This window comes from Falco biarmicus, chromosome 7 (genome assembly GCF_023638135.1).
Source record: "Falco biarmicus isolate bFalBia1 chromosome 7, bFalBia1.pri, whole genome shotgun sequence".
Classification (NCBI taxonomy): domain Eukaryota; kingdom Metazoa; phylum Chordata; class Aves; order Falconiformes; family Falconidae; genus Falco; species Falco biarmicus.
Window position 1 is genome coordinate 71,160,047 of NC_079294.1, and position 67,190 is coordinate 71,227,236.

The following is a 67,190-nucleotide window of genomic DNA, read 5'->3' on the forward strand; positions in this document are numbered from 1 at the left end:
GGTGCCTGCAGCAGAGGGGAAGCCAGCAACTCCCTCCACAACTTTGTAAACCCCGGGACGACGGTGTGTGTGGGAATAATTAAAACCCGCACCCGCTTCCTCATCGCCAGCTCGTGCTTTAGCAACGGCGGAGGGGCCAGGGTAGCGCACGCCCACCCCCGCGGGGGAGGGCTTGCTGCAGGGCCGGGGGTCAGCTCCCTCCCGCCCTCCGCGGCGAGGCCTCTGCCCGAGCCCCCCCTCCGTTCCCCCGGTGGGCGGTACGGCCGTGACGATCGGCATCGCGGGGCCAATCCGCCCCGGGGGGAGTTCCCCTCCATTCAGGGCTCCTCGCCTGCGCGTTGAGGGTATGTAACAGCTGCTTTCCCTTCAGCTCTCCCCTCACGACAACCCCCCCGCTCAGCACCACCCGGGTGGCGGGAGCGGGGCCCGGTGCTACGCGGCGGAGCCCTGAGGGAAGGAGCGGCCCCGCGCGCTCTGCCGGCCGCCGGCGGGAAGCGCGCGGCGGGAAGCGCGCGGCGGGAAGCGCGAGACGCCGCGCGGGTAGGGGAGGAGGGGGGCGCCGGGGGGAGCGTGGCGGGGGGGCCGTGAGTGAGTGAAGAGGGGAGGGGGAGCGCTTACTGGCTAAGCTCCGCCCCCTCGCTCCTATTGGCCGCAATGGCGGTGGGCACGCCCCCGCGGCGCGCGGGCCTCTCCCCCACCCCCCCCCACCCCCTTCGTCCTCCCACCCGGTGCGTGCGTGCGTGTGTGAGTGCGCCCCCCCCACACGTGTAACCGACCCGCCCCACGCGGGGCGCTGCCAGCCCGGAAGTGAAGGGGTCGGGGACAAAAGGCAGCGCCGCGCCCCCCCGTCCCCACAACGGGGGGCCACCGGGACAACTCCCCCCCCCCCCCCTCCCGCCTCCTCCCGGCGGCGTGGGGGGGAGTTGTCGCCGCGGCCCCCCCTCGTGGGGGTGGGGGCCCACCGCGCGCGCGCGGGCCGCGGCCGATGTAAACATTCCACAAAAGGGCTCCCTAGAGAGGGGGCGTGGTCTCGCTGGGAGGGGGCGGGGTCAGTGCCGCCGCGTGGGCGGGCTCCCCGCCGTGACGGCCGCGTTAGCCGTCTGGCGATTGGCTGGAGTTGTTTAGGCTGAACCAGTAGGATAACGGAGGAGGCGGGACGGGGGCGGGGCGCGTTGCTTATACGGACATTTTTCTTCGGCGGTCGCTTCCCCCCCCGCCCCCCCCTGCTTCCCTCCCTTCCTCTCCACATCCCCTTCCTGGGGGCCGCGGCCAATAGGGGAGGGTGAGGTGGGTGGGATCAAAGCGCTGATTGGTCGCAGGGATGACGGGCATGCGATGTGTTCAATGAGCGTTCGGGGCTCCCCCCCTGCGCGGGGAGGGGCGGGATTTCCCGGGGAACAGAGAAGCGGGCAGCGCTCCGCCGCGGCGGCCGAGAGACGGTTACTCCATCTTACCCCCCCCTCCTCCGCCAACCCCCCCCCCCCCCCCCCCCCGCCCGGGGCCCCGGCGCCGCCCCCGCCCGCCCCCCTCCCCCTCCGGGAGGAGTGGCGCGGGGACCCCCCCCCCCCCAACCTCACCGCGCCGGGGACAGCCCGCCCCCGCCGCCCGCCTGGGAGCGGCCCCGCCGCCCCCTGACCCTGAGGGAAACTCGGCTGCTGCCAGGGCCCGCTTCGAGGTACGGGGTTGCGCGGGGAGCCGGAGGGGGGCGGCGGAGGGGAGGTCGCCAGGCCCGGTGCCGGCCCCCTCCGGCGATCCGTAGGGGGCGGGGCCTGGCGCCGGTGCCGCGCGCGCTGGCGGGGGGGCGGGAGGGGGGCGGCGGCGGCGGACGGTGGCCCCGGGGGGAGGAGGTAGGTGGCGGTGGGGGGCGGTCGGTACCCGCGGCGCGGCTCCCCGGGGCAGCCTCGGCCCACACGGGCGGCCAAGCGTCCTGCCGGGCCGCCCCGCCCCGCCGTGCGCCAGGGGGTGTCCCGGCCCCGGCATGGCGGGAGCGGCGGGCGGAGCGTGCGGCCGCCGCTGGGCGCGCTGCGAGGCGGGCGCCTCCCTCCGCCCCTCCTCCCGCCCTCCGCCCGGTGCCGCTCCCGGGCTGCGGCGGGACCGCCCCCCGCCAGCCCGCTCCCGCATTGCACGCCCCCGGTACCGGCCGCATTGCGCGCTGGGCCCCTCCCCCGGGGCTCCCCGCGGCGGGAGTCGGGGGGGGGCGCTCCGGTGCCCGCCCGAACTTCCCGGGGAAGTTGCCGGTGGAAGCGTTTTGCCGCTCGGGGGCCGCCTCGCACCGGAGCGCCCCCGGTGCGGTGTCCCGGCTGGGCGGCGCGGCCCCGCCGAGGAGGGGTCGGTGCGGTGCGCAGCTCCCGCGCGCAGCCCGGGCCCCCCTCGCCCGCACCGATTTGGGGGCGTTTTTAAGAGCGAGCTGCCATCCCTTCTCCCAGCTCCCCTCCCTGCGTGTGCCTTGAACTTCCAGCCCCGCGCTTCCCATTCCCGCCCCCGTTTTAATTTCTCACGCTCTCCTACATCCATAGAAACTCCTTCGGGTTTTTTCCTGGCGTGGGGTTCACGGAGCTTTAAAAACACGGGCGCGCTCGCTGCCCACTGAGCTAAACACCGTCTTCTCTGCCTTTCCCTGGCCCAGGTTCAGAGTCAGTTTTAATAGTCGTTATTTGCGCAAAGAAACGCGTGTGTCCGATGGATGGGGCCACCTCCCAGGAAAAAAAAGACGCTTAATTGGACCACTAAAACGGTGCAAAACCAAAAAATAATGTCTTTAAAATAGCGCCTTGAGCTGAGTAATCAGCTGTATTACTGATTTTTAATCTGTCCAGAGGAATCAAAACCAGTTTGATGTGCTAAAGCCTAGCTTAAGGGTGACCTGACACCTTGTGTTTCTTTCCTAACTTGTCACTTTTTATATTCATCGGTCGCGTTAAAAAGTGTGGGGTCAGTGAACAACTGGGAAGTGCCCAGCTTATTGCAGTACATACAGCTCTTATCTGGACTTCAGTCCTCCGGTCCTAACTTGTAATTCTGTTTTTAAATACAGTTTCAAAGGGGTATACAATGTTCTAAAATATCGTGCTGCTAATACTACGTAATAAAATGGCGCCTTATGGTAATACAGTGATTTTAAAGCACCTGTAAAATTCCTTCATCATATGAAAGTGCTGTGGCAACCTAGTGTCAGCCTGTGCCAGATGTCCAGGAGCAGAAAAGCACTTTTTGAGGCCTTTTCTTCCCTGCCTGGCTGAAGTTAGCAGTTTTTCAGGCCAGCATGCTCTTTGCAAAAAGGACACTGCGCTTTCTTACCCCAAAGCGTCTCGTCCTCGTCCCTCCCACCCACTGCTTCTGGTTAAGACACACAGTTGCAGCGTGAATTTCTTTGAAAAGCTTCAATGTGGTCATTCACCCAATTTAGTAGTAATTTGCTAAAGTTTGGGGAAACTCTAGGTGACTTAGACTTACGTTTGCAAACAGGGTGGGGAAGGGGGATGCTCTCCCCGCCGCCCCAGCCCGGATTGCCGGGGGAGCCCTCCGCGCAGGCTCCTGGCACGTGTGGGTCTTGGAGCCGGGAGCATCGCGTTGGAATTGGCAGGCGGATCATTTACGTTTCCAGGATTTATGAATCGTTTTCTGTCCAGATTGCTGTTCTGGTCTTCTCCGGCGTTGGAAAGCTTTTATGGCTGTTAAAGCTGGAACAGAAAAGAGAGCCCCGTAATAGCTGTCATTTCAGCCTGGTGGGCAGGGGGTGTGCTTTTGGGGACACGCTGCATTTTTCCAACTCCTGTGGGGTCTTGCCTCTTTTTATTAAAAAGAAGAAAAAAAAAGAAGACCAAAAAAACACCTTTAAAATATTCTCTCCATGCACGGGGAAGGTGTACTCAGGAACTGGGCAGAATGATGCTAACTTCTGTAGTGAGTGTAAAGCTCAGTTTGGATCAGCTCTTCACGGTGGGATTTAACCCCCAGGCCGTTTGCTGCCATGGCAAAGCAGGGCTCAGTGCCTTACCAACTTGTTGCCCATCAGATGGAGATAAGTGGGGTTTATTCGTGTCCCATCTGCCTTGGGGCAAGCGCTGGCACCTAATCCGCAGGCTGTCACCATGTCACCTTGCAGAAAACTCTCCTAACTGCTCCTAAAGCTTTGCATAATGCTTTTCCAGTGCCCTTTTCTTTGGGATGTTTCTTGTTTCCTCTTGGAGTGGCTCTCTGGTCACAGATGTGCCTCTCTGCATAGCACCCCTCTGTAATGGGGCTGAGGGCTTATTCCTGTGTTACAGGCAAGGGATCCAGGCTGCGCGGCACCGCGCAAAAAATGTACCAGCGATTGCTGAATGAGCTGGGTCATGTTCTGGAAGTCGTGCGGCTGGGTTAGTGCACAGACAGACAGCAGTGCTGCTGGAACCTGAGCCGGCTGCTTTCTAGCAGGCACCGTGATATATGGCATTGAAATCCTACGGGGGACTTGTCCTGCAGGACATCAGTGACGGCTCTGGGGTCCGGAGCCGTAGCTGAGACTTAACGCTTGATGCTCCTCTTGTTTTGAGTCCATTCTCCCTCAAAAGGAAGCCTTTTAAGAAGCCCCCCCACACGTTAAACACATCATCTGCAGCTATGCGCTTTCCCTGCCCTTATTCAGACAGGCCCTAGCTCTACATGGACAGAAATCCTCTCTAGTGGCACTTTTACAACTTGGTGAAGATGGTGTTTACCCACAGGCGTGTTGTGTTTCCAACAGGTGCTGAGGCAGCAGAGCTTCCTGATTTGCTTTCTTCCTATTCTCTGTTTGCCTCTTTTCTTTTTGCTTTTGATTGTGACACCTATTTGAACAGCTAATCTCTTAATGCCAGAAGACCCTGCTTGTCCGATCAGAAAACCCAAAATAAAAAAATGCAGATTTTTGAGATCTTATTTGGTAAACAGTTGGGGAGTGGAGCTGCCATGGGAGAGGCGGTTTTGTGAGGGAAGAGGAGAGTACCAGACCTCTCTTGCCTCCGTGGCTCCCGCAGAGTGGCAGGCAGGAGGGAGCCGAGTGTGAGGAGGGAGCCGTGCGGTGCTCTGCCAGCTGAATCCAGCCCTGTCCTCGCTTTGTTCCTTCTCTTTCTGTGTCAGCGCTGCTGGTCCTCTCCTCTCCGCGCTCCACTTACATTTATCGGTCCCACTGGCTTATGCGAGGCAGATGGATGGGGAAATCCTCTGATGAAGTTGGCAGAGTAGAATTGCCTAATTTTGGGGGTGTTACTGAGATGCAACGTACCTTTTTGTAATTATTTTTTTTTCTTGCTTTACCAGCCAAGGCTCCTGTGCGTATTTGTGGTATGTCTGCCTCATGCACCCTACCTGTAGCACTAATCAAAGCTGGTGAGCTGGGGGGGTGGCATGGGAGGTGAAGCTCAGAGGTGTGTTCCTACACAGTGTCCTTCCCCTGCGAAGGAGAACGCTAAAAACCGCAGAAAAGAGAAGTGGGGGGAACAAAAAAAGTAGTTTTCATTCACCTGTAGGCAGAATGTAGTGTACTCTAACTGAAGCCAAAAGATAGTTGGGGTAGAAATGATGCTGGGGAAAGGGGATGCAGGTCTCTGTGGACTGCACAGAGCAGGACTTGGTCTGTTCAGTTATTGCCAAGCTCTCATACGTGCCTTGGGTTAATGATTTTAACAAAGGAAAGTACCTGAAGTTTGTCATTTGCTTTCAGTCTTGTGCAGTCCTTGCTGTGTTTTGGGAACTTTTTTGTTTGTTTTTTTTTCCACCTTCAAATGAAGAGCACAGATGATGCAGTTTGAATTGGGGCTTTCTAAATCTTGTTGTTAAAGCTCATAAGGGTATGCCAGAGGTGTGTGCTACATTTCTGAGAAGACAAAGTAAGCGTAGTACTTCTCGTAACGTCACCACAGTGGAGGCCAAATACCCAATACAAGTCTCTGATGCTGCCGATTGCAATTGTGTATTTATCCTTGAAATACCTTTCCGCGTTGGCTGGGCTTTGCCATCAGCAAGGGTGCTGAGAGAAATCAGTTGTCACTGAGGGTGGAAATGGGTAGAACCGCCCCTTTGAGCAGCAGGCTTCGGCTAAATCACTTTAAAATGACACGTCTAGTTTTGGGGGTTTCATTAGTGTCTTTCTTTATCAGTCATGTGGTGTGCTGTAGGAGGGGTAGGACTTGCTGCACAACGGATCTCTCCGGCTTTTGAATGGAGGACGTCCTTGGGAGATGCCAAGTCAAGATCAGCAGGACCTCAGTGAGGAAGTGAATGCACCTAGGGAGCATGCAGCGTCGTGTTTTCTTCGGCAAGATGCAGACCAGTTTCTGCTCTGGTGCTGGTTTGCTCGCCCCGCAGTGCTTTCCCCTCTCTGCAGAGTTTCGGTAGTGGTGGATGCACAGAGTTAAGATCAACTAGTCTTCCTCTAGGTGCAGCAGAGTATCGAGATCATTGCTCTGCTTGGATTAAAAAAGCTTGTGTATTAGTAATCTTTGTTAAGTGGTGGTCTGCCGTGAGCCACTCCTACACTGTGGATGCAGACCGTAGGAGCTTAGCGAAGTGTTATCTAGGAAGATTGACTAAATGCTGTTGACTATTGCCTATAATATTGACACTCTCTATCTGTCTCGGCTTTAATATGAATTTTTAAAGTTGAAGCAGGTACAGTGCTTGGATAGAAGCAGAGTGCAAGCTCAGTTAGTGAAGGTGAGGGCAATTTAGGGGGGAAAAAAACTACAGGAGCTTTAATTTTCACTAAACGGAAGTTTTAGTGTTGACCATACAGCAAACTAGGTAGGTTTCTGGAAGATTGCTCGCTCAGTCTGTGAGAATCAGGAGCTTCAAAAACTGAGGTTCATGCTGCTGACTTATATGCGGTGGTGTATCCTCGGTGCTACTGTGATTCCCACGGCCTCACAGGGCTGAGATGTTTGGTGGCTCCATGGGGAGGAGGCTTTTCGGTCAGTCTAAGGTGGCATTTTAATCCTGATAAGGGCACATGAGTCTTCCAGCCATCTTCTGTCCTCAGATGGCCTCTGCTTTAAAGGTTGGCGAGTCCGTCGGCAGCGACAAGTGCGGAATGTCGCTTTGTGAAGTGAGGTGCAGGCGTGGGGTACTTGGCAGCCACCGCGCCACATACACACCACGGCCGTCTGCCTACTGTACCTATGTGCACACACGCACACCTTGTCGCAGGCAGCGCGTTAAGCCTGCTGGAACTGTTTTGCTTCTTTATAGGAAGTCACACATGAATTTTTTTTTTTGAGAACGTTCCTGCTTTGTGGATATCGCGTGTACGTGTCTGAAGCCAGCAGCTCTCGGTTGCTTCCGTGGGGAAGGAGAGCTGTCGCACCATTGAAAGGGTAAGGGGCGACCCAGCCTGGGAGAGCAAAAGAAAGCGGAAGGGCTGGCTGGGGATGCCAGTGTTTAGAGCAGAAGGGTATCCAAGTTGGTGAGTGGGTTATAAATAGATGCCACCAAAGCTTGCCCAGACTTTACTCATGCAGTCAGCCATTGTCATGCAAAATCCTGGCTAGCTCTGCTGGGGGATGATGGTGCGTGGCCAGATTTGCCAGCATTGCTCAGTTTAGTCCCAGCCCTATTAGCATAAAACTGTGAGTTTTTACAAAGCTGAATATGGGCTGTGCTTGAGGGGAGCAGCTCCAAGTTAACCTGCCCAGCTCTTCATTTGTCAACAGAGACCAGCTGAAGGAAAACACAACCAGTGCAGGCACCGCTAGCAAAACGAACTCCTGGAGGGTGCTCCTCTGCCATCTGAGTGTGTGCTGGACATCAGAACTACTTTGGATTTTTAACTTGTAAATAAGATCCAGTTAGCAAGCTTTCTCCTTTACTTGGAGTGAGGAGTCCTGCTCTGCCTCCGCTGGCTGCCTCCTACCTGCCAGGTGCTTTGGGGACCTGATAAGGGACTGTTCTGAGAGGTTAAACTTGAAGAGCAACTTCAAAAACAAATGAAGTCATCTTCCTTCTTGTCCTACCCCCTGCAAGTGGGACACTAATAGAGAGAGGGACACAGAGGGAAAAACACTTCATTGCACAAAGCCCGCATTTGCAAGCCCACCTTGATCTATCCTGAACCTCTGTCCCGCCGGTTCCTGTTTACACATTTGGTGTGCACTGAGATACTGTGAATGATCTTTGGGTTATTTGGTTAGTGACGGATTTAGACTGTGAAGAGCTGCCCTGACTTGGTAGATGAGGATTGGTTTAGTTAGCTGTTGTACCATTATTCTGGGGGAACGTGGTTCCCTCTTGTTTATCCCTGTCCACGTTAGCAATGGATGTGTTTAACTGCACCGGAGCTGGAAAGGACTTGCTTTGGAGGGGTCCTGATGAATTAGAGGCAGAAGAGGATGGATTTTACTCTGTTCTCTTGTCCTTCAAATTCCTTAATAGGATGCATATGTTTTTGAGCACCCAGTGCTTTGATGAACAGCAGATAACATCTCAAAAATGGCAATAGCTACCAATGCATAGAAAACAACACTGGAATTTGCTTGCAGAAAAGAGTAGGTGAGTAGTTCAATCAAACAGAGCGAAGAATCTGTGGCGCTTTTTAGAGCCGGGACAGTGGCAAAATGACCTGTCAGATTTGAAGTGAGATGAAGCTGCGCAGAGACAACTTGGAGTAGGGCAGGAACACACTTGCGTGTTGGAGAAGAAAAATACCGGAGAGTAAATGGGAGAGCTGCTGATCAGCGCTCGCTGGCATCCCTGGCAGGCAAACAGGGCACCAGCCGCAGTGCCTGCTAGCTCTGCTCCCGTTTGCACTCTTCAGCTTGGTACTGATGCTGGGGCCAGCGTGCTGGGAGGACCATGGTTGTGTGGCTCACAGTATCCAAAATACTCCTGGTGTAGTGGATCTGCAGGTGTCACTGAGGTTACACGTCTTATGCATATGAAACAGAGAACGCTTTACTTCAGGGCTTTGTAAGTGATTTCAAAATCTGATTACGCATCCTGCTTTTTGCCTCCTCCTTCCCCCTTCCTCCCACATTTTTAAAGCATCTCTCACAGCTGGCTGTCATCCTACCTGGACTGCCCAGGAGGGTTTTTTTCTGCTTTCAACATAGGTTACTTTATCCAGGCTGTGTGTAGGTAACGCACCCTCCCCCCAGTCTTTTGTGCTCACATACTGCACTCTGGGAGCTTTGCATTGCTCAGGGGGGGTGTGTCTGCTTAACACACCCATGCTAGCAACATCCTTTAAGTGAGACTAAAGAAATTGTTAATTCTAAGCGGAGTATTTTATTTCCAATGATAAGGCTGTATTTTTTGTGATAAGCCACAATTGCATATTTTATGCAGAAAGTTGAATCTTAATTCCACTTTCCTATCCCGAGATATCAGTAACCTAAATGAATAGACAGAAACTTGCCCTACCTGCTCTTGGTGAACTTAGCGTCCGTGGCACTGGCAGGGAGCGATGAATCAATTGCATTTGTTAATTGGTCTGTTTTTAACAGGTTTTGTTGTGCTTCCCGAGCATGAGTTCAGAATGAAGCGGCGATTGGATGAGCAGGAGTCACCCGTGTATGCGTCGCAGCAGAGACGTATCACCAGCAGCACCGAAGCTTTTCAACACCAGCACCGCGTGCTTGCCCCGGCGCCTCCAGTGTATGAGGCGGTTTCGGAGACCATGCAGTCTGCCACGGGGATTCAGTACTCGGTAACTCCCAGCTACCAGGTATGTGCACTCGTCCCTTAGCTGCATCTCAGCTGTGGTCCTGCTGCGTGACCAGCCAGCACGGTGGTGTTTCTCAGTAGAGTTCTGTATTTGAGACAAGGTTTTGTTTTAGTAACCAGGAATTCCTCGAGAAAAACTAAGATGGGACGACGTGCTTATCATACATCTCATTTTAAGCAATTGCTGTAGGACCATCAGCTTGATTCGTGTTCAGAGCCACCTGAACAAATGTGGTGTGACTTGGATTTTTTGAGTGTGATTCTTGAAATTATTCTCTCAGATCATGGTCTCTGAATCCTAGAGGCAAGTGTGTAAGGGCTTTTTCTCCATTTTTCTTTTTGTCACCAGGAAAAAGTTTGTTCTTATGGTTGCACTGTCACAGACATAGGGTATCTTAGGTGATCTTAAGCTTAACAGACTGGATCGAATCAGAATTTAGATTGAAGACTTTCAGCAAAATTGAAATCTTCCAGAAGACACTACCCCAGAGTCATTGGGTGGCACTCTTCCCTCTGTTGCCTCCTTTGCAAGGAGCTGTCAGCTGGGGAGAGGAAAAAAAAATGCACTTTAAGAGTGCACTGGAGATACCGACCAGGGAAAGGCTGTTCCTGTGTTACTTGTCTTCGCCGTGTTTTTGGCATGTTGTGTCTTCCATGCTTGTGTTGCTGGTGAGTTGCTCTCCCTGTCTGGTGCCTAATTTTAAACACAGCATTTTTTTCTTGTGCAGAAGGGATGTTCGTGCTGATAGTAGCAGCCGCAGAGCTGAGGAGCCTGCAGGCAGACACTTGCAGGGACTGGAAGAGGGTGTGTTTATGCTGGCAGTCCTTCCTGAAAAGAACTTGGATGGACCAGCAAGCAAATCATTTCTTGTTCATGAGGAGGATTTAAAAAAGTGTATCTCATCTAAAAGAGGGTTGAATGGAAAACTCCAGTTTGTGTAAAATGAAAAGTAATTCACTTTAAAAAATGTTTTTAGAGGCTATTTTAATGGATTTTCCAAATTGAAACTCTTCTGGCTTAATGTGTGAAGGAGACCTGAAAAGAGTGTGCCTTCTGTTCCTTTCCCTGTTTTTCTAGGGGAGACACCAAGCTGGGCTTTCCCTGAGTCTGCTGGTGCCAGAGCACCACAATTTGACTGCCAGTACCCAAACTGAATGGCGAGAGTGTAGAGGCTCGTGAAGATTAGTTCATTCAGATGATTGCTTGTGATGTGTCATAGAGAAAAGAGACTGACACTGTCAGGCTAAAAATTCCATTTTATGCTCTTTTTGCAGGTCTTTATGTGAGTTTTAGTGACTAGACAGCCAGTGAGTCTGCAGGCTGGAGAGAACCTGTCTTAGTAACGTGTTCGCGGGGAGGGCTCTCCTGTGTTTGGAGCATGGCATGAGTGTTGTCTTGTTTTTAGGTCTCTCTGCATCCTCATTGAAGAAAACAAAAGATATTTTTTTGAGTAACATTGTTAGCAGTCATCGTTAAAGGTCAAACTGACTGCTCTGCTTCCTTAAAATTTTACTTGTATACCTGGGTCTGGGAAGGCTGACCTTGTTCTCTGCCCATGTAGCGAGCGGAGGCGGCCGCAAAGCCACAGCCGTACGTGACGTCCTCTCTGCCTTGCCAGGTGTCAGCCGTGCCGCAGAGCTCGGGCAGCCATGGGCCAGCCATCGCAGCCGTCCACAGCAGCCACCACCACACCGCGCCGGTGCAGCCGCACGGGAGCCAGGTGGTGCAGAGCCACACTCACCCCACGCCGCCGGCCGTGCCCGTCCAGGGGCAGCAGCAGTTCCAGAGGCTCAAGGTAATGCTGAGCGTTGCTGCCTGAAGTCAACTAACCCCTGCTTAAATCCTTGGCAGCTGGGGGCCTTTTTTGCTTTGGTGCGTAGGGGAGACCTCCCTGCAAAGCCAGCTGGTGACCTCCTAAGGGCTTTCTTGACAAGGCTTAGATGCTTCTCCTGTTTAGAAGACCCTTGCATCTGGAAAGGGACTTTTTTCTGCTGAAATTCTGTCGTTTTCAAATGCCGTAATAGAAAATGGGCTTGCCAGGGAAAGATTAGGGGCAGGAAGGAAAAGGAAGAAGTATTGCTCAGAGTATTTGGATGAATGGGTTAAATTACCAAAACATTTGGTGCTTTTCTGAACACATGGCATATGTGGGTGGTTGCGTGGGAGTAATTTGGGAGTAAGGAAGGCACTATTCTGGGATTATGTGCTGTAAAATCCTCCAAAAAAGAGAAAACTCCACCAAAAATAACCCATTTAAGTAGCTACATTTGGTTCAGCTCTAGCGAGAAGGCACATATATATGAATCGATGCCTATTTCTTAGCCTCTTCCAAATATGCTGCAAGTCTTCCAGTTTTGGTGGAACCCACTGCCTCGTGGGATGAAAGGCCCTTCCTTCTGCTGAATGGGGGACACTTGTTTCTAGAGACCGCTGAAAATGGTTTCAAAACGTGTGGCTCTTTCTCCCAGTGAAACTGATGGCACGTCCTCTGCTGATACAAGACTGGGGCTATGCTTGGTGGTCTTTCTTCCTTTGCTGTCATTTAATTTCAGAAAAAAGAGAGGTCCTGTGCGTAGCTCTTGCAGCTGATGAGTGTGTGGCCTGGCTGTCGGAGGCAGTAGGGACCCAGAGCTCTCGCTTTAGGCTGTGGCTGTTTGTCCAGTACATCTGAAAATTGGATATTGGTACATGAACGGTTCATAAACTTCTTGCTGTTTGAGGTGTAAAACAATTTACCGCCTGCTGTTGCCATTTTTGAAATCCTTATGTGTCGAACTGAAATGTCTGGCTTTTTGAAAAAAGTGCAAGTGTGTACCTGGCAGACATCGACTACGCTGAATATGTCATTTCCACTTTCTGCTTATTCTTAGACTTCCATAATAATTTCCACATAGGAATGCAGGAAAAATACTCAGTCTTGTTCTGTTTATCCTAGCAGTCACTTCAGTGATGGTAAATTTGGAGTATGTTGGGTTTTTCTTTTTCTTTCTCTGAGTAATTCTGCTGATCTGTGTTGCTTTTTTTTTTTCCTTTTTGTTTCTTTTTGGTACAGTTTTATCTTGTGAGCCAGGAGTGGGGAGTGAGTATCTCTTATTCATATGGTGCTGGTAGTATACTAACCAGGCTCATGATCTTTTTGCTCCTTAATTCTCTGCCCAGGCTCAGGGCTAACAGCTGTGTTTTCGAATAGTGCCTGTTTTGCAGAACAATGGGAGGTGAAATGAAGTCTTCTCTGCTAACATAACCTGTCTGGTTTGTCACCAGGTGGAGGATGCATTGTCTTATCTTGACCAGGTGAAGCTGCAGTTTGGTAGCCAGCCACAAGTCTACAATGACTTCTTGGATATTATGAAGGAATTTAAATCTCAAAGGTAACAAGCTGCATTTTGCCCTCTTCCTTCCAGGTTAGAAAGAGTGTATGTGGGCGCAGGAGCACAGAGCAGGAGCTAAATTCTGTCCTTCCCTGTGCAGAGTAACACAACTTTCAAAGCAGTTGTGTGCTTTCTTTTCTGAGAGGCATCCCTTCATTTATACTAAATTGCTGCTTAGAGTGGGAGTTCACAAGTTCAGCCTTGATAGCTGATTCATCTGGCTGTCTGGTTGTCTGCCTATTAATAATGGTCAGACTTGGGACTAGATCTCATAGATACAAAATGCTGTCTGGGCTAATAAAACAATTCTAATGTCATTCTTAAGTTTGGTGGTGTATTTATAGGAATCAGTTTTGCATTGTTTCATAGATATATAGATATATAGAGGTGATAAAGTAAAAAAAAATAATGGAAAATTCGGAATTGGAGAACATGGTGTACCACTGAGAGGGTCTTAGAGGATCGTGACACTTTGTTGTTATTCCTTCTCCAGTATCGACACTCCAGGAGTGATCAGCCGTGTATCGCAGCTCTTCAAGGGCCACCCAGACTTGATCATGGGTTTCAACACCTTCTTGCCACCTGGTTACAAGATTGAGGTGCAGACGAACGATATGGTGAATGTGACAACACCGGGGCAGGTTCACCAGATCCCCACTCATGGCTTGCAGCCCCAACCGCAGCCCCAGCCACAGCATCAGTCACAGCCTTCAGCGCAATCAACCCCAACACCAGCACAGCCAGCGCCGCAGCCACCACCTGCCAAAATCAGTAAGGTGAGAGGCTTTGAATGACGTACATCCATAACATGGGGATCCCGCTGCCTCCTGCTGAAACTGCTAGGGAGCAAAAAAGGAACTTCCACACTGCTTTTTATAGTATTTGTGAACCTGCATGCGTTGTGCTTCTACTGCTGGATTTGTTTCTCCTTTTCAGACTTCAAGATGCATGCTAGCTGATTTGACAATAATTCAAATAAGCCACCTTAAGGCTTTGGAAAAGCCTTGTTGCTTTCAGTGGGGAACTGAAAGGTACTCGGAGCATCTGGTAAAATGTACATGGGTTATTCAGGGAATGATCTAGCAGCCCCAGGAAAAAGGTCCCTGAAATGCATTTGGCTTTGCAAGAAGGGCTTCCTAGTTAAAGCACTGGGCACCTGTTGAACTGCCTGCTTTTTTTGCACATTGCCTCAGAACAACTGAAGCTCCAAGAAGTTCCCCATAAAACAGAGGCTGTGGTAAAGATGTTGCTCTTGGTGTGAAAGCGTGTGTGTCTCAAATGCGGGGAGCAATTAAGTCGGAAGAGCATGTCTAGTTATGTGGTAGTTTCTGCATTGCTTGAAGTCTTGCTTTCAGGTTGGACCATTTTTTGTTAAAGGGTATAGTTCAGCCATCAGCTGGATGGGTGCAGGAACTGGCGAAATCTCAAGTGCAAGAGTTCAGGCAAGATGACTGTGATAGTGCCTTTAGGTGCTGGTTTGCGAGCCTGAAACAGAGACCTTTCAATGGTAAAGGGAATTTGACTCTGCTTTAGGTGTAATCCAGATGCTACTGTTCAACAAATGTGTTTTATGTGATTGGAAGCAGAATAGGGTAATAGGCATTCAGGGAGCTTACTCTAGATAAAATTTCGTGTACTTTAGCCTCAAAATGCAGAAAGATTTGAGACCCTTAGGGAGGGAAAGAATCCCCAGAGTTTCAAGGGTTAATCTTTTAAACTGTACAGGATTTTTAAAATGTGACAATTAGAAGATCCTGGATGAGCACTGGTGGGACTTGCAACCTCCTGTTCAGGAATGGCAAACAAAAATGGGCTGAAAGATTTGCAAAGCTGAAAACTGCAAAGCTAAGGCATCCCAGAATTAACTTACCTATGCCAGTTTTCAAGACTTTTTTTCAAAGAACTAGTACATGCTGTAGGTGAAGAGGCAGCGGTCTTTCTCATCACCACGGGCTAAGTGGTTTTCTCCCCATCAACCTGCAAAAAGTTGAACTATTTTTGCTGAAACTTGAAAATGAACCTGTGGAACATGCTAGTTAATGAGGTGAGATTTCCTTATTAGAGAGCTAAAGCTGTAGGTAAGCAAGGCAGGGTCTTGTAATAGGATGCTTCTGGCCATCCTGAGACGGTTATCTGCACTGTCAGTCGTGAAAACTGTGTGGTGCAAGTTTGAAGTTTGGAAGGTGCCTCCTCAAAACTGCTGCTAAATTTTCCTGTGGCTGTTGGGTGTCTGTTAAAAAAGAATAATCAAAATAATTACTCTGAGAGCCTTATCTGCCTCTTCTTTGTCTCATTGTTGAAAGAAATTCCAGTTTTCCCTTGCTGTTGCTTTTATGTGCCCCAGAATTCTTCACTAGGGGCAAAATAACTTGCAATGTTGGAGCAAGCCATACCTGTGCATGTTGCCTCTGTAAAATTTTCTGAGATGGTATATGTCTCTTATCAGGTTTCAGTCAAAGGTAGTTAGCAAGGAGAATCAACTCTTAATAGCAGCAGTTTTAATAGTCTGGGTGTTCTGTCTTCCTGAGGAAGTCAGGGTCTCTACTGGCACACTAAGTATTTATCTGTTTATTTGCTCTTGGATAATAGTTTTCTGCTTACTCTACCTGTATTTGTGCTTCTGTTAATCTTTAAAACCCAGCTCTGACTGTGGAATAGTACTTCTTGATTTTGACTCTTAACAGCAGTTTCTGTTTAGACAACCACTAGGAAATTGTTCAGTTTATGAAAAGATATTGTTAAAATTCTTTAGACCTGCAAAAGTAATAATTGTTTACTAGCAGTTTAAAGAGACCATTCTTTTAAGGAAGTGCAGCAAAAAGTCATCCAGGGCCAGTGTATGGGAAGAGGTGGTTTGACTGGATGTGGTAGCAGGAGATTGTCCGCTTGGTGTGATCCAGGGAGATACCTCTGTTGAATCCATGTTGTTCCACTGTTGGCATCAGATACAGTTACGTGCTGGGTTGTTTCGTCTGGATGTGGTCCGTAAGGGGAATAAAAGTACCTTTATTGCAAACACAAAGGAATCTGCTGATTTCTAACGTGGCTTCTTTTCTTCTTAGCCATCACAGTTGCAGGCACATACTCCCGCCAGCCAGCAAACTCCCCCGATTCCACCATACGCATCACCACGTTCGCCACCGGTCCAACCTCACACGCCTGTGACAATCTCTCTGGGAACCACACCATCCCTGCAGAACAATCAGCCTGTTGAGTTTAATCATGCCATCAACTATGTTAACAAGATCAAGAATCGGTTCCAGGGACAGCCAGACATCTACAAAGCCTTCCTGGAGATCCTCCATACATATCAGGTGAGTGTTAACAACGCAGATTTGAGTATGTGTATGGTTTTTTTCTCTTTCTCTGCCATGGGGAGTTATCTGTGTCCGTCCAAGACATGCATTTTGGTCTTTTTGCTGGATTAGCACTGGCCAGCAAGCTAAGCAGAATTCTTGCAGGTTAGAAGATTACGTAGCAGCATGAAATAAGAGATTTCATCTGTCATCTTTTGTTTGCAAGTGTCTGAAATGCCTTTTTAAAAATAGCATTTGACATTTTTTCATGAGGGTCAGGAAGAGACAACATGGCTGTAGTACTATGTTAAAAAGTAAAGAAACCGCTTCCTTGATCAGTCTCCTACTAGTCCAGGGCCAGTTGGGCATTTAATATGTGTAGGTACATATCAATAGTATGATTCGTTACATAAGGTGCTGAGATCTTTGCTGTTCCAATCTTTATATCACCGAGGGTTTATTTTTTTTCTTTGTCACTTCAATAGTTTGTGTGTCCTTTCTTCTGACACTTCTCCTCTTTCCCGTGACAGAAGGAGCAGCGTAACGCCAAGGAGGCAGGAGGTAACTACACGCCGGCTTTGACAGAGCAGGAGGTGTATGCGCAGGTGGCGCGTCTCTTCAAGAACCAGGAGGATCTGCTCTCCGAGTTCGGGCAGTTCCTGCCTGATGCCAACAGCTCTGTGGTGAGTTGTTTGGGAGACAGGCTGGAACAGAAATACCTAGCGGAAAACTGTTCTGTATGTAGCCAGAGTTCAGAAAAATGTGCTTTTGCTGTTTGTTTCTTGGGGTTTTTTTGGAGTGATCTTTTACTGAGTGTGGGAATGGGATCAGGGTGATAGACTGTGCTTTCTGGCCATAACTAGTCTTAAATGCAATCCCTTTGCCTAAAAGGATTGTTCTAAGACTGCAATAACTGCAGTAAAATACATCGGTCACCTAGAGCTAGGAGGAGCAGGCAGATTTTTTTGCCTGGGTGTGTGGAACTCAGCTCTAATGGTCTTATGGGTTTGTCTCTAAATAAGCTGTTAAGTAAGACAACTGCAGAGAAAGTGGAATCGGTAAGAAATGATCATGGTGGCACGGTGAAGAAGCCACAGCTCAACAACAAACAGCAAAGACCCAACCAGAATGGCTGTCAGATCCGACGGCACTCGGGAACTGGAGCAACCCCTCCGGTGAAGGTAAGAGCGTGTGCTGCTCGTTCAGCAGCCCTGTTTTTCCCAGGAGGCTGAGGCAGAGAGGGATGTGTTTTACGAATCTCTGTGATTTTTGCAGCACAGGCTGCAGCTTTAGAACACGGGAACTAATGCTTGCCTTTAAAGGAAACTTGTTTTGAAGTCCTTGTTTCTAAGTGCAAGGCTTTGTCTCCGATTTTCACAAACCAGTGGTCTTGCCTGTACCTGAGGGTAGTAATAGTTACTCTACTGGCTTGGGAAAAACAGGGCTTTCCCCACTTTATTAGGATGCTGCGGAATGCGTAGGGGTAGTTTGATTGGTGAATAAAGCAGTGTTTGTGGGGTGTGGCTGCAAAAGTCTTGGTAAAGTTGCAAAAGAAATTTGTCCAAAATTTGTTTCTAGCGATGTTTCCAAGGCACGTGGGAAGATAAGCAGAGGAAAAGATAAAGGTGTGCCTGAAAGCTTTGTTGTAGTAGAACTTGGAGCAGACGCAGCAGAATCGTGTTTGCTCATCTTTCCTATGATAAACCTTATGATACAATGATGAATGATTATTCTCTTAGCAAAGTTTGCCCTTTTCAAATGACGCACGTTTTGAGAGAGCAGGGCTTTGTAGCGTAATAAAAATTGTCCTGTGGCCAGGTGGCTTAGTGGTTGTGCGTTAAGGCTAAGTTTGCCTGCTTTATTTGAAGGTGGTGTATCTTGCTTTGTGATAAAAAGAATTAGCAGGCATAATGGTAGCATTTAAACCCAGTGATCTACTTCCCCTTCTGCCCTTTCTCCTCCCCTTCAAATAAAGGGCAGCAAAATAAAACCTGTTTTGGAGGCAGCTTTTGGCATTTCCGAGGATGTAGAGTGCAGTGCTAGTATGGGAACAATAAAGGATCTTGCAGTGGAATGCAAGAGAGAGAAAGAGTTAATGATAATTTTAGGAAGGTGTTAGACTTAAAGAACCAGGTGAGCCATGGGAAAAAAACCCCTTGATTTATTTTGGTAATTTTGCAGTCTAGTTAGAAATAGGAGATACACTATAGTGTTTCAGTCAACTAGTTACACGAAAGGATGCAACAATGTATTAAAAATATTTGGAGTTCTATGCTACTGATTAACCTTTGGTAGATTAACTTGTGACATACCCTTTCATGCAAGTTTCTTTCCAAAGAAAGCCACCTTTCTTTTACTTGAAAGCAAATGGTGGGGTCAGGAAGCTGAAACCCTCGTAGGACAGATAATCAAAATATGGGAAGTTGCTCTGCTGAACAGCCCTTTTTTTTTTTTTTTTTTTTTTTTTTTCTCCTTGCCTTTCTTTTCTTTGTTAACAGAAGAAACCGAAGCTGCTGGGTTTAAAAGACCAGTCTTTGGCGGAAGCCAGCAAACATGGTGTGGGGACAGAATCTCTCTTCTTTGAGAAGGTGAGAAGCGAGAGTCAGAGCAAGCAGTCTCGCGTCATTGATTTATGTTCTTGGCATGTATACATCCGGATTTTTATCACAGTGAAGTATGTGAGATATCAGGGCGGTGTAACATTTGTCAGCTTGACCTCAGACGTATCATACAACCTCTAAGTCAAATTCGTTTAATTTTTTTAAAAGACTGGTAATCTTTTTTCACGTGGATATTTGTGTCTTTTCCCCAAAGGTCGTTCTGCAGCTTTTCATTTGCTGCTCATGCAGTTTGTTTGGAGGAAAGGGAATTTTTTTCCTGTAATGCACACTCCAGGTTTTTCTCACCTTTATGAAATCGCCATACCACCAATGATGTGTGTGACATGTCTTGCTGTGTTGGCACAGCTTGCTGCACCCATCCGCAACCAGCTGCCTGCAGTGTGGGAGCTCAGTTTACAAAGCAGCTGATTCATGTCCACGTTGGGTTTTGTGTTTTTGTTTTTGGTTTGGGGTTTTTTTTTTCCTTGAGAGATGAATCTAACTAATTGCACAGTTGTTACCTGTTGCTGGTTTACCACACAGAACAAATGAAGGATATGTGGGATGTTTCCAAGTGGTACCTTGGTGTCTTCCCTAAGATGTCCTTATATTTCCTTATGGCTCAGAGGGGAGTATATAGTGAACTTAAACAAGCCTTTTAAGTAATATTCATGTGCCGGTGAAAGTCTTGGTTGCTCCCTGATGATGTGGTGCATTTAGCAGCATGCTGTAGACCAGTTAATGGTAACTGGGAACCAATCTATTTCTCGGAGGATGTGTAGGTGTGAACATGAGTAAACCTAGAAATCCCTGATGTAGAATTATAACTGTAATGACAAATATCTTAATGATGATAGATCTCAGTCTGATGCGTAGATGCTAACTGTTCTCCTGGGAAAGGTAATGGTGTTGGGATGAATCGTTTGGTTTCCTTGTACTGTGAAGATAAGAGTTACAGAAGCTGGCTTACCTGTGATAACCTAAGCTGTAACATGGGCAGAGGCTGGAGCGGTGCTACCCAGGGCACAGGTCTCTTACCCCTGATCCTTACTTGCAGTATTCTCCAGTGTTAGAAGGCAGCCTGGTGCATTTGTAGTGCTGCAGTTATGACTGACACTGTGATTCCAGCATTTCATAGTCCAGCTGCTAGGAAGTTCTTTGTGGGATTTCATTCTTCACTTGGAACTCCTTTCTTCAGAGTGATGCGCTCTGGGTGCTGATGTCGCAGGGCATACGCAGCACAGAGGTGGCTCATGTCAGTATCTGTTTGTCTGGCCCTGTGTATGGAGCCAGTGACCCTCTGTTCAACTCAAAGATTTGCCTCCTCATTCCATGCGTAATCTCCGTGCGTCGGTGGGAAGCACAGTGTTGAGTCCAGGTCTCCTGGACAGCTTGTTCTCACCCTGACTGCAATTGTTTGCCTCTTTTTTCTTCTCTCTGTAAGGTCCGCAAAGCTCTGCGTAGCACAGAAGCATACGAAAACTTCCTTCGCTGCCTGGTCATTTTCAACCAGGAGGTGATCTCCCGGGCTGAGCTCGTGCAGCTGGTTTCTCCATTCCTGGGGTAAGTGGAGCACATTTCCTTACACGAAGTGAGAAGTTTAATCTGCTGGGTCTGTTTCTGTTGTGAAGCCAGGGAAGAAACAGTAATTTTTGTGGTCGTTCAGGGGAACGTATCTGGTGTGGTGGCGTGGTATGGAGGGGGACGGCTGCTCTGGGAGCCAGGCGGTGGTTCGTGGGGCCACAAAGTACATCTGAGATGGAGTCGCCCTGTGCTGCCCACTTCCTGGGCTGTTGGTTGGCTCGACTTGTAGCTGGATAGCCTGCCGCTGCTTAATTGTCTGTCTGTTCCGTGGCTGCATGAGTTGCCTCTGTGGCAGTGCGTTCTCTCATCTCCTGTTCCCTCCAGCTCGGCCCAAGTGTCATGAATGTACGTGGTAAGGTGCCACATGCTGCCGTGTGGGCAGGAAGATGCTGGTAGTGCTTGGAAGCCCTTCAGTGGCTGATAGTGTGCAGGGGCCACGTGCTTTAGGCTTTCAGACTTTTCCTTCATTGGAGCAGGTCAATACAGGCTCTGCTTCAGTTTTCTTTCCAACTTCATGCTCTTCTGCACTGCCCTTTTCTATTCCTTAGCCAAGAGGAGGTAAGAGGGGAGCTCCTAGCTATGTCTTGGCAGGCAGGCAGCATTCAAGAGCAGTGCCGGTATTGCTTGCTGTATTTGTTCCTTCTTCAGAAGAGCAAACAATTATTTAGCAGTCTGTTGTTGCAGTCTCTTGCTCTGGAATCGCAGATTATTTCATTTGGGAAAAGATTGTGTAATTACATAGAAAATGTCCCCTAAAAAAAGAGTGCTGATATAAACTCAACTAAAATTTCCAGAAAGCAAAAAGCAGCTGAATTTTGTCGTGAAGCCAAACCCGATAAGGAATACTATAGTTTAAACAGGAATTATGACTGCCATAATTGCCAGTAGTATACAGAACAACTCTGTATTAATCTGCTAAAACCAACTGATACCGTTTCATCAACTTTGGGCAGCAAGTTTAATGTTCCTTCTTCCTATGAGTTGAGTTCCTGATTCCAAGGGAGAAGGCAATAGCAACGTAAATTGGGTTCAGGACCCCATTACACTATCTGCTGTGCAAAGAAGCTGCCCCAGTGAGCCTCCAGTCTCTCCATAGCTCCACTGGAATTAGTCAGGCGTCAGCAGGATGCTACCTTTAGCTAGGAAAGGTGAAATATTCAACAAAAAATTCTGGATTTCTCCCATCTACTCTCTGTGCTTCTAGCTATAAGGGTGAATATCTGTACTGGGAAAGGTATAATACAATTTTCTTATTCTGGAGTTGGACATTATCTTCTGTCATGTAATGAAAAAGCAATAAATGAGCAGTGATTCAATTAGCCTCAGTAACAGGTTCAATTCCTCATGTAGCTGGAGAGTTGCATGAGATAAGAGGGGTTGAACAGATGCGCTATTTTAGACTAATAAATTCTTCAGAAAACTTTTCTCCGCAAGCAGGCGAACTTGGGCCTTGCAAGCGAAGGCTTCTTCATCATTTGTGCTGGTCAGTGTAGTCTGGGGAGGCAGCACTGCTTGAAATGATTGCTCAGCACTGAAACCTTTTACTGTGTAGTTACAGAATTGCTTTTTAGTTTCTTATTGCTGCTTTTGGAAAGGCAAGGTCTGTTTTAAGGTTAAGAATGTTGGCAGACAATTAGGAATCTGGTCTGGGTTCGCTGCAGGGGTAGTTTAGGAGAGCCAAATGTGACCCTGCAGCGAAAGCTTTGGCTGCTGCTCCTTGCTTGCCGCCTGTCTCACGGGGTCTGCACCCACCAGGCATGTGGAGGATGTATGGGTGCTTGTCTGCGTATCCCTGGCAATACGAGAAGGTAATCCTAAAGCACCGTAGTTGCACTGAGAACAGTCTGCCACCTGACCAACAAACAGGTTCTCGCTTCCCGTTTGATCAGGCTCTGTGGGAGTGGGATTGAGCAGAGTGTCCTCTCTCACTAGACTGATAGTTCAGAGGGTTGTCTTGGACACTGTCTATAGCAATCGATTCTAGCCTCGGCATCGCAGCTCAGTGCTGTTTGATTTTCTACTTAGCTAGTGTTTCACTTTATTTTATTTTTAGGAAATTCCCAGAGCTGTTCACTTGGTTTAAAAACTTTCTGGGATATAAAGAGTCTGTTCACATGGAGACATATCCGAAGGAACGGGCTACCGAGGGGATTGCCATGGAGATAGACTATGCCTCCTGTAAAAGACTGGGCTCCAGCTACCGAGCCTTACCCAAGAGCTACCAGCAACCCAAGTGCACGGGGCGGACTCCGCTGTGTAAAGAGGTAAGGTGCTCTCAGATGGGAATTGCATGACAGAGGAAGGCTCTTCCCAGCCTTATTGATGGAGCAAGGGCAAGCGGAACAGAAGAAAAGAATGGGGACTTTATTTTGTACCCCTGCTCTGTGCTGAGAAGTTTCCTGGGGGTGTCGGGGCACATCTGCTCCTGTGCAGCAGGGTTGTGCTGCTGCCTGCACCCCAGAGCTGGTGCTGGGCATGGAGCTGGGGCCAGGCAGCTGCCTGGTTAGCACTGATCCAGCACTGAGCCGTGCCGCTCCTGCACCCGGGCGTGTGCGGGCATACCATCCTGGCTCAGGATCATCGTGGTACATGTCTGAGCCTGAGGTGAGCACACCCTGAGGTGTTCCTTGTGGCAAGTGAGCACTTGGCAATCCTGCAAACATCTGGAGCATGTCCAGAAGCTGTAGCACAGGGTAAGGCGTCAGTCTAGGAATGGGTTATGCTGGGAGCTGGCTGGTAGGTGCAATACCCACGTGGCTTTGATGGTTGGCATCAGCTCTTCTCCAGTGGTGCTTGTGAGGGGGTTGCATGAAGCGTGAGAGAGCAGCTGGAAACAAAACACAACAAATACTTGTGGTGTTCGACTACTTCAAGATAACATAAGGGCATTATATATGTATGATGTTTTACGTAGCATAACCTGTGAAAAGAACACTACAATTACAAACTTAAGCACTCTAAGTAGGGAATGACAGAACTAGTTTTCTCTATGGTCTTAATGTGATCTCAGGGGTCTTTTCAAGGTGGCATGTAATTCAAGATTGTTGCTACCTTTTAACCCAAATTCCCACTTAATCTTCTTTCAGAGTTGTGTCTAGTCCAGCTTTGAAAGAAAATCACATTTTCTGTAGACAGGTTCTCCCACATATCCCTCACATGCTTCTTTTTTCCATCTGAAATGCTAAGAAGACCTCTTGTCTTTGGAAATGGTGTGTTGCTTTGGGAAACCAGCTCCCTACAGGGATCCAGCCTTCTTGGTCAAGAGTCAGAGCTGGTCTCCCAACGAGGTCCTGCAGGATCAGATATACTCATTGAGTCCTTTAATGTGTTCTAATGACCTTTTGATCAAAGTGGGGTTGGTTCTGGCTGATCCTGTTCCTTCACTGGTGTTGAAGGTAATGTTTTGGAGGTGAGTGAGCTTGCTGAAGGCCAGTTAATGAACGTGTCTCTTAAGAGCGTTCACTGGAGGAGGGGAGAGCCCCCGAAATCCCTTCCCTGGGTGGCTGCAGTCAACAGTGGCACACGCAACACGTAGTGAGTAGGTTGCCCTTCGGGAGCATCGTGGGTTTTGGGTCCTTACGCTCCTTGAGAGATGAGGAGAACAAATGTGGGTGACCAAGTCACGCAGTTAGGTGGTGGTGATAGGCGTTCAGCTGAAGTGCCAGCAGAATATTGAAAATAACCTGGGCAAAAGGCAATTGCAGTTGTGTAATCTAAGTCTTGACATGTCTCTCAAAAGTGTCTTGTGTGATGTATTTACAGACTTTTCTTCCTGTGAAATCTAATGACTCGTTGTTTAGGCTTTGGGTTTATGAAAACTGGGCCTGACTTTCAAGACTGCCTGCCAAAATCCTTGTTTGTTTGCCTTTGGCCTCTTTGAGGTTTTTTTGAGTGTTCTGTTCCTGTTTTGGAAGTGGTTAAAGCTGCAGGTGCTCAGCTGCTTTGTCAGGAAAGGTGTTGCTGGTGTATGGATTTATACTCCCGATTAGCCTTACTTGGAGGCAGAAACCACGTGCTGTCTAACAGTCACGTCTCGCGTGATGACCACCCGGCGTTGTCGATGGTGAATCACACACATGGTAGACCAGCTGGTTGCAGTTGACTAATCCAAAGTAACAGAAAAGTTCCTTTCACCTTTATTTTTCTCTTCCCTTCCAAGTTTTTTTCTCATAGCTCCAGCTAATGAATTTTTCAGACTGCCTGGATGTTTTGGTTCTGGCTGTTTGGAGTTGTCCTGTGAATGTTGGGCTTTGGAAGGGGCACATGGTTTTCCGACTGGGGAGTTAGATCCTCCCATCAGAAGCCTGGCCTCAGAGCTGGCCGTGTATGACCCTCTCAGAAGACTGACCATGACTCTCGTCTCCCCTGTCTTCCTCGAAGGTTTTGAATGACACCTGGGTCTCCTTTCCGTCCTGGTCTGAAGACTCCACATTTGTGAGCTCCAAGAAGACACAATATGAAGAGCACATCTACAGGTGTGAGGATGAGCGTTTCGAGGTAAATTATTTCTCCTTGATCTGTGTCTCTGAAAGCTTGGGGTTCTGTGAACAGTTAATGATCTTGATATAATTATACCTTTAATACTGCTTCTTAGAATCTATTTTTATTGTGTCTGTCACCCGGGTTTTTTTGGCATAAAAGTTTATGTTCTTTTAATGCAAGAAGCAGCGGCTGCATAATCACGTCTTGCTCCAAGCTACCACCCCTGCCCTTCAGTTTTTGTGTAGAGCATTTCATTCACATTGCTCCAGATGAAATTGTTCGATGGCCAGTACATAATACATTTTTCCTATTCTTACTGCCCACGTAGCGCATGAGAACATGTGTTCCCCTGTAATAATCTGAAAAGTGATACGTGCAAGATGTTAACTGATTGACATCTTGACTTGAAGTGGAACTTCACTTGGCAATTACCCATATACGCTCAGGTTCGGCACGTCCTTTTGTAGAGTAACTATCAGTTGTATTCTATCCCCAGGTGGAAAATGTAATTTCTGAACGGTATCATTCTAGTAGCCTTTAAATTCTTATGCAGTATTATCTAGGAAGCGAATAAAATATAATTGGATTATTTTAGAGCAGCCAAATATGGATACCACTGCTCAAGTACATCTTGTTAAGCATGCATGGCTTCGTGTTTCATGTCGCTTAAATGTTAGCCTCTGTGTAGTATCATGTTTTGCCTATTCAATGATGGCTAATGCACCGTTCCCTTCAGTTGGATGTTGTCTTGGAGACCAACCTGGCAACGATTCGCGTCCTTGAGGCAATCCAAAAGAAACTCTCGCGCTTGTCTGCTGAGGAGCAGGCCAAATTCCGGCTGGACAACACTCTGGGTGGCACTTCGGAGGTGATCCACCGCAAGGCTCTCCAGAGGATATATGCCGACAAAGCAGCTGACATCATTGATGGACTTCGGAAGAACCCATCCGTGGCTGTTCCCATTGTACTGAAGAGGTACTGACTGCTCTAGCACCCTCCCCTGGGGGCTCTGCCAAAGGATAGCGCATCATACGTGATCCAGATTTATGTAAAAGTAGCTAATTGCTGCCCCTAAAGGGTGTGACCTCCACCAGGCTGTAAATTAAGAAATGCTTTTATGTTTGGTCAGTTGCTGTATTTCGTAATAATCGCCTAGAAAGAGGGAATTGCCCTTCTGAAACAAAACCCTCCAGCTCACCTGGAGGGATGTAGAGCTTTTGTTGTCTCCTCTTTAAACCTGGTTTCTCCCCTGGTGTCAGCATTGTGTGTAAGGTGAGGAAACTGTGCTGTGTGGATTGTTCTAGGGCTAAATTTGATCCCTTTCCAAATCCTGTGGCTGTACATGCCTGTGGGCTCAGATTGCAGTGGCTGTGCTACCCTCAGATTCCCAGCCTGGTTTCTGTTGTGAACCTCCCCTTCCTCGGTCAAGAAAAGGGAGTGGATTCTGCAACTCCTTGGGGAAGCTCAAGGAAGAGTGTAAGCAGGTGATACTCTTCCCTGACCACTTCTCATCTCTGTGGGATTGTTGGTCCTGTTTCTCAGGGCTCTGGGAGCTGGGGGTAACAGCCTTGCCCAGGGTAACTGCTAGGTCACAGTTTTGCTACCTGGCTGCAAGGACACTCTTCCTGGGAGCTGGCTCTTGAGCTGCATCAGGGCTGCTTTGCTTGAGATCCTGAGCTAGGGCTCAGTGGTCCATTCCCAGGAAGCTTAGGTGTCCGTGCTGCAAGGCAATAACTTTGTTAATCGTCCAAACTAAGCTGCCCATTTCAGCAGCTGGAGCTACACGACTTTCTTGGGATTTCTGAGAGACCTGGGCCAGCTGTTGTGGCTCTCCTGCCCCTTCAGCCCCTCTCCCTGCTGTGGGTGGCGAGGCTAAATGGACGCTAAGCCCCCTAGCTCTTCTGGCGTGCCCAGAGGGGTTTCTTTAGAAGAGCACGTGCAGGGTGCTCCTCCTGTAAGGCACCGTTCTGTGGGACGGCTTTCATTTATGCTCATTTCCTGAAGAGTTCAGCCCTTCTCAACACTGGCCAGAAACCATGGGCCTAGGTTTTCCTTACATGCTCAGAGTAGACCTCTTAGCTCACCCTTGTTTTCTCGATCCAAGGTTAAAGATGAAAGAGGAAGAGTGGCGAGAAGCCCAGAGAGGATTTAATAAAGTCTGGCGAGAGCAAAATGAGAAGTATTACCTGAAATCCTTGGACCACCAGGGCATCAACTTCAAGCAGAATGATACCAAGGTCCTGAGGTCAAAGAGCCTCCTCAATGAGATTGAAAGCATCTATGATGAGGTAAGATGGTCACCAATAGTTTCCTTCCCTAAGGCTTATGTACTTTGCAAGTGCAGTTTCGGTTCCCGTTCCTCGCTGCTCGATAAAAGGGAGTCTGCAACACTGGCAGAGCTTTCTGAAAGGGTCTTGGGTGGAGATGGGTGTTCAGGACTAAATGTTGTGCTGTGTTTCTCATTCGCAGAGGCAAGAGCAGGCTTCAGAAGACAATGCCGGAGTGCCCACAGGCCCACACCTATCACTAGCGTATGAAGACAAGCAGATCCTGGAAGATGCTGCCTCTCTCATCATCCACCATGTGAAGCGGCAGACGGGAATCCAGAAGGAGGACAAGTACAAAATCAAGCAGATCATGTATCACTTCATTCCAGACCTGCTGTTCGCTCAGCGAGGTGAACTCTCGGATGTGGAAGAGGAGGAAGAAGAGGAAATGGATGTGGACGAAGCTACTGGGGCTGCAAAAAAGCACAACGGTGTTGGGGGCAGTCCTCCCAAAACCAAGCTGATGTTCAACAACACGACGGCCCAGAAGCTGCGGGGCATGGATGAGGTCTACAACCTCTTCTACGTGAACAGCAACTGGTACATATTCATGCGGCTGCATCAGATCCTGTGCTTGCGGCTGCTGAGGATCTGCACCCAGGCTGAGCGGCAGATCGAAGAGGAGACGCGGGAAAGGGAGTGGGAGAGGGAAGTGCTGGGCATCAAGCGAGACAAGGGCGACAGTCCTGCCATCCAGCTGCGACTGAAGGAGCCTAGTGAGTCACTTCTGGTGGGAGGCTGGGGAAGAAAGATGCTTCTATTCGTAGCATGTCTACAGGGCTTGTTTGGTGTCATCAGGCGTGTTACAGCCCTGACTGTAAGATGTACCCCCCCTGTAAAATGGGGGGGAGGGGGGTGTGTGTGTGCGGATCTCTCCCTTTTTGTCACTGGGCAGCACTGAACTGAGGGAGGAGATGGGAGGGTGTGGGGTACATGGGACTTGAGTAGCGGAATGGTAATACGTAGCGGTTATTTCTTAAGAGCTTTCATTTACACATATCTAAAGTATCCTTGGGTTCCCTAACTAAAAGCTTTTCAAACCGTCTTTCAGAAATAACCTCTTGGGGAAGGCTAGGGCTTGAAAGCAAGAGATTATGAAAGTACCTGTGGCCTTAAAAGTGCTCATTTAAATGTCTGTAAAAGACAAATTTAAGCCAATCCCAGTAACCCTTCAGCTTGAGTGGGTAGTCGGAGGACCAAAGCTCAAAGCAGCCCTTTCTGGGGGGTGTCTTCATCTCTCCCTTTCTTTCTTGTTGCAGTGGACATCGATGTTGAGGATTATTACCCAGCCTTCCTGGACATGGTGCGCAATCTCCTCGATGGGAACATGGACTCGTCGCAGTACGAGGACTCCTTGCGTGAAATGTTCACCATTCATGCCTACATCGCCTTTACCATGGACAAGCTGATCCAGAGCATTGTTCGACAGGTGACTGCCAGCAAAGGCTGGAGGGTGGATGGGTCTGGGGAGAGAAAGTAGCTGTCTTGTTTGCTACAGTGAGAGCCCAGGCCCACGTCGGAGGGGCAGTGTTGTATGCCTAAGTGGGGAATTTCAGGGGTAAGCAGGTAAATTCTGGGTGTTTTTTAACCAAGCTCTAACGCTGATGTAGAGAGACATGACAAAAGGTAATGGCTAATGCATTTAAATTATTGAGAGTATCATCTCTGTGTGTATAGAGTTCCCCCTTTGTTTTCCAGAAGTTTTAGGGTATAAGGGTTCAGCTTCAAAGCATCTCCGTAGCTAATCTTGCTTTAACTTTGAAAAATAATTAAATGACATTTAAGTAATTTCCTTCCTTTTCACCAGTGCCGTAGGAGCAGTGCATGCCCTTTCTGCAAAGCTTTGTCTCTTTTTATCTGGCTGTTTGAGAAGCTCGTTTTGGCTGCTAAACTCTAGTCCTTTTATTGGGCTGGTAGGAGGAATGTGTGACCGAGGGAAAAATTCTTCATGTGTCTTTTTGTAGCATAAAGAAGAAAAACAGACATAAGGGGCTGGAAGTGGAATGGCTTGAAAAGCCTTTACTCTTTCAGAAGGGTAGAGCTGCTTTTCTTTTCAGCAGCCCTTTAATTCAGTCCAGAGATGAACTGAATTCAAAAGACAGTTGAGCGACGTTTGATTTTTAAACTTGTACAAAATAAGGATTTGATACTAAATCTCCCACCTCTCTCCTCAGACGCAGCAGCAGCCCCTTGCTGAGGAGGGGATATGCTGTGTCACAGTGCTTTAGCCCTTCCTCCCCTGCTGCTGACCAGGATGTTTTCTGCACGTAGTTATATTCCAAGTAGTTGTACTTTGCCACCTGCTGATTTTTTTTTTTTAAAGATAATGTGTTTTTTTTCAGTAGCAGCAGAGATAATCACAACTGGAAGAAGTTACTAAAGATGTAGCCTTAAACTCATGCTTTTTTAGCCTTTTTTTTCTTTCTTCTTTTTTTCTTTTTTTTTTTTTTTTTTTTTTTTTGGCTAGGGCTTAAACCCATGGTTACGTCTTTGTTTCTTTCTGTTCTGTGCTGATGGGCATGTAGCATACTCTTTGACAAACACCTTTCCCGTGTTCTTCCTTTTTGCAGCTCCAACACATAGTGAGTGATGAGATCTGTGTGCAGGTAACGGACCTCTACCTGTCAGAGAACAACAATGGAGCCACAGGAGGTCTTCTTGCCTCTCAGTCTTCTCGTACTCTTTTGGAGGCTGCGTACCAACGCAAAGCTGAGCAGCTCATGTCAGAGGAGAACTGTTTCAAGGTAAAGCTGGGCTGTGAACCGTGGTGTAAAAGCAGCAAGCAGTGAGGGGGTGCCCTTTAAGAAGGGAGAGGCAACAGTCCTTTAAAAAAGGAGCCTTGTTTAGGCACCTGAGAGTGCTGAGGGCTTTCTGTAGCTTGGAAAGTTGAAAGGAAAGTTTTGGTGACCTGTTGTCGTGGTTTAACTGCAGCCAGTGACTTAAGTTCCGTACAGCCACTCACTCCCTGTCCCGTGGTGGGACAGGGGAGAGAATCAGAAGAGTAAAAGTGAGAAAACTCATGGGTTGAGATAAAGACAGTGGAATAAGTAAAGCAAAAGCTGCGCACACAAGCAAAGCAACACAAGGAATTAATTCCCTACTTCCCATCAGCAGGCAGGTGTTCAGCCATCTTCAGGAAAGCAGAGCTCCATCACATGTAACAGTTACTTGGGAAAGCAAACGTCATCTCTCCAAACATCCCTCCCCACCTTGTTCTTCCCCCAGCTTTTTATGCCGAGCATGATGTCATACGGCACGGAACATCTCTGGGGTCAGCTGTCCCGGCCGTGTCCCCTCCCAGCTCCTTGTGCACACCCAGCCTGCTCACTGGTGGGGTGGTGTGAGGAGTAGAAAAGGCCTTGACTGCATGGAGGCACTGCACAGCAGTAATGAAAACATCCCTGAATTATCAACACAGTTTTCAGCACAAATCCGAAACATAGCCCCGTGCTAACTGTTGTGAAGAAAATTAACGCTAACTCAACCAAAACCAAAGCATGCGTGTCCCCAGCTTTTGGCACATCATAGATTAATCCTTCTATAAGGATGCTTCAGAGAGAAGGTTTCAAAGAGAAATGTATTTCCTGAACAGCAATTAATATCCCTTGTGCTTCATAACATCTTTGGGTTGTATCTTATTGACTGCTTGCTGTCACTGGCTTTAATTTGTTAGCTCAAACTCTCCAGTTTCTCTTGTGTCTCAACCTTTGTTGACTGTGGGGAGATCTGCTAATACTGACTGACTGGGCCTTAAGTCATTGCTGACTGCATACATTGCTAAATAAACGTGCACTGTGCTAATCAAATCCGTGCTTCCTTCGCCTGAGATACAGGAAGTGCTCAGGCCCTTTCTGAGAGAGTAAAGTACTTTGGATAAAAGCCTGCGTGTATAATCTCTCTTCCCTTGCCCCCAAACTTATTCTGGGGGCTCAAGAAGGAACTGCAGCACTCCAAAAACAACAACAAAAAGAAAAGATTTTCAAAAAGCTTCGCAATTTTTCTGTTCCTCAAAGATTGTGCAATTTGGCTGGTGCTTTCCCTTCACTGCCAGGCATGTGGGAAGCACAGATTTTTCCCTTAAAACTACGCCAACTTACTTCATTCTCCCTTTGCCCCACTGAGAAGTGGAGGTTGTTTTTTCTCTTTGAAACCTTTTACTGAAGTCCCTTCTGCCTTTTCTTTATAGCTGATGTTCATTCAGAGCAGAGGTCAAGTTCAGTTAACCATTGAACTGCTGGACACAGAAGAGGAGAACTCTGATGACCCTGTAGAAGCAGAGGTAAGAGCGGTTTGTCCAGACAGCTGACTGGGATGGTCAAGGGTATGCTGGACGAGGGTGTCTAGTTGACTGTTGTCTGTTAGCACAAAGAAACATCAGTGACACACTGTAAAGATTTCAGTGGTGTGAGTGGGCAAATCCTTCTAGGTTTATTTTGTATCAGAAAGATCTCAAAACTGTATAGAGAAATGTTATACTTGCCTTTTTGGAGATAAGATGCACGGAACGTTCAAAAAAACCCAAAACCTATAACTTCTAGCTCAGCCTCCTTAACCATTCTGTGTTGTTTGGTGGGAAGGCAGTGGCTGATCTGTGCTCTGTGCTTGCTTCCAGCGCTGGTCAGACTACGTGGAGCGGTACGTCAACTCCGATTCTACCTCCCCTGAGCTCCGGGAGCACCTGGCCCAGAAACCAGTCTTCCTGCCAAGGTGAGTGGCTGGGCTGTGCTGTGAACCCTGCCTGATGGGCTGTATGTGGGCTCAGGGCAGGGCGACCGCGCTCCGTCGCACTGCTGGCCGGTCAGTCGTGCCTGTATTTTAATGCTACGACAGAAGCCATTACCCTGGCAGCGTGGTGTAGAGGTACCGTGCTGCCATTCATCCTGTGGGTCCTCCCCAGGCTCCTGCTCTCCAGTGACAGAGGTGGCATGGCCCACAGGTGGCAGAAGGAGTGAGGGCTGGTGACTTGCCAGATGACATTTTTGTTGGCAGTCCTGCCTTGGCCTACAGTAACCCCCTACCTGAAAATGGTGGGTGCTACGTCAGGGCTGCTCGTGAGCGGGGAGCTGATTGCACTATAGCTGTAATTTCAGAAATAAGGTAAACCTAGTGGGCTGACCTGTTGTAGGGGTCTGAGCCTGAAGAACTGCAATGGGCCATTGTGCTCCAAGCTGTTTGCCAGCTGAGGGGCCAGCACAGGTCCACCAGCTGCATCCAGCCTAGTAGCGCTAGAGGGTAAGCACTAATTCCAAGAGGGGTTCTCTGGTTTGCAGGAATCTGAGGCGGATCCGTAAGTGTCAGCGTGGTCGGGAGCAGCAGGAGAAGGAAGGAAAGGAGGGGAACAGTAAAAAGTCCATGGAGAACGTGGAGAGCTTGGACAAGCTGGAGTGTAAATTCAAACTGAACTCCTATAAGATGGTGTACGTCATCAAATCGGAGGATTACATGTACAGGAGGACCGCTTTGCTGCGAGCTCAGCAGGTAGGAGTGAGTGGAAAGACTGGGGTGGGAAGTTGGTGTTTCCTGGGACCCCCCGCTCCCAAAAGGCAGGTGGGGAGAGTCAGATGAAATGTCCTCGGGGATCCTGATCGGTAATGTTTAGTGGCCTTGGTGTTGCCAGAAGCTACCAGTTGCAGGCACTAAAGATCTCCTGAATGTTCCCAAGGTGTAATCTTTTCTTCTTCTGCCTCCAACTCTCTTCATCCTCCCACTGGGTACCATACCCTCATTGTTCCCTGTCCCCAAAGTCATGGAGAGCGGGAGCCCTCGGGTCGCAGAGCACAACCAGCAGCTCTGGAAAAGCTGGTTTTGTGGCACAGATGGGAGCAGTGAGGCCACCCATACAGAAAAATTCCCATATATGTTTTCCCAGAGCTCGAAAGCCCTGGATCTAAGGGTCTGTGACATCTCGCATCTTGCAGCCAATGTTTGCGATTGATTGTTTAAATTGGAAATTGACTTTTTGAAGTGACTCAAATTTGCTTCTGGTTCTGTGTGCCAAAAGTAACTGTTGGGGCAAGGGAAAGGAGGAGAGGGTGACTGGGATAGGTGGGGAGGCAGGGGAGAGCAGATGCAGGAGGCTCTCTGGCGGTTCTTGAGCTGTAGAGGTTGGGGTTTCTTCAAGATGAAAACAGCCTGTGACTCCAGATCAGCCAAATTCAGGAGGATTAGGTTGGAGAAAGCTGATCTGGTCTTCTGAACGCTTTGACATTCAGTTACTTTTCTCATCCCATGGGAAAATTTCCATCCAATAGAGAAAGCCAGAGAGCTTTAACAACAAACTCCAGTTCTAGTCGGGCTATTTAGACTTGAGGTTTTAAATACTTTACTGTAATTTTACTACAATCTATTTAAAACACAACGTTGAAGAGCTTATAGTGCCATTGCTTACAATGCCAGAATGTAAAAGAAAGTGAAACCTGCCAGGTTCTGGCAAAAGTCACTGACTTAAGCAACTAGAAGCAGAGGTGCCTGAGAGGCTCTGTCAGCAGTAGTCTCTTCTGTGGCTGCAGACATTTTCAGTTTATTAAATTAATTGCTTTTCTGAGCAAACTACTGACCACTGAGAAAATTCATGGGGAGCTGAGGGAGCGGGAGAGGTGCGTGCTGCTTCCTGCCTAGTAAATCATCCTTCACAGCTCTGTTTTAGTCACGTATTTAGAATCATGAAACAATACTTCCCATCTGTTTCTTGCTGATGAAATACAAATAATGGCTTTATTTAATTAGTTGTAAAGTAATTTTGTTAAACTTGCATTCACATCAGATGAAAGTGGTTTGTCTCGGTACTGCCTCTTTGAAAAGCTGGTACAGAGGATTTTGATTGAATTCCATGTAGTCCATTCAGCTGGCACAAATCTCCAGGAGAAGCAATCTCATAAACAGGATACTATGTGCCAGTGGTTTTCACAGAGAATCTGAACATAAGTCAAATTATTGAACTGTCAAATATATAGCACACAGCATAGCCCCTTGGTTACTGCAGTACACTGAAGGAGCTGCATAAGCTACACTGAACTACAAATCTGTTGGATTTAACAGTTAACACCGAGCAGTCAGTCCTTGGGAGAACAAAGCAAATATAAATAAGTTTTAATGTCGAGGTTTAATTGTATTTGCTGGTTTTAGTTATGATTGTAGTCATAGCTTTCAAGCCATGGCTTTAAACCGTTTCTCCTGGATTTTACATTCCTTAAGCAGATGATGCTCTTACTCAAAACTGTGTGCAGTTTTTCCTCTCCTCATGCTTCTGTTAAGCCAGGGGTTGTCAAACCTTTCAGACCTGACCAGGCTCTTAATTTTCCATAGCAGCTGGGTCCCCCGAGGTGTGTAAAGCATGTTGAGCTTGTTCTCTCCTGGGGCTGTGTCCCTTCATGGCAGGCTGGAGGCAGACCCCGAGGGCTAGGGAGAGCAGGGCTTGCCTGGTCTGGGGTCTGCCTTGGCTCCTGGCTGCTTGAGGAGGAGGAGGAGGTGGCATCTTTTGGGTGATGCAGAAGAGCCTCCATGCTGGGCACGCAGCTCTGGGGCTCCCATGTGGTATGGTTTGTGTCCCCAGCCTGAGAGCTGCTGTATTAAACCAAGAGTATAAACCTTTTGGTATTTCTCAGTTCATTTTGACACTGCAAGAGAGGAGACCCAGGGGCCTTTATCAGAGCTTTTCCTCTGTTGTTAGCAAGGGCTGGTGCCTGGTACTGATTCCCCCTGCTTGTTGATCTGCTGGTTGTGTCGGCTGGTAGCTGAGCTTTGTGTGATGCTGCGGTTTGGGGGCCAAAGCCACTTTTTTCTAACACCTCTTCCTATTTCTGTAGTCCCATGAAAGAGTGAGCAAGCGGCTGCACCAGCGGTTCCAGGCCTGGGTGGACAAATGGACCAAGGAGCATGTGCCCCGTGAAATGGCAGCTGAGACAAACAAGTGGCTAATGGGCGAAGGGTTGGAGGGCTTAGTGCCCTGCACCACCACCTGTGACACAGAGACCCTGCACTTTGTGAGCATTAACAAGTACCGCGTCAAATATGGCACGATATTCAAGACACCGTAAAACTCCCCCGGGGCGAGGGAAGAGCCCAGGAGATGTGTGTGTGTGTGCGCGCATCAAGGAAAGGAGGAAGATGCCTTTCTCCCCTCACTGTGTATCTCCGTAACATGGCCACTTGACTAGTGCGTGGCTGGTACAGCCTGTCACCAGCGGGATTCCCTGCCGGGACGCGAACCTCCACTGGGACCGCCGGGCCGCTGGGCTGGCACGCGTCCCCTGAGGGCAGGAAGGACCCTTCTCTGAACTGAGCCATCCCAGAGAAACACAACGAGCTCGTACACACCAGCAGTGTTGAGGCTTTGACTCCCTGGAGGCCCTGAGCGGCGAGGGAAGAGAACCGGAGGCTCTCCACGACCAGACCGCTTGGATGTGTCCCGAAATCCCCAGGTGCCTGTCGCGACCGGATTCTCCTCCCGGCACACTGCTGCCAGCCGGCCGGGCTCCTGCGCGGGGCCGTGGGGCAGCCCGGCGCCACTCACGGAGCGGACCCTGGACCCTGGGCTCCTCTCGTCTCCCTCTCCTCCCTCCCAGGCTGGACTCACCCCGTGCAGATCGGTCTGTCCTTTCTAGTGCCAGTGGAACTGTTGGGTTTTTTTTTTCTGTTTGGTTGTTTTTGTTTTGGTTTTTTTTTTTTTTTTTTGTACCTGCTTGTTTACTAGTCTCTCCTAGTGCCATGCACCAGCTTTTCACACACATGTACGTACACACACACAACCGAGAACAACACAGTTTTAACATGTTCCCCTCCTTTTTGTAAATAAATGTACAAATTGTCAATTTTTTGGGGGTTTTTTGCTTGTTTTGTTGTTTTGGTTTTTTTTTTTATTAAAGGAAGTATGCTTGATGTGCTAGCATAACTGTACTAGCTTCTTGTGTACCATAGTACCAGGTGGCTTGAGAATTAGTACCGACAGACCGACGGAGACATTTATTACACTTTTTACCAAAGGGAGTTATCATTGTAGTGCTTTTGTGTGGAAACTTTTTTCTCCTTTTTTTGTAAATAAAAATAATGTCTTTGTTCTTAACTGGAGGAAGACACTCGCTCACCCACAGCCCTGTTCCTGGTCTGAAAGGCACCGTGCAGCATGCAGTTTTGGGGGTGGGGGGTGGGGGGGCACATCTGACCATTTTATATGATTGGCTTCACAATCTGAGAGGAAAAAGCAGAGGCAGCGCGTGCATTTTGCGGTTAACACAACCGAGGTATAAGCAGCCTGTTAAGATATATAAATATATAGTATATAATTTAAATTTTTTTTAATTTTTGTTTTTCCCGGTGGGTAATTTTTATCCACCTAGTCTTCCAGCTCCAAGGACCTTCGCTTTTGGGAAGTGTTGCTGAGCTACTTAGCTGGGGTTGATTGTGCTGATGTATTTTTCCCTCTCAGTGTTGGAGAAAACATCACCTGAAGTACCAAACCAGTATTTGATAGAGCTGCTCTGCGTGTGTGTTTCTGTGCGTGCGTGCGTGCAAGAGAAAGGCGAGGGGGTGGGACGGGTCTCAGTGAATTTCACTAGTGAAATCCACATATGAGATATATATTTTTTTAAGTATAGAAGTTTAGCGCTGGCAGATATTTAAAACACGGGGGAAGATTCAGATTTAAAAAAAAAAAAAAAAAAAAAAAAAGAAGTCGGCATGGACTTCGTAAGCCACGACAGACACAACTGCACTGTCTCTCCTCCTCAAAGGAGGCAGCTTTCCTTGCACAAACCCTTGCTGCCAGTCCTAAGCACCCAACACGGGTTCTGTCGTCCCTGGCTGGGGGAGCCGTGAGCAGGGCTTTGCCGCTGCTTGAACCTCTCCCAGGGATTTACAGTTTATTTTATTTTTTTCTGAGACAGCAGGTCATCTCCTCCCGGCACTTGGGACGCCAGCCCTTTCCAGAGGCAGGGAGCTGGGGAGAGGCTGGGGAGGGGGACGCGTGCCTTGCCAGCCGGGGGAAGCGTGCGGCCTGAGGGGCCACTGCGCGGCAGGCAGAGCCTGAACCTGAACGGGAACCTCCTATGGAGAGAGGGAAAGGGAAGAGCCCAGCGGGGAATACTGACGGTTTGCCAGCAATAAGTTACCCATCTCGTTCCTCCTCCGCTGTCACAGGCAGGAAGGGGCTCTTGCGTGTCCTCTTCCATTGCAAAGGTTCCATGCGTGCTCCCCCTGCTCTCTATACCGCCCCCCCGCCCCCTTTTTTTTTTCCCTGTTGTATGCTCAAGGTGATCTGGAAGTGAAAATCTTGGGTGATTTAGACTTTTGACCAGCTTGGAGGTAACAGCTGCTGCTGCTGCTTGGTGGGTGTCTTGTCCCAGGAGCCTGTGCCTGCATGTCACTGAGCGTGGGGGGCTGGCGCGGACCCCCGGGACACGCCAGGGGAGCACCTCTGCCTGCGGCCGGCACCCCAGCTCTGCGCCCGCCTGTACAAAAGCAGAGGTTTGGGGGTTGGGGTTTTTTTTTCTTTTTCTTCTTTTTATTTGAACTTGCTTTTTGTATTCTGTAACGTGATCCTCGGCCCACAATCCATGTGATTTCTATACAAATGTTGTAAACTTGACTGTAGTGCAGTATTTCCATTAAAATATCAGGGCTACTCGCTGTGTACAGATTCTTCCTTCCCGATCCCGTACCACGGCACTTTGGGGCGGTTCTGAGGGGAAAAGGGGGTCGGGAGGACGAGAGGAGGCCGCAGAGCCTCGGCCGTGACAGGCCAGCTGCCTCCGGCTTCCCGCCCGTGCCCCGGCGCGGGCCGCGGGGCGGCGGCGGCGCTTCTCCTCAGAGGGGCGGCGGGCGGTAACGGGCGGCGCTTCGCCTCGGGCGGGGCGGCAGCTTCGCGCCCGCCGCAGCCAGGAGCGAGCGAGGTCGCTACGGGGCGCAGGCCGGGCCCTGGCACCCGGGGAGGCCGCGGGCGGCCGGCCCCGGCCCGCTGCCGGGACAGGCCCTGGGGACGGGACCCCGGCGGGAGATGGCGGGGGGGGCGGTGTGTGTGGAAGGGGCCGCGCATGCGCAGGGCGGCCCGGCCCGGCCGCCATGGCCGCCATGAAGCACCGGCGCACGGCGCTGGAGCGGGTGGAGAAGTTCCTCTCCGAGACCTACTTCACCGACTGCAACCTGCGGGGCAGGTGGGCGTCTGTCGGGGGGGGTGTGTGTCGGTGTGTGTGTCAGTGTGTCTGTGTGGGGTATATGTGAGGGGGGTGGAGGGGGTGTGGGGGGGGGCTGTGGTGGGGGGTGTGTGGGGTTATGTTGTGTGTGGGGTGTGTGGCTGTGTGGTGGGGGGCGTGGGACGTGTGTGTGCGTGTCTGTGCATGCATGTCTGTGTCTGTCTGTGTGCCCCCCACCTGCACCGCAGGGCTGCGGGGTCTTGAGGGGGCTCAGTGAAAAAGCAGACATACACCCCCACCCCACACACACACCTTGGCCAGCCTGAAGCCCTGCCTTGGGGCGCCACTGGCACGGCCGCCTCTGCCCCCCAGCCCTCCTTGGCAGGGAGGGGGGATGCTGCTGGCAGCCCCACTCCAGCAGGCCCCCTCTGCGGGGCAGATTATTACTCTGTTCAGTTAATACTGTGAGGGTATTAAGTAGTAGCAGAGTGGCACAGCCGTGCTGGGAAAGCAGGGTGCTCCCTGTCCCCAACCCCAGAGAGGTTCCCCGCAATGCTGAGCTTATTAATCGTGTCCTGGCCATCTCTGTCCACAGGCTTTTTGGGGATCGCTGTCCGCCAGTGTCACTCTCCTGCTTCCAGACCCCCCAGCGCATCCCATACTATGAGGCTGTCAGGCAGGAATTCAGACCAGCTAAAGTGGGAGACTCCTTCGGGCCCACGTGAGTACCAGGTTTCAGTGGTGCCATGTCCATGGTGGGACTTGAGCTTGCGTCTTAGATTTGTGTGTGTGAATCCTCACGAGCTCTCGCTGGTGAAGAAATGAGATGATAATCCTCTCCCCTGTTGTGTGCTTTGGGTAGAAGGTGTCTGCCCAGAAAGCGTTAGGGAGATTTCATGAGGAAACAGAGAGAGATGTGTGTTTTTCCAAGGACTGAAGAGCGAAGTTCATCGATCTTTACTACTGAGAGCTCATGTTCATAGTCACGGTTGTGACCTTGACGCTTGCTTCTGCATGGGATCTGTATGCTTTGTCAGGGCTGGGAGAAGATTGGGGTTTTTTTCCCAGCAGCTGTCAAAGACATGATGCTACTGTCTGTTTCTCTGGGGTCCCAGAAGAGGCTGGGTTGTGGCCAGCACCACGGGGTTTGTGTGCTGCCTTCTAAGCTTCCTCACCCACTGGGGCTGCCGTGCCTCCTCACTGCCTGGGCAAGAGCCTGCCCTGGGGGTTAGGGCCAATCAGAAGGGTCACAAGTCCAGGCATATTGATAAACTGCCCTGCCCCAGCATGATTCAGTTCCTAGTGTTCCCTGGGTTCACTGTCGTGGGATTGCTGTGGGGCTGGAGGAACAGTTCTCCAGTCCCTGTCAGCTTGAAAGAGCACCTCACCCCACTCCGCTTGGCTTTTAACTTGCTGTCAAATCTCTAACCTTCAACAAGGACCGACAACAGTGGGTGCCACAAGTTAGAAGTTTTGCTTGGTGAAAGAGTGACTGGTTGGGTCAGCTCACAGCGAGGGGAAAGCCCAGTGAATTTACGTGGCACAGAACAAGGCTGGCCTGTGCAGGTGCTGTGTGCTGCTTAAACTGAAGATGTGTCCCAGCCAGTGGTACTGGGAGCCACCTCCAGACTACGCCGTGTCTGGGGGGTTAGGTTAAAGCAGGCCTGAACGGACAGGTAGCATCGTTACGTTTGAATTCCATCACACATGTGTGCTGTCCCTGCTCTGCTGTTTCCACGGAGGCTCTGAGGAAGTGTGGTTTCCCTTGGGAGATGGTCTCGCTGAGGTTGAGGGCTGAAGTTGCTGCCTGCTCTGTTCCAGGTGGGAGACATGCTGGTTTAAGGTGGAGCTGAGCATCCCCCCAGCATGGGCAGGGCGGGAAGTGCACTTCGTCTGGGAGAGTGATGGAGAGGGCATGGTGTGGCGAGATGCCCAGCCTGTCCAGGTAAGGAGCTGTGGGTCAGCAGTGTGCCAGCTGTGCCAGGTGCTCTGCTACGTACAGAGTGGTTCTATCCCTCAGCTCTCTGCAGTGGGGCAGTAGAAGAAACCCCCTCCTGCTTGCTATGTGCTCTTCGGAGGAACGCCTGTGCGTGTTGGGGGGTGTAAAATAACATGTGGACTGACAGGAGAGAGGCAAGAACAGTTGGAGGTCTAGACAGAGTGCTCACAAAGAAAAACAGAAGGGGGATATGTGGTTGTAGAGTTGTTTAGCTTCAAGTGGTAATCTCCAAGGCAATAGGAGAGCTGTCTTTAAATATAGGAAAAACTGCTGTGCAGAGAAAGGCAGTGCTTGTGACGAGTCCGATGCATGGGGTGGGAGAGAGGACTGCTCTCACAGTTTGCATGCTGTGCTGTCAGACTGCAGAGGGTCTGTGGGCTATTTCCAAAGTCTGGCCCAGAAATGCAAGCCTGCTGGTGGTGGGTTTGAGTCTGTTTTCAAGAGTTTGCCCCCTACCAGGAGTTAAAATTCCAGTCTGCAAACCAGTAACAGCTGAAAGTCCCTTGCTTAGGTGTTAGCAAATCTGTCTTGGAAGAAGGATAGGCAAGCATTGGGCCTGAGATGTGAATCTCCACTGCTTCAAGAGCAGTGGGACAGGTTCTTGTCACACATGTCAGCTTTACTCCTGCTTTGGGGTGGTGGAAAGATGTAGGTGACCTTTTGCAGCCCTGCCCTGCTCTGTGGTGGTGCCTGCAGGGTTTGTGTTGTGGAGCAGCACCAGTTTCCATGCTCTTGTGGGAAGCATTGTCCCACGCCACGTGGGACCAGGCTCCTCCATCCATCTGGGCTTTGGAGTGTCTTGTCCTGCCCATCCAGCCCGCTGTTGTGGACCTCTGAAGACATGTTAAATGTGCCATCTTCCCATGCAGGGTTTGACTAAGGAAGGTGAGAAGACCAGCTACGTCCTGACAAGCAGCCTGAAAGAGATGGAACCCCACAGGTGGGTAGTTAGCCTAGCTGGACCCCTGCCCACCGCTGGGGGAGCTTGCCATTGTTTGAAGCCAAGAGGCTGGGGTGAGGCATCCTTGTCTGCATCCTGGTGCTCTGAAAAGTGTCTGGCATTGAGAAGCTCTGTCCTTTGTTCAGGCTGGGTTGGTCATGCCACGGGGAGGAGAATGGACTTTCCTGGCCGATTGCTTGTGACCTGTCCCTGATGGTTTCCTTTTGATTGCCACAGTCTGACACTGTACGTGGAACTGGCCTGCAACGGTCTCTTCGGGGCCGGCAAGGGCAGTATGATCGCCCCTCCAGACCCTGACAGGAGGTTCACTCTGAGCAAGGCTGAGCTTGTCGTCTTCAACAGAGATGTCCATGAACTGCTGGTGGATCTGGAAGTACTGCTGGACATGGCCCAGGTCTGCAAACTTCTTCTCTTCCCTTCTCTCACCCTTTCCACCTCCTTCCACAACTTCATTTTATCTCCTCCTCCCGCCATTCCATGACCTATCTCCTCGCACCAGGAGGCCCTGCAGGAGCAAATGTTTGCTGCTGCTGCTGCTTTAGCACAATTGGTGTTGCCTAGAGTAGGAGAAAACTGAACAGGGAGAAGCCACAGGTGGTTTTTCATCCACTTTCTGCTTCAAGGCAGGATCTGTTGGACCAGATCCCCCTGGGATGGGTGTATGTGTAACCTGGCTTTAGAAGGTACATGAGCAAAGACATGCGGTTATGTCTGTGAAGCAGGGATACAGTGTTTACCTGGCAGTGCTGGCAGTCAGATGTTGGAAGGAGGTAGCAGGTTCTCCCTGAGGCAGGTGGCATCCGAGCTGGTACAGAGAGCTGCTTTACCAGAGGATGTGCTGAGCTCAGTGTCAAGCTGTTAATCCCTCCCAACCCCAGCTCCTCGGGGAGGAAAACCAGAGAAGTTTCCAGGCACTGTACACTGCCAACCAGATGGTCAACGTGTGTGACGTTACGGACCCCTCCACCTTCCCTGCTGCCCGTGATCTGGCTGCAGTGATCTTCAGCCAGAGGAACGGCGAGAGCCAGCACACCATCCATGCAATGGGTCACTGCCACATTGACTCTGGTGAGAGCAGCACAGTGCTCCCTCTCTGCTGACCTGGAGGCAAAGGCGTGCTGCCCCTGGGCTCCAGACACTGGGTACTGTGCCCTGAGGGAAGGGGACCTCTGTGCTGCCATACAGCTGGTCTGTCACCAAAGCAGGGGAGCGTGTGTCCGGCTCTCGCTGTGTCATTTGGAGCTCTGATGGGGCTGGTGATGAGGGATGAATGACAGACTGCTGCCTTCCACCTGTTGGACTTCACCCCTCGATTTTCAGTCCCTGGAGAGGGGTGAAGTCTCAACATGCACCAGGAGAAGCGGGAGCTGGAGGCCCCAGGCTGTGTTGCTGTCAGGCACTTAGCCAGAGGACAGAATTTTGCTCTAGCATTTTCCCCAGCTAACCTGTGAAAGGCAGCACAGCCGCATTCCCAAAGGAGCTTGTGCTGAGTAATAACAGCAGTGGGGCCATGCCTTCCCTGCAGCCTGGCTGTGGCCGTATGAGGAGACCATCCGCAAGTGCGCTCGGAGCTGGGTCACGGTGGTCCATCTGATGGAGTGCAATCCAGAGCTCACCTTCGCCTGCTCCCAGGTGAGTGATCTGCCTCTGGGGGCCTCTTCTGCTCAGGGCATGTGGCTTCTCCAGCATGACTGAAAGCAAGATGGGAGACGGGTACCAGGAGTGTCCTGTGTGGTTGCAAAGAGGAGGGACATCGATGTGGAGCAATGTGGTGGGAGCTGAGGCTGATCTCTCTGCTCTGGCAGGCGCAGCAGTTTGAGTGGGTGCGGAGCTGGTACCCTGGGCTCTACGCACAGATTCAGGACTTTGTGGCGAAGGGGCAGTTCATTCCTGTCGGAGGCACCTGGGTGGAAATGGTGAGAAGCACGGTGAGCCTGGCTCGCCAAACCTTCCCTTCGGCATCCCTCTGGGACCGGTCCTGACACTGAAGGGGGAGAGCAGAGCCTTTGCTGAGCCTGTCTGGTTGGTGATGGTCTCCGGGCCCAGAAAACAGCAGCTGTCTGCAGTGTCTAGCCTAGCAAAAATACCATCCCTATCCCAAATCTTCTCATTCCTTGAGAAAGGAGTTTTGATCTGGACTGGCTGAGCTCTGTTCCTCCGTTCACCCTCTGCTGAGCTCTGTTCACATCCTCCCCATGATCTACCAGGCCAGGATGACGGTGGGTGGGAAGGAAGCGTTCGCAAGAGCTCCCCTTCCCTGGTGCCTGGCTTGCCCCATGGACTCCCTGTGCTTTCTCCCCAGGATGGGAACCTGCCGAGTGGGGAGTCCATGGTGCGGCAGTTCCTCCAGGGACAGCGGTTCTTCCAGGAGCAGTTTGGCCGAATCTGCTCAGAGGTACTTGCTCTTTTCCAGCATACCTTCCTTGCACCCATCTCCTTCCACTCTTGCTGTGCCTATTTCTCTCTGCTTTTTCCTTCCAGAGACAATGTTCAGGTGCCTCACATCGGCCTGCTTTTTGCAGTTAAAACTGTGATGAAAAAATACTTAATCCCCCACGTATCATGGCAGTTAGCACAGCCCCAGGCCTTAGTTACATTGCCTGTAGGTCCCTGGCAGGCCTCTAGAATTGCTCTTTGCCTTCAGCAGCATGTCTTCAGCTCCGTCTGCAAGAAGGGCTCGGAGCCTGACTATCAGTCAAGGAGCCCTGCATGAGCTCAGGCTGTGGTTTGTGGCCAGTGTGACTCACAGTGTGTCTCTCCCCTTCTGCTACTGTCACCTCTGCTCCCAGTTCTGGCTGCCAGACACATTTGGATACTCGGCCCAGCTGCCCCAGCTGATGCGTGGATGTGGGATCAGGCGGTTCCTCACACAGAAGCTCAGCTGGAACCTGGTGAACGCCTTCCCGGTGAGCTGTGCTTCCCTTCTTCCCAGGGAATGGACTTGCGGTTACTGGAGTCTGTCTGCATGGCTGGACCTGTTGGTTCCCCAGGTCAAGCCAGTCCTTCAGCTCAGCTGACACAGGTTCTTGTTCCAGAAGCCACCAGTTTATGGTGGTGACAATGTTCTGTCAGGCTTTAGGGGGAGGAGGGGTATGGTTAGAGATCCCAGCTGGGCCCCTGGCCAGCAGATTCCTTCTGCTTCCGGATAGGCAGCTGTGACTCACATGCAGGTCTAACAAGACAGCAAACCCAGCCTCTCCTCTGCTGTCCCCTGGCTTTGTGGCTTTCCCCGTTCTTGTGTAACTGTCTCCTTGCACTGATCTGTCAGGGCATCCTGCAACCCCATGGAGAGAAAGTGAAGGCCCGGTTTGAATCCTCAGGGCTGTCAGGTGCCTGTCCACTGTGCGCTTCCCTGGTGACAAAGGGCTGGGCTTTGTGTGTTTGACAGGGCTTGCAAGGAAGCTTGGGCTTTTAGTGTACGAATTCTGTGCTGATGTGGTTGAAGTGGGCCCTCCACACTCATTTGTGTGGGATATGAGTTTGGGAGCCTTGAAACACTGAACTAAGGGTGAATTTATCTCTTTCTGGTACCAGTGTAACCAGAGATTTCCTTTTGGGAACTCCTGGGAGCAGTGGGGCTGTGCTTTAGCATTTTGGCACTGTGTGGTACAGGGGGACTGTATGAGACACCATGCTTTCCTTTGGCCCCTCCAGCATCACACCTTTTTCTGGGAAGGCATTGATGGTTCCCGAGTCCTGACCCATTTCCCCCCTGGTGACTCCTATGGGATGCACGGGCGAGTGGAGGAGGTGAGTGAGGTTGCCAGACCTGCATGCGAAGTGCAATGCCAGCCCCTTAGGGCCAGAGCTGAGGCTCCTAGGAGAGGGCACTGCCTGGGAAGGGAGCAGGAATAGCTGGCAGCGTTACTGGACAAAGGCTGTTAGGGTGCCTGGCAGTCAGTTGCCTGCCTCTGAGGTGGGTCCGTGTCTGATTTTGGCAGTTTGGGCTGGGGAAGAGGGGCAGGCAGGACTGGGCTTTGCACCCTAAAGGCTGACCTGGCTTTTTTGCGTGGAGCTGTGGGAGCTGGGGCTGGGCACCAGGGGATTGTAGCTGTCCAGAAATCCCTCTAGATGCTGAAAACAGTGAAGAACAACAAAGACAAAGGACGTGTGAACCACAGCGCTTTCCTCTTTGGCTTTGGAGATGGAGGAGGGGGTCCCACGCAGAAGATGCTGGACAGGATGAAAAGAATGAGTGACACAGACGGGCTGCCAAGGTGAGAGGAGAGCTCCCTTCCTCCCTCCTTGCAGGAGCATTTGTTTTGAGCCAAGCCTGGCCTTCAGCAGTGCCAAAAGAAAAGATGTGTGAAGGGGGGAGCAGAGGGCTGGGAAGAATTGTCAGGGAGACAGTCTCTCCATCACCAAGAGCTGTAAGAACAAGTACACAGGGCAGCCTTGGACTGCTTGTGAGCCCTTGGTAGAGCCGTGGGGTGAGTGGCCAGCACAGTAGTCCCTGCCCGGGGAATGTCCGGATCTCCATGGCAGGCAGCAAGAGTAGTGTGGAGCAGGAGAGGGGTAGGAGGAGGTTGAGGGGAACACTGTGATTGTGTTGGGGTTTCTGAGGCCTTGGTTCTGGGACTGTCACCCTTCTGGTCGGGATGCACCATTAGCCGTATCACAGGCTTTTCCCCTGGCTCATCACTGTTTGTGCGTCTCTCCTGCAGGGTTCAGATCTCCACTCCTGACCGACTCTTTTCCGCCCTGGAGAAGGAGTCATCGCAGCTGTGCACCTGGGTGGGAGAGCTCTTCCTTGAGCTGCACAATGGCACGTACACCACCCAGGCTCAGGTGAGTGTGCACAGCGTGGGGGTAGCGGTCTCCCTCGCCCCCGGGCAAGGTGGCCATTAGCTCTTTTCACTACTGCTCAGGTGGCTCCAGGGCTCGGACAGTGCCCTTTAGGCCTCAACAGTGGGACTCCAAAAGGCAGATCTATTGTCAGATTTTCTTCGAGGGATGAGAAGAAAGCCTGGGACACAGCAGGGCCCCTTGAGTCAACAGCTGCCATATCCTCCGCCTTAGCAGATAGTTGCAGAGCTTGGGTGAAGAAGAAGGGGAGGGAGGTGGGAACAGAGACAGGGAAGGCTGTGTCCTGTGCTGGGAGTTTCAGTTTGGTCTGTGGCAAAAAATAACTCGCTGGTGATGGTGAACTCATGACAAATAACCAATCTTCCTGCACTGGAGCTGGGCTTTTGCTGCTGGTGTGAGAGGTCCACTCCCAGCTACCAATTTCCTAAACTTCTTCCTTCTCTCCTTACTTTGACACCAGATAAAGAAGGGGAATCGGGAGTGTGAGCGAATACTCCATGATGTTGAAGTAATCAGCACCTTGGCTGTGGCACGGGGCGGTGTGTTCCAGTATCCTGCCAGCGAGCTGCAGCGGCTCTGGAGGTGAGGGCATACAGGAGCACTGATGGTAGCAGGGGAAGGTGTGCTGAGGGCTGAGGACTTCGACGTGAGGGCTGGCTGTTCTTGGGGTACCACTCCCCATCCCCTACAGCTCTTTATGCCTCCTGAATTTCAGTAGAAATCCTTGCTTTCAGTGCACCAAAATTAGCCCGGACCAGTTGGACCGCACTGGTGTGGGCATTTATGGGGGAGCTCAGTGGGCTGATGGTGGGAGATGGTCACTTATCTCTCAGCTCCGTTCAGCTGGAGCCAGAAGGGTGACTGACCACAGCCTGTCTTCGTTTGAACTGCCTCTTAGGGGAGTGGGAGAGCGGTGCGTCGTTAGGGCGTAGGGACCTTTGCAGATTCAGTACTGCAGCGCTGTGTGTACACAACCACTTCCATAAACTGATCTGGGCTCCACCTGAAAAGTGTTTCAGTGCTTTACTTGGTTATCCTGTTGGAAGACAGTTCCAGAGCATCACTACTTTTCTGGCTGGAAGCTTCATTTCCGAGCGAAGCTTATTCCTTGCCAGTCTTGACTTGTCTGGGCTTTTGCAACAATATATCCAGTAGCCCTGAGGGATAAAAAAACCAATAGCTCTTACTCCTCATGGTTGTGGTTTACTAAGATGACAGTTGACAAGTCCTAACATAAAAGGATTTCAAGGATGCTGTGGAAAAAAATGCTTTTCTCAGGTGTTTGCTAACAGGGGGATAAGGAACAGTTACTAAGTTTGTCCATCTTGCAAACAGGGTTTGATAAGCCAGAACAAATCCAGTGCTCTCCTCTGCTTCCTCACCTGGTTTCTGTTCTCTGGTTTAGGTTACTGCTGCTCAACCAATTCCATGATGTTTTACCAGGCAGCTGTATCCAGCTCGTGGTGGAGGATGCCTTGCAATACTATGGAGGTGAGCAGGGAGTTTGGCTAGGAGGGCACTTACCCGCCGGAGCACACTGGGTCCTGCCTGGTGAGGCTGCAGAGGTTTCAGTGCCGGTTGCCAGGTGCTATGGGTTGAACCTGTGTTGGCATGTGTCTGTAATAGTGCTAACTGAACAGGGAATTAGCAGGAGAGCCAAGGGATTAAAAAACATCCTGAGTTACTGACAACTCTGCTTGCATGCCAGGATAGACCCCAGCAAAGGTTTGCTCTGGCCTGCCCGCAGGCACATCAGTAGCTTTACGTTATTGTAACGCCACAGTTTTCCAGTTGAGCTGGCATAGCTCATTGTAATCTTGTAATAACCAAGTTAAGAATAATTATAAATTTAACTACTTACTAATAGATAATAATAATTAATATTAATGATAATTAGTAATTGAATCATAGCTTGGAAGTAGCTAAAGTGTGTGTACATTGCACAGGAGTGCCAGAAACTCTCTCATATGTGAGAAACAGCCTGTCCGGGTCCAACTTGGGGCTTTGTGTTGCTCAGAGATCCGCAGGGTTGGCACGCGGCTGCAGGAGGAAGCAGTGCAGTCCTTCTGCAGGGAACTGCTGCAGCCCGAGGCGGGGAGCGCCGAGGGCACCCTTGTGTTGAACACTTTGCCCTGGGAACGGACCGAGGTGATCTCCAGGCCTCAGCCAACCGGAACAGAGACTTTAGGTATGTCTAACTTGGGGGTAACTCATGCTTCAGAATTTCTTACATACTCTGCCTCTCCCTGCCCTGGGGAGGCTTTACCGCCTGGTCAAGTGGCTCTTTGCTTTCCAGCTCTGGTGACGGTCCCCAGCATGGGCTATGCTATAGTGAGGGAGCCATTGCTGTCCCCTTCACCCGTGGCAGTGAGGAAGCAGGTATGCACAACAGCAGTCGGCCTCAGATCTCTGCATCAGAGGTTGACTGGGGAGAAATCTAGGGAATCCAGCACACAGCAAGTCTGCACGCTAGATTTGCAGCTGGGGCACTCAACTCCCGCAGGGGTGGGTCTGTGAAATCTGTTCTGGTACTTTCCTGAAGGAGAATGGCTCCATTGTCATGGAGAATGGGGTGATTACAGCCTGCCTAGACATGATGGGCCATCTGACCTCACTTCAGCTGGTGGGCTCTGCAAGGTATGTCTGTCACCACCTTAGTTACTGGAACCAGGCTCCTCAAACCTCTCTCAGGTCTTCTTTTCACTGTACGCCCTTCTCCACTGCCAGTTCTTCTTACGCTGCTGTTTCTCCATTCTGCTTCATTCCAGAGAGTCAGTCCCAGATGGCTGCTATGCCAACCAGTTTGCACTCTTTGATGATGTTCCCCTGTACTGGGATGCTTGGGACGTGATGGACTATCACTTAGAAACGAGGTAGAGGAGCAGTGCTTGCAGCACTTGGATTTTGACTTTGCTCTGAGGTTCTGGCCTCCCTGTCCTAGTTGTAACAAAAGCTGTAACAGAGCATTCGCTCTGGAGAAGTGAGTGCCTGCTGTGTGGGAGGCTGGATTGGGATTTGGGAACCTGGATCTACCGGGCTGAGACCAGCTCTGCCTTTATCCCTTTCTGCAGGAAGCCAGTGACAACGCTGCTGAAGCCTCTGGAAATTACCCTGGCTGGGGGCCTGCGGGGAAGCGCGAGCTTCTCTCTGCAGATTGGGGAAAGCAGCACCTTAATACAGGAGATCATCCTGGATGCGATGTGCCCCTACCTCCGCTTCCTGACCCAGGTCTGGCCAGCAGCTGCAGCGCAATACAAACATCTGTGCTGTGCAGGCAGGGTCCTGGGGACTGAACCTTGTGTCCAAATTATGGTCCCAGTCCTGTTTCTTTTTCTGAAGCCCCTCACTGCCTGTCTTCTGCCTCAGGGGAAGGCGGACGGAGGCGTGGGGGACCTGAGGGACAAGGGTGGAAGAGAGACCCACCAGTTCATCTGTGTTCAGACTCTAGCGTGATTTTATTGCACCTGGTCTGGCCAGGGCGTGAGCTGGCTGCTGTGCACTGGGGAAGGATACATGCAGCCTCTGCGCCTCAGTCCCCCATGGTGATGTCCTTCTGCTACTGCATTTAGGTTGAGTGGAAGGAGGCCCACAAGTTCCTGAAGGTGGAGTTCCCCGTGCAGGTCCGGAGCACAAATGCCACCTATGAGATCCAGTTTGGACACCTGCAGCGGCCAACGCACTGGAACACATCCTGGGACTGGGCTCGATTTGAGGTGAGAGGAAGGGTGGTCTGGTGCCGGGGCTGAGCTGCTCCTCCCGTGGCGGGGCTGCTTTTGCTCCCAGGCAGTAGCCCCGTGTGGTGAATATGTCCCTTGGTACCTCCCGCAGGTATGGGCTCACAAGTGGCTGGATCTCTCTGAGCATGGCTTCGGGGTGGCACTGCTGAATGACTGCAAATACGGGGCATCAGCCCACAGGAACATCCTCAGCCTCTCACTGTGAGTTAAGGGTTGGGGTGAGGGTGGAGCTGCAGCTGTCACTTTGCCTTCTCAGGTGTCTCTTGGAAGTCGAGGCAATGCCTGGTCCTAAATGATCGTAGTAAATAAGGAAATCAGTCTGGTGTTAGTCCAAGTGGCTGGCTGTTGTCTTGAGAACTTTTGGCTGACTTAATTATAGCTGACTAAGATAATGTAATTCTTATGAGTTATGCTCATAGATAATTCAGGAGATAAGATCCACATTTCCACCAAGTAATTTTTCTGTTACTGGCCAAAACACACCCCAAGAGCGGGGAGGCTTAAGGAGAGGGAAGGAACAGCAATATTATGGATGTGTACAAAGCTAAGAAACCATGCATTTCAGTTTGACTCCATCAGCCCCAAGTTTCACAGGAAAACAGCCTTCAGTTATTTTAGTTTCTGGGATTGTCAGGGTCTGTTTGCTGTTGCCAGGAACCAGCAGCATGTTGGTTTCCACCTCGGGGCCCAGCCTCGAGGGAGCTGGGGGAGGCCGTAGTCTTGTCACAGTGCTCCCCTGGCTCTGCACTAGGTGACAGAGGGTGCTGCCGAGACATCAGTCTCACCTACCTCTCGTTGCCTTAGGCTGAGAGCACCCAAGTCCCCCGATGCCACGGCAGACATCACGCATCACCAGTTCACCTACGCCGTGATGCCTCACCTGGGTGAGTGATGGGCAGAGCAGAGCAGGGTGGAGGATGCTGCACTGAGCCTTGGGCTGTGCCTGTGCAGAGGCTGGCCAGAGGTTCTTGTGTTGCAGGTTCCTTCCAGGATGCCGGTGTGATCCAGCGTGCCTACAACTTGAATTTCCCCCTCCACGTGTTCCCAGCCAGCTCTGCCCAGCGCGAGGCCTGGAGCGCCTTTTCAGTCAGCTCACCTGCAGTTGTGCTGGAGACTGTCAAGCAGGCAAGTCCCCAGGGCAGAAGTGGGGAGGGCAGCAGGTTAAGCTGCTCTCGTTAAGCATGGCTTGCTCTTTCCCCCGTGCTGAGTGGTGGGCAGGCTCAGCTGAGCAGGAGCAGTGATCCCTCTGGTCTTGTGTGTCCCGCTGGGTGAGGACGCCCCTCTCTGCCCACCCAGGTGGGCACTCGCACCAGGGATCGCGGTAGCATCCGCACCTGTACCTGGGTACTGCCGCCACAGTCAGCGCTGCCTCTCCACGGGTCAGGAACGTGCGTGCCTGCAGGCAGAGCCGCTCAGCCACCATTGCTTGGGTCGGGCTGTACCCCGAGGCGTAGGATAGGATGTGCCTGTCCCATTTGTCTGAACCCCCATCTGCACTGTCCCCCACAGTCTGAGGACAGACCTGAAGCTGTGGTGGTTCGGCTGTACGAAGCGCATGGCAGCACGGTTATCGCCTGGCTGCAGACCGCCCTGCCCGTTAAGGAGGCGATGCTGTAAGTCCCCGTGGAGGGCTGGGTGCCTGTGGGGATGGAGATCGTTCACTTCAGCTTCACCTGCTGCTTTCTTCCCCAGCTGTGACCTCCTGGAGCAGCCAGTGGGACAGGGCCACCTGCCGCTGGAGCAGCGGGGCATAAGGCTTTCCTTCACACCCTTCCATGTGCTCTCTGTCCTCTTGGTTTTGAGGCAGTGACATCATTCGCCACCCTCGCTGATACACGGCAACCTGGACCAACACCTTGAGCTCAAATCACAGCCTGAGGCTTCCCCAATACCAAGAGCTGTGCAAGGAGGCAGCGGTTCCAGGGAAAGGCAGCGGTTCCAGCGAAAGGCAGTTTCCCCCTCACCTCCCACCCAGCTGTCGGAGAGCAGCACTCAAGAGCACTCATGTTCTTCCGCACAGGAGGACAGCTGCCCCCTGCCTAGGCAGGGCCGCAGGGCCCGAGTGGGTGCCTGGCTAGCTGAAGCAGGGGTGAAGTTGTGGGACAGGCTGGCTGGCCCTGCACAGGCTCTGCTCCAGCTGCAGGGGCTTTGGGAAGCAGCAGCCTTCCACAGTGGCTCCTGTGTCAGCCTTCACGTTGTCCAGACCCTAGCAACATGTATAGACACACTACAGTCATTCCTTGGTCCCTCTGCTGCCTCTTGCACTGCCCTTGCAGAAGGGAAGCACAAGTAAACAAGAAAATTCTGTGCAAACAAGCTCCAGCCTGTTTTCTTAACTTATTTCCAGATAACTGCACTGGTCTGTCTCCTCCTAGGGGCTCTGTTGTAGCTGCTGCTCTCTTAGTGTCTTCCCCAGCAGGATCTCACTCCTGGGACTGGGGAGGCAAGGATTTTCGGGATAAGGTGGGGGGGAAGCCTGCTCTAGCCCATCTGGGGAACAGCCTGGGCACAGCAGGGTTATCCTTAGTATAAAAAGGTGTGCACGGCGATTCCTACACAAAATACTTTTATTAATAGCCAGCTAAAACCAGTGATCCAGGCAGCAGCCGGGAAGGGAAGAGGGGAAGAAAGAGGGAATCCACTTTCAGGCAGAGGGATGGGGTCAGAGTCCAGCACAATATCTGGTCCGTGGCCCTTATCCCCCTCGAATGCCTGGGGACAGCAGGAGGATGCTGGGTAAGGCAGCCCCATCACCAAGCCCAGCTTCTCGGTCCCACACGAGCAGGCTGCAGTGGTAGCAAGCGGGTGTGAGCACAGGAACAGCCCCGTTTCGCCAGCACTAACCCAGGCCCCCGGCCGGGCCCTCCCTGAGCTTTTGCAGCTGTTAAAATGCCCCTCAGGAGGAAGGCAGCACACGGCACTCACACGGCAGGGGCTGTGCCTGCAAGATGGAGAAATGAGAAGTCGGGGGGTGAGGGGGGGCCTGGTTCTGCCCCGTGAAGCCCTGCTTGCTCCTCTCCTGCCTTTTGGCCCCCCGGAGGGAGCGCACCCACAGCTCCCGCCTGTGCGTTTGAAAGCCGCAGGGACTACCGCCTCACCTCTGCCCCTGCGCGCAGCTGTCCGGCGGCTTCTTCTGGCTTTGACCAGCACCTCGGGCTCGGACAAGGCAGGAGCAGCGGTCGCTTTCCTCCTTCCATGAGCACGTCCCTTCCTCTGCCTGTCAGCTACCTCCTCTTCCTCGGCTGACTTCAGGGGTTTTGCTGCAGTCTTGGGGTGCCGTTTCAAGGCACGTGTGGTGACCTGGGTGGACATCAGAGCCAAAGCTTAGCAGAAGTGTGCTTGGACCGCCAGATGATGAGAAACTCCAGGAGTAGGAGCACCACCATGAATTTGGAAGCAGCCTGAGCAAGGCACAGGGAACAGGAGAGCCTCTAGACCCGGCAGGAGCCACAACCACAAAGCTTCTTACCTTGGGGGTTGGAGTCTCAGGATCTGCCTTTGGTGGAGCGTGCTTCTTGCGGGGCATCTGCCCTGTGTGAGAAGACGTGCCCAGGTTAGGCAGGGTGAGGAGATGGGGCAGAGCGCGCCTGCACCACGAGGGACAGGCTGCAGCACAGTGACCTTTCAGGGTGCTGTCCCACGTGATGTGTGAACTGAGCGCTAAGGAACTGGCACTGGGGTGGAGGAATGGCTGCAGGGGGCCCCTCTCCCCCCATCCCAGATTCCCTCCCCTGCCAAAACAGCTCAGTTTGTGCTTGCAGCCCCAGGGAGAGCACCCCCCCAGGGAGAGCACACCCCACGGCTCCCAGCCTGGCCGGTGAGCAAGGGGATGCAGGTGCAGGCCTGGAAACCATCCTGCAGGTGCAACAGCCATGCCCGGGGAGGTCAGTGTGCTGATAAGAAGCCCTGGGGACAGTGGGCTCTGTCCCCCAGTGCCACGGGCTGTCATGGGCCCATCAGCACCCCAGCAAGAGAGGCTTTGCTCCTGCCTCTGGCCCCATGCTGTGCCGCAAGCGTGGGGCTTCCCAGTCTCCAGCCCTCCCGGAGCAAAGGCAGGTCCCACCGGGAGGAGAGAGGACACTCACCTTTGGGAGCCATGGGGCCAGGCTCTCCCTGCAAGGAAGGTGACACAGCATTGACTGGGGTGCGCTTGTTCTGCAGGCAGCAGCAGCAAAATCTGTGCCCCTTCTCCATCCCGCAGCCAAGACAGTGATGGGAAACAGCCATGTTTCCCTGGGAAGCCAGGGGAGCTGGGCTTGCTCTGCCTGCCCTGTGCCTTGGGGACTCTCTCATCAGCCCCTGCTCCTTCTGCAAGGCCCCGCCATGGCACCTCACCCAGACAGGGGGGCACAGGAGGGAGGAACAGGGCTGCCAGACCACCCAAGTCCCCCATTCCCACAATTAGTCCCTCTGCTCCAGACTGCCTGCCATCCCCTGGCCGGCTGGTCACTGCAGATGGTCCTTGTCACCTCTGCAGCCAGCAGTGACAGCAGTCTGGCAGAGAGGGAGACCCCCAGCAACACAGCGTAGTGCTGGGGGGTCTCAGGAAGCAGAAAATGGCTAGTGTCCCCATGGAGCAGCGGTTGGGAGGCACCCAGCCCCAGGCGGTGACCCTGGACTGCTACCTGGAACCATATGGTCCTGCCGTTGCGGTCACGCAGGGAGCTCATGCCGGGCACCAGGTAACATTGCAGCCAGTTCTTGAAAGCGGCGTAGTTATCAGAGTGATCTGGGTCTAAGAGGTTTTTCTCTAGGAAGGGAGAGAGGGAAAGGACAGAAGTAGAGAGGAAGCAGTGACCATGGTGTCAGAGTGCCCTCCCAAGCCTCCTGCTGCTGGGACAGCAAAGCCCAGGCCTCCCTGCCACCCCCAGCTGTCCCTGTCCCATCACCTTACCTGTGGCGATGACCTCCATGGGCACAGTATGGCACAGCTCCAGGAGATCTGGGTTCTCCCGCATCATCTTCAGCTTCTTGCTCAGCGTCAGGGAACGATTCTGCAGGGGTGGAGAAGGGGAGGGAAGTCACCCGCCAGCCGCCCCAGCCTTGCTGAGGTCTCTCCAACAGCAGCCACATTCCCCATCTCCTCTTGCCCTTCTGAGGACAAGCTGCCACACTCCCCGCCATGTGCCAGCCCTGAGCTCACCCCTGCAGGCTCCAAGCTGTGCATTAGCGTATTCCCCACAGCTACAAAGATGTGAAAGAGGGCTAACATCCAGGAACACCAGCAGTTCGTAAAAACAGCCCTCAGGTTGTGTGCTTTGTTTTCAGGCTTCCTTAAAATAGCCACCTCCTCTCCCCCAAGGCCACGTGATCAGCTGTGGCCTCTACTGCAGCCTTCCCCAGAGATTTTACACCTGCAAGGTGTGTTTCCCTTGCTTCTTCCTCTTCACCCACCCCAAATATAACCAGAGGCTTACTGACGGCAGAAGCCGGGTGCAGCCAAGCACCAGCACAGCATGCAGGCATGTGCCCGGGGAGCTGTCACAGCTCGTCAGCCCGGCCACGTGTGAATGAGAGCCAGACACGTGAGGTTATGGAACTGTGGCACCCCATTTGCCACTCCGCTGGAGGGGCAGATGTGCTTAGACACGGGTGTTTATGGCAAAGGACAGTAACATGCTTGAGGAGAAAGATCCTGTGCCACAAGCATTATAGCTGTGAAGGGGAAATGCCTGCCACTGGGTTGAGAAAGACCCAGAGCAGCAAATACCTCCTGACAGCAGTGTGGGCACAGGCTGTGTGAGCTGTGCAAGGGCCTCGTGACGGTGTTCTGCCTCATCAGAACGATGAACCAAACACGAACTGAAACTGGCCCCGAACCCTGGGCTGGAACAAGCCCAGAACAGCAGCCGTGAACCAGAGCTTTATGCTCAGCTAAGCCCAAAGCAGAGCCGGAGCAGGGCAGCCAGCTGAGGCCAGACCACCTCTACCACTGCTGAGCCCAAACCTGAATCAGGGATGCTTCTCAGCTCAGTCTGGCTCCCTGCACTGAAGACAAGAGGCTCCCAGTACCCCAGGGAGCTGCTGAGATGTCCTGCAGGGCCACAGGCAAATGAATGCCTGTAGGGCATCTATCTGGAAACCTGACCCTTTCTGAGCACGTAAAAGCAGCAGGTGCTCCCTACCTTCTTCCTCCTTGCCTGCTCCTGATCCTTCAGGGCCTCCAGCACAGTCCGAGCCTTTTCAAAGGGAGGGATCTTCAACCTGAGACAATCCATCTGTTACACGTAAGCCTGAACTCTTGGTTCTGGCACTTGCCTGCGTCTACCAGGCAAGGAGGCCCAGCTGGTTCAGCCGAGTTGCTGCCGAGCTCTGACAAACTCCTGGAGCCCAAACCTCCATGGCAGGTCAGCAGGTGCTCAACCTTACCTGTACAGGATCTCAGCGCGGAGGTAATTCCCAATTCCATTGAAAAACTTCTGGTTTAAGAGTGCCTCGCAGATGGGCTTGTCAAAAGCTTTGTCGTCCAGGTTCTTCAGCACGTTCTCCCTGCAACAGAGCACGGGGCATCAGGAAGGCTCCCCTGGGCATGGCTGTTGTGCAGTACGAGCAGCCACCACAGCGGGGCCTTCCCTCGGCCGTGGGAAGGGGAGGACGCTCACCTGAAGGCCTGATACTCGGAGAGGACGCAGGGCCCGCGGCCCAGCTGCCAGGCGTCACCCAGGCGCCAGGAACCGAAGCGGCGGGCGTCGACGAAGCAGAGGGCGCGCGGGGGGCTCTCCTGGGTGAGGAAGCGGAGGTGGGCATGGCGGGGGAGCTGGGCGGCGGGGCACAGCCGGAACGACCCCGACATACCGAAGCGGAAGACGAGATCCTGGGTGGCGGCGGGGCCCAGCGGGGCCAGCGTCAGCCGCAGCTCCTTGCCCCGGGAGGTGGCCGAGATACGGTAGGCCTCGCTGCGGAAGGGCACCTCCGGGCCCCTGCCCACCGCCGAGCGCTCCACGCCGCCCGAGAACACCACCCCGCCGCACGCTTCATTGATGTAGCGCCCGGCCAGGTGCAGCTCCGGGCACTCGGGCATCCCCGGCAGCAGCCCCGCCGCCTCGGCCCGGTCCGGCCCCACACCGGGCCCGCCGCCCCGCCCCGCCCCCGCCTCCCATTGGCTGCGCCGCGAGCGGGGCATGCCGGGAGCTGTAGTCCCACCGCGTCGCCCAGGCAACGGCCCCGCCGCGGCCTGCAAGGCCCAAGGCGCCGCCGCGGGGACACACAGGCGGGAGGCGGCTTGGCTTTGTCACCGTCACCTTTATTGAGGCTGCCCCGGGCGGCCCCGGGGGTCTAAAGTACGCGGGCAGGGAACGCTGCCCCCGGCCTCCCCCTCCCCAGCCCGGCGGTGCCAAGGCCCAGCTGGGAGCACCAAGTCCGGCCTCGCGATCGATCCAGCGTCGGTGCTCCTTTTCAGCTCCTCAGAGAAGGGTGTTCATCAGGGCCTGCGCCTGTTTCAGCTCTGAGGAGAGAGGAGCAAGGTGGCGGGGGAGCTGCCAGCACCACAGCATCTCTCCTTGGCCCCGGCACCACCCCCTGGTCCCAGCATCCTCTAGCATCCTCCCCTGGTCCAAGCATCCCCTCAGCATCTCCCCCTGATCCCAGAATCCCCACAGCATCCCCCCAGCATCTCCCCCTGGTCCAAGCATCCCCCCAGCACCAACATCCCGCCCCCCCCCCCCCGGGCACCAAAATCCCCCCAGCATCCCCCCCAGCCCTCCAGGGCCAGGGGTCCCTGCTGCCACCCCTCCTCTGGTCTCACCTGCCAGCAGCACCCGGAACTTGTCAGCCGAGAGGGCCATGGGGATGGCCACTGTCTTCCCATGCTCCCTGTCCCGCACGTTGAAGATCAGGTGCACAAGGGGCTCGTTGACCTCCCGCAGCTCGCTGGAGCTGAGAGTGTAATCCACCCGCCAGCGCACCGAGCCCAGTTGGCTCACTAGGGTGGGTGGGTGGCCAGTGTCAGAACCCTGGCACCCCTGGGCAGGGTGACTGACCCCAACCCCCAAACCCCATGTCCCAGCAAGACTCAACGCTGCACTCACATCTCAGGCTACAGGCCCTGAGGCTGTCCTGTAGGGAGCTCTGCTTCTCCTCGTAGGACCGGCACAGCCCGCTGGCATGCTCTGCTCAGGGAGGAGAGACAAGACAAGAAACCCCCTGCTCACACCTGGCTGAACCCCAGTAAAGCACTCAGAGGAGCTCCTAGGGATAGATGGCACAGAGGGGAGATAGATGGCACACAGTGGCTCTGGGCGTGAAGCCGCAGTGCCAGAAGCTGCCAGCTCAGCCCTAGCACGTCCCCCCTGAGGGTCCCCCACCTTTGGGCAGCCCCAGCTGCTGCAGCTCACTTGACAGGGACTCGCTGTCCACATTGTGCTTGGCGGCACTGGAGAGGATGAAGCTGAGGACGGCGATGGTTGCCTTCACATCCCCCGACTCTGCAGGCAGGACAGAAGGTCAGCTCCACCGCCTCGGCATATGGGGCCCCTGCCACATTGCTGCCCGTCACCAGCATGCAGCTCCCTGGGGGGTGAGTCAGCACCACTCACCCAACTTGGCATCCGAGGTCAGCTTCAGAATCTTCTCGTACTGTGGGAGGGCAGAGCGTCAGCATCAGGTACCACATGGCCACATAATGCCCTCCCCACCCACATCAGCGCTGACCACTCTCACCTCTGTGTTAACAATAATAATAGTTAATATTATTACTACTGGTACTGGCTGGCAGCGTTCTCAACACCGAGGCCTGGCTTAAGACTACAAAAATCAGTACTATTGCTAATTATGCATTTATAGTGTTGCAACGCTTTGTCTCCATCCCGGCCCCCCCACGGGGGGGTCGCACTCACCTCGATGGCCTCCCCCAGCAGGTCCCGCAGCACCTGGGCGCAGATCAGCTTCAGCTTCACTGAGGACTGCGGGGGCAGAAACAGAAGTGACCACCGTGCCCAGGTAGGGGAGGGGGACACGGGGAAGGGAGGGGGACACGGGGAAGGGAGGGGGACACGGGGAAGGGAGGGGCGGCACTTAACGATTTTGGCCAGGGTGCTGATCTCGGCCAGGACCCAGTCCGGGCAGTCCAGGTCCCCGCAGAAGCGGAACCGCTGCGGGGGGAAGGCACAGTCAGAGCCCGTCGCAGCCCCGCCGCGCCCCCCCGCGCCGGCCCCGCCGGCCCCCTCCCCACCATGTCGCCGCCGGTCCCAGGTACCGCTGCAGATACCCGCCTCCGCGACCCGGAACAGCTACCGGGCGGCCGCCCCGCCTCTCCCCGCCCCCGCGGCGCGGCCCCGCCCCGGTGCTGCCCCGGAGCGGTGCTGCGCGCCCCCGAGGGAGCTGCAGCGGGCAGCGCTGCTCCGCCGGGGGTCGCGGCAGGGCCGGGGGGCCGAGGGCCGCAGCACGGCGACGACCGCTGGCCCGGGGAGGTGCCGCTGCGCCCCGCCCCTCGCCCTACAGCCCCGCCCTTCGCCCTACAGCTCCGCCCTCGCTCTACAGCTCCGCCCTCGCTTTACAGCCCCGCCCTTCGCCCTACAGCTCCGCCCTCGCTCTACAGCCCCGCCCCTTCCTCTCTAGCCCCGCGCCCCGCCCACCGCGGCTCCGCCCCCGGCTCCGCCCGCCCCGCGTCGCTCCGGGGCTTCCCCGGGCACCAGCACCCGTGGGCGGGACGATGCTGGGCTGAGGGTCCGTCGGGCAGAGCTGGGACACCCGGCAGCGGGAACAAGCGGGACACTGTGGGGTTCAAGGGCATCAGGCAAGGACTCAGCAGCTGCCACAGGCCCAGCAGAGCCCTGGTTGTTCACACTGGTGGCCTCCAACTGCTGTTGGAGTATTATTTTTTCTTCCCCTGCTTTGCTTTTCCCCCGCTGACTCAGCCCATTTGCTGGGATTCCCCCTTTTTTGGCACGCTTGCTTTCATCACTGCAGGTCGGCTCATTCCTGCCTGCGCCTTCGGGTAAGTGTCACTTCTAGAAAACCAGCATTTAAAGAGATTTCTGTAGAATAGGTTCCTCTTTTCCTCCTAAGTGCAGCAGAACTAGTCTGGTTAGGCTGGTCAGGCTCTGGGTTATGCTTATTACCCTTCACTCACCTGCTGGGGGTAGGTGACATCCAAGAGAGGAGGTGTCAGTTCTGGGGAAGTTCTCACCCCTTGCTTTGTGCAGCCAGCCCTACAGCTGTGAGCTGACAAGCAGCACCAGCACCTGCTCCGTGCCTTTGGGCATCCCTCTGATTTTCTCAAAGTTTGGGGAATGCAGCAGGTTTTTCCCCCTGAGGAACGTGCTTGTGGGTCACTTCCAGGTAGAAGCTGGCAAGGGAGGGTGGGAATTGCGGAGCACTACGTGGATTCCTTGTCTTGCAGAGTACAAGGGAGGGCTGGCTTTAGCTCCTCTTCCTCTTGGAAAGGGAGAGGGGAGCTCAGCACGTCCCTGCCAGCAACACGCAGGCTCCCTGCTCCCGCAGGACCGCCCCATACAGCCTGCAAGCAAGGACAAGAGCCCCAAGGGCAGGATGAGGTCAGCTCTGCCCCTCACTGCAGAGAGGCTCTTCCTTGCCTGCCTTGGAGATCCTTGGGACTGGATGATCCTTGATTATAGAATAAAAAAAAGCAACTGACATTTCCTTCTGAAGTGAGTATCTTCATGTACAGCCTGCTTTCTGCCTCCATACACTGGGGAAAAACATGCAGCAAGAAGGGAAAACACACCTAAGTTTGGTTTTTTTGGGGGGAAACACTTTAGCTTGTAATTAAGTAGGCAGCAATGAGAGCTCTGATCACAGGGTGCTTTGCATTTTGGGATGAAGGAAAGTACCCCACACAGAGCAGGAAGGGCTTCTTAGCCAGGGAGCAGCCCAGCACTTGATTTCCCCCAAAGCAACCCCACCAGGGGTGTATTTCCTTGGCCTTTTAAACTCCCTAGCACTAGAGAGTGGTTAGTCAAGTGCTGGAGAAGATGAAGCTCAGCTTATTATAGTAAGCTAAAAGCAAAAGAAAGTAAATAGACATACAAGCTGCTCTGAGGGAAAGCACAGCATGGTGATGGCAGGGAATCTCAGGCTGGCTGAGAGGGAGCTCCATTGAGTGCTGCCTGTGTCAAGATTTTATAGCCTTGCAGTTATATAGCCTTTTTGTATGGATAACTTTGATAAGCAAGTCTTTTTCATCAATTTAGACAACATAAAGGTGTTATACCACTGGATGCGTGCTCCCCCTTAGCCAACAGGTTTTATCTTTCAAGTTTTGTTCCCTTTGAGACCGAGGTGTGAGTAAGGCCCTGCTATCACATGCACAGTAGGGATCCAGGGCCTCAGAAAGGAGAAATGGACCTAGCCTACACCTGGTCCTGCTTCAGCAGCAGTTTTTCCTCTTCAGCACACTTTTTTTTTCCCTCTCCAAACAGCAGCCTGAACCTTGCAAGCCCAGGGCAGGGGTGCCCACCACCACCTACACCACAGAAGCAAAGTCCATTCACAGCTGGGTTTGAAATTCTATAAACAGTTTAATGAAGTTCAACATACAAAAGTGATTTCTTTATACAGCTGAACATGCATCCTTCTCAGGGAGTGTTTGGCAGCTGCCACCCAATGAGCAGGGATAGCTTCTCAGCAGCTCTCCCCCACTACCCCTCTTCAGGCTCCCCCCCACCTCCCTGCCTCATTAGCTACATCTTCTCTCAGCAGACAGAGTGATTGTGCCAGTGTGTATGAACATCCTCAGGGTCCTGTGGATGAGAGGGGAAAAAGTTGCTGTGCCTGCCTCCAGCAAGGGCAGGGGTGAAGTCTCCTTCCCTCCAGGGGTTTCTCCAACCCCTGCCATGGCCATCACTAGGCACAAGAGGGACGTGACTTGCAGCAACAGCAGCTGTGCTTCAAGGCTCCAGGTCCAAGGTATAGATTCTAATTCAAGGGACTGTAGAGGCCACTTACCTGTTCAGAGGATGCCCAGAACACTTGGTTATCCATTTCCAGGGTCTGGGTCCCCACTTCAGGGTCTCTTCTGTCCCAGAGGACAGACACATCTGTCCAGCCAAGCCTCTTGGTCCCCAGACACTAGGGAGGAGAGCACAGAGGCTGCAGCCAAGCCTGGCCCCACATCAGTCCCTCTGCTCCCTGCTCACCTCACACAGGCACCAGGGCTGCTTTGCCCCGGCTTGTTTCTGTCCACCCCAGGCAGACATCACCCTTACCAGAAGCGAGACGATGGCAGCAGTAATGATACAGAGACTACACACAACCACGATGACCACACCATAGTCTGGAAAGCCTGTTTCTGGCAACCGGGGCTCCAGGGTGTCCTCTGGAGGAGAGGACAGCAGTTAGTACAGCCTGCAGGACATGGGGACTTTCCATGAGGTGGCAGCCACCCACTCTCCTTCAGTACACAGGAGGCAATATATAAAATGCCAATAACTCATTTGACACCCTCCATGCCCCTTCCAGATAACCCTTCCCTCCTGTCCTATGCCGGCATGCAGCAAATGGTCCATGTCCAGCGCCCCAGGCTGTGCAGAGGGCACAGTTGTTACTAGAATTGTACTTTCAGATCAGCCATTGCCAGTGGGTCACCTCACCAGGCAAGGCATCTCACACTCCCTTTGCACAATGGGTCTGCTCTGCTCACACTGTGAGCACAGAGCTACAAGCTGGTGAAGCTTGTACACCTGTACCCCAAGGGAAGCTTACCTCCCACAGCAAGAGAGTATGGGTCCACCTGGAAGGCTGAACCAGCCAAAGTCTTGTTTGGCCCAACTGAGAGCACAAGTGCCTCCAAAACTTCCAGGCTGGTCGGAGCAGGGTGCTGGAAGACCACATCCCCATGGCAGATCAAGGAGCCAGGCCTGCGGACAGGGTTGGGAAGAGCTCCAGCAGCTGCCAGTCCCACCAGTGACCCTGCAGCCCCCAGGCTGGGCTGTGGCCACATGGCACAGCCAGACTCCCAGCTGGTTTTGCTCAGAGGGGCCCCAGGAGGATGTCTCTCCATTCAGGGAGGCACTGGTTTTGCATCTGCTCTTTGGGATGGAAGGGACATCCCTGGGGGTCTGGCAGGTCACCCCTGAGAGTGGGCAAATGCTTGACCACAGCTGCCTGCTGCAAACCCTTCTGTCAGGCGATACACCTGACAGCCATAACCTGGGGGTTGGTGTCTGCAGGGAGACCTCCCCTCCCTCCCCAGGTCTGTACATGCCTGCCCCAGCAAACCCTCTTCTCTCACTCACAGGAATCCTCTTATCACCACTTGCAGCAGGCTCCTGTGGTCCCTCAGGGCTCTCGCCACCTGGAAGAGAGGTTTTGCTCAGCTCCCCACCAGCCTTCAGGGGTGTTTCACCCAGCCAGACCACCCCTTCCACAGCCATTAGTGGCTGTCCCAGCTCCCTTCAGCAGGGACACAGGGCAGCTGCTGTCCTGCAGCACCCTCTGGGTCCCTGGATGCATTGTGGTGGCCTGAACTATTGAAGCACCATCAGCAGAAAGAAAACATCTTGCCACTAAAGCCTTGGTACCTGTCTTCAGCAGGTACTGGCCACTGAAGGTCTGGTTTGGACAACCCCAAAGTAGCCCCTGTTCTCCCAGAAGCCCCCAGCCTCCTTTCCCAGTACCCTGGGAGGACCCTGACCCCCTCCCACTAGCCATGCCTACCACATCAGCAAGGTCTCTGGTGAGCTCCTGGTGCTCTATAGCAAGCGGGTTCAGAAGGTCCTCACTGAAGTGTCTGTTGGTGATGAGGAAGGAGAGCGGGTAAACCTGCAGGTGAAGCCTGGCTCCTGAAGAGACAAGACACAAGTGCCAGGTGAGCAGAGCCAGCAGCAAGCCCTACCACACACAGGGACTGTCCTTACCCTCCACTGAGAGAGTGGTCAGGTCCACAGAGCAGGTTGCAAGAGCTGTCAAGGCTTGCAGAACCCCTGCAACATCAGCATGGACAATCGTGTCGAGGTAGAGGTCTCCAGTGATCTCCAGGTCCCCACTGAGGTTTCTAAGGGGAGAGGAGGGCTCTAAGCAAGGCAGGGCCAAACTCTTGCCAGTCTTCTTCCAGCAGCTCTGACTACTTGGCCCAGGGAAGATGCTCAGTTACAGTATTTGCTGCCAGCTGCACATCACCCTCCCAGGTTGCTAGTGCAGCACAACTCATCCTCTGCATCTCTGCAGCACGGCTAATTCGCTGCAGAATGCACAAGGAGTAGTGAAGGTAATTTAATGAAGCGCTTTGGAGAGGGGTAGTGGTGTCCCATACCTGAGCTGTGTGATGGAGAAGTTCCTCACATGGTAGAGGGCACTGAGAGACCGAGTCACCTAGATGGAGAGGACAGCTCATACCCCACCTCTGCTTCGGTGCACGCTACCCCACCCTGCAGGCAGCGCAGCAGCCAGCTTATGCTCATTTTCCCAGCATCATCCTTCGGAAGATGCCACCAAGGCTCACCGTACCTCACTTACCAGCCTCTCCAGGGAGGCTGTCCTGTTCCTTGCAAGCTGGAAGACAGTGAAAGAGATGGACAGCTTCTCCGAGTCCAGGTTCTCCAGGCTGAAGCCTGAAAGTTCAGAAGACAGTTATGCTCACACCTGCTCCTCCACCTGCCCTAGGTGGTCAGCCCTGAGCTCACCCTCCACCACACACTGAAAACGGAAGCCAGCAGGGCAGCTGTGGGAAGGTGAATACCTTTGTGGTGGGAAGGGCTTGGGATGCACCACCTCCCAGGGCAGGAGAAGCAGGCCAAGGAGGGGAAACCAGAGAGTTTAGCAGAAGCACTGGACCACACAGGTCCAGCATGGGTCAGGAAAAAGGATAAGTGAAGATGAAGCCTTAAGTCCAAACTGGGCCAGTTTTGGATTTTATAGAAGTACAGGGAGGGCACCTGACAGCAGCAGCTTCATTGTGGGAAGATCTCCATGGCTTACCACCGGACTGGACAGATTGTGGCTCCAGATGCCAGCTGAAGATGCTCCTTCCCTTGCTCGCCTCTGTGACAACTGTCCGGATGAGGTGGGAGTTGGTGGGAGCAGGAGCATCCCCTCGGAACAGAGCCTCCCCTTGCACAACCACCGAGCCATTCCTGGGAGGAAGACAAGATGATGGACAGCCCACCTCCCCTTTGGGAGCAGCTTAAGAGCCCCACCATCCTCACATTAACACCCCACCCAAAAGAGGGGTCAGGTGGCTTTATCTGGAGCTTCAGACACTTTCACCCAGGGATCCCTTGGGATGACAGCCCTAAGGAGGGAGCATAGCCCCTCACAAGATCCTTCTGGAACATTTTGTGGACAAACCCTTCCCTCCAAGCCAAACCCACCACCCTCCATCTGTTGCCACAGGGCAGAGCTGCATACTCACAGGAACGCGAGGATGTTTGCCTGCAGGAAGGTCTCATAGGCAGACAGCATTTGTTTTAGCTGGAGGAGAGAAGCACCTATTAATCAAGCAGCTTTTACAAGGTCCCCTGTGCTAAGGGGGCACATACCGGGAGGTGTGCGGTGCATACAGAGGGAACTCAGCTCCATTTGCCCAGGATAGGGCCTGCCAGCACCCCCAGAGATGGTCATGGCTAAGCTGCAATACTCGGGGCTCCCATCAGCCTAGAAACAGCACCCAGGAGGGAATACCCCAGCACCAGCATGGTGTGTTACGGCCCTGCTAGCTGCCAGCAGCAAGGGGAGCCCAGACCCACCTCAAACCAAGCATCCCAGTCCAGCTCAGGTGAAGCAGTGCCAGGGATTTACTCGTTCCCACCATGCCTAGGCTGATGCAGCCTGCAGGCTCCTTGCCCCAGCAGGGCTTCCTGAAGTAGCATCTCAGCTGCACCCCCTGCACCCAACATCTCCACCAGCCAGCTCCTGCACTCACCATCAGCCTCACTTCTTCCTCCAGCTCCAGGTAACTCTCTGAAGCCCTGCTGCTCAGAGCCTCCGTGTAAGCAATGCCCAACAGCCGGAACCACAAGGGCAGCACGTGCACAGGAGAGGGGAGCCCAGTGGGGTGGGGTGCAGGGGGCTTCGCACTCAGGGAGCCAGGTTTGCCCACCGTCACCAGCTCAGCAGGGGTGAAGGCCTCTCCTGCAGCTGCAGCGAGATCCTCTCTGGCTGTGGAGGGGTGCAGGGAGTTGACAGATTGACTGGACACAGACTCAGCACCAAGGGTCGCTCCTGGGGAGCTGGCTGCATGCACAGCTCCAGTGGAAGTCAGCAAGTAAGATGGAGAGGCCAAGCTTGTGGTGCTGGTGTGCTGCACCGGCTCAGAGCAACGCTCCAGAGCGGGGTCCTCAGAGCTGGCAGGGGGTACAGAGCCTGGGCTGACACGGGTGGGTCCCAGAGATCCTGCTGGTGTCAGAAGCAGCTCGCTGTGTCCAGCTTCTTCTGCCACAGCCAACTGTCCAGGCAGCACACTCTTCTCTTCCACCTTCATGGCCTGGCGTTGCCCCACGCTGGGTCTATCCTCAGATGCTGTTGTGAGGAAGGGGTCTGGACCCAGAGATGGCCTCTGGGTAGGTGACACCAGGGGGGAGCCACATGTCACACCCACAGCTCTTGGAGAGAGGGAAAACACCATAGCAGCTCTGTCCTCACAGGGGGCTTCAGTCACTCCAGGCTCTGGGGTGGCATCAGGAGCCACCAAGCTCACCCCAGTCACAGCAGGACCTGCAGCGCTGGGGGTCAAGCTCAGAGCAGGGGAAGGGTGGGCTTCGGTGGGTGTTGGCAGAGCCTGCCATTGCAGCAGGGGAGGCGCATCACTTGGTTTCCCTGAGGTGACAGCAGGTCCCCCAGGTGCTGCTGTGGGAAGGAAAGGAGCCAGCACTTGCAGGTGGCTGCTGTCATGAGCCAACACAGCATTGGGAAGAGATGCCAAGACAGTGGCCAGGAGTCCAGACCCATTTCCCAGGGCCTCGGTAAAGACAGTGTCCACCAGCAGAGCAGCTTCGCTGTGCAGGAAGGTGCCAGCAGACCATGTGTCCCAGAGCATCTCGGGTGTCACAGCAGAGGGCACCCACACAGTGCCAGGAGGCATTTCAGTTGATGTGGGCATCCTTTCCGTTGGCATAGCTGAGGGCAGCCCTGGCAGGGGCCCCAGCTGAGGAGCAGAGGGGTGGTCCTCACCCATACCATGGTCAGGTCTCACCTCTTCCTTCTGCCCATTGTGGCTCCTCATGGTGGCTCTGGCAACTGAAGCTCCATGCTGGGTATCAGAGAATCCACTGGCTGTAGACTGATGAGACGCAGGCACGCTGCTGGGAGCCTCTGCTGCTGACACAGCTTGT

The 67,190-nt window shown here is 52.6% G+C and overlaps 4 protein-coding genes across 8 annotated transcripts; 2 read left to right on the forward strand and 2 right to left on the reverse strand.

Moving 5' to 3' along the window:
- Window positions 1-1,529: 1,529 nt before the first annotated feature.
- Window positions 1,530-36,418, forward strand: SIN3A (SIN3 transcription regulator family member A). Of its 4 annotated transcripts, none has more exons than XM_056345233.1 (21): window positions 1,530-1,682; window positions 9,456-9,676; window positions 11,295-11,471; window positions 12,941-13,047; window positions 13,541-13,823; window positions 16,110-16,361; window positions 16,874-17,026; window positions 17,366-17,524; window positions 18,842-18,931; window positions 20,388-20,506; window positions 22,581-22,791; window positions 24,908-25,024; window positions 25,746-25,984; window positions 27,114-27,297; window positions 27,479-28,052; window positions 28,596-28,765; window positions 29,907-30,080; window positions 31,523-31,615; window positions 31,949-32,043; window positions 32,607-32,814; window positions 35,142-36,418. In XM_056345233.1, the coding sequence occupies exons 2-21, from the start codon at window positions 9,488-9,490 to the stop codon at window positions 35,370-35,372; spliced, it is 3,825 nt and encodes a 1,274-aa protein (XP_056201208.1). In that variant the 5' UTR covers window positions 1,530-1,682; window positions 9,456-9,487; the 3' UTR covers window positions 35,373-36,418. The 4 variants fall into 4 exon arrangements, with proteins under 4 accessions (XP_056201208.1, XP_056201212.1, XP_056201209.1 ...); XM_056345237.1 differs by having other exon boundaries at window positions 18,845-18,931; XM_056345234.1 differs by having other exon boundaries at window positions 1,551-1,675.
- Window positions 36,419-38,337: 1,919 nt separating this feature from the next.
- MAN2C1 (mannosidase alpha class 2C member 1) lies at window positions 38,338-52,281 on the forward strand. Of its 2 annotated transcripts, XM_056345238.1 has the most exons (26): window positions 38,338-38,483; window positions 39,058-39,183; window positions 40,284-40,407; window positions 41,331-41,401; window positions 41,639-41,816; window positions 42,301-42,490; window positions 42,948-43,054; window positions 43,228-43,338; window positions 43,725-43,817; window positions 44,212-44,328; window positions 45,077-45,172; window positions 45,494-45,639; window positions 46,087-46,210; window positions 46,689-46,810; window positions 47,634-47,719; window positions 48,246-48,416; window positions 48,525-48,607; window positions 48,771-48,865; window positions 48,997-49,101; window positions 49,300-49,456; window positions 49,798-49,941; window positions 50,057-50,166; window positions 50,770-50,849; window positions 50,945-51,090; window positions 51,475-51,578; window positions 51,658-52,281. In XM_056345238.1, the coding sequence occupies exons 1-26, from the start codon at window positions 38,392-38,394 to the stop codon at window positions 51,773-51,775; spliced, it is 3,096 nt and encodes a 1,031-aa protein (XP_056201213.1). In that variant the 5' UTR covers window positions 38,338-38,391; the 3' UTR covers window positions 51,776-52,281. The 2 variants fall into 2 exon arrangements, with proteins under 2 accessions (XP_056201213.1, XP_056201214.1); XM_056345239.1 differs by lacking the exon at window positions 44,212-44,328.
- A 233-nt stretch (window positions 52,282-52,514) lies between these two features.
- On the reverse strand, window positions 52,515-57,060 carry NEIL1 (nei like DNA glycosylase 1). Its single transcript, XM_056345240.1, has 9 exons — window positions 56,568-57,060; window positions 56,335-56,454; window positions 56,091-56,169; window positions 54,860-54,959; window positions 54,591-54,715; window positions 54,051-54,078; window positions 53,435-53,496; window positions 53,064-53,265; window positions 52,515-52,906 (listed from the first exon to the last, which is right to left on the reverse strand). The coding sequence occupies exons 1-9, from the start codon at window positions 56,984-56,986 to the stop codon at window positions 52,887-52,889; spliced, it is 1,155 nt and encodes a 384-aa protein (XP_056201215.1). The 5' UTR covers window positions 56,987-57,060; the 3' UTR covers window positions 52,515-52,886.
- A 138-nt stretch (window positions 57,061-57,198) lies between these two features.
- Window positions 57,199-59,370, reverse strand: COMMD4 (COMM domain containing 4). Its single transcript, XM_056345241.1, has 8 exons — window positions 59,135-59,370; window positions 58,983-59,054; window positions 58,800-58,865; window positions 58,500-58,539; window positions 58,269-58,388; window positions 57,993-58,073; window positions 57,710-57,886; window positions 57,199-57,409 (listed from the first exon to the last, which is right to left on the reverse strand). The coding sequence occupies exons 1-8, from the start codon at window positions 59,135-59,137 to the stop codon at window positions 57,369-57,371; spliced, it is 600 nt and encodes a 199-aa protein (XP_056201216.1). The 5' UTR covers window positions 59,138-59,370; the 3' UTR covers window positions 57,199-57,368.
- Window positions 59,371-67,190: the final 7,820 nt, after the last annotated feature.

Bases quoted from the DNA above. Each gene is read 5' to 3' on its own strand.
- COMMD4 (XM_056345241.1), bottom strand. The intron at 58,866-58,982 runs GTTAAGTGCCGC...CTGCCCCCGCAG, and splicing joins TCAGCACCCTGGCCAAAATC to TCCTCAGTGAAGCTGAAGCT. The intron at 58,540-58,799 runs GTGAGTGCGACC...GCCCTCCCACAG, and splicing joins TGCTGGGGGAGGCCATCGAG to TACGAGAAGATTCTGAAGCT.
- NEIL1 (XM_056345240.1), bottom strand. From the start codon at position 56,986: ATGCCCGAGTGCCCGGAGCTGCACCTGGCCGGGCGCTACATCAATGAA. The intron at 56,455-56,567 runs GTGAGCGTCCTC...GCTCTGTTGCAG, and splicing joins TCCGAGTATCAGGCCTTCAG to GGAGAACGTGCTGAAGAACC. The intron at 54,960-56,090 runs GTAGGGAGCACC...CCACCCCTGCAG, and splicing joins AGCAGGCAAGGAGGAAGAAG to AATCGTTCCCTGACGCTGAG.
- MAN2C1 (XM_056345238.1), top strand. From the start codon at position 38,392: ATGGCCGCCATGAAGCACCGGCGCACGGCGCTGGAGCGGGTGGAGAAG. The intron at 40,408-41,330 runs GTAAGGAGCTGT...CTTCCCATGCAG, and splicing joins GAGATGCCCAGCCTGTCCAG to GGTTTGACTAAGGAAGGTGA. The intron at 41,402-41,638 runs GTGGGTAGTTAG...TGATTGCCACAG, and splicing joins AAAGAGATGGAACCCCACAG to TCTGACACTGTACGTGGAAC.
- SIN3A (XM_056345233.1), top strand. From the start codon at position 9,488: ATGAAGCGGCGATTGGATGAGCAGGAGTCACCCGTGTATGCGTCGCAG. The intron at 28,053-28,595 runs GTGAGTCACTTC...TTCTTGTTGCAG, and splicing joins GCTGCGACTGAAGGAGCCTA to TGGACATCGATGTTGAGGAT. The intron at 32,815-35,141 runs GTAGGAGTGAGT...CTATTTCTGTAG, and splicing joins CTTTGCTGCGAGCTCAGCAG to TCCCATGAAAGAGTGAGCAA.